At 37.2% G+C, this 72089-nt stretch overlaps 1 protein-coding gene and 2 long non-coding RNA genes across 4 annotated transcripts; 2 read left to right on the top strand and 1 right to left on the bottom strand.

Moving 5' to 3' along the window:
• The first annotated feature begins 15690 nt into the window (after positions 1 to 15690).
• Positions 15691 to 17655, top strand: LOC140183031 (uncharacterized). The gene is made up of 4 exons (XM_072231031.1): positions 15691 to 15699; positions 15805 to 16170; positions 16534 to 17013; positions 17431 to 17655. Exons 1-4 carry the CDS (start codon positions 15691 to 15693, stop codon positions 17653 to 17655), a joined length of 1080 nt encoding a protein of 359 aa, XP_072087132.1.
• A 17690-nt stretch (positions 17656 to 35345) lies between these two features.
• Positions 35346 to 37020, bottom strand: LOC112784167 (uncharacterized). The gene is made up of 3 exons (XR_011878630.1): positions 36862 to 37020; positions 36020 to 36313; positions 35346 to 35755 (listed from the first exon to the last, which is right to left on the bottom strand). It is a non-coding gene; the product is annotated as an uncharacterized lncRNA (long non-coding RNA).
• Positions 37021 to 38014: 994 nt separating this feature from the next.
• LOC112784316 (uncharacterized) lies at positions 38015 to 43416 on the top strand. Of its 2 annotated transcripts, none has more exons than XR_011878629.1 (5): positions 38015 to 38432; positions 38799 to 38884; positions 39087 to 40073; positions 41699 to 42466; positions 42561 to 43416. It is a non-coding gene; the product is annotated as an uncharacterized lncRNA (long non-coding RNA). The 2 variants fall into 2 exon arrangements; XR_003193840.3 differs by having other exon boundaries at positions 42547 to 43416.
• The last annotated feature ends 28673 nt before the right edge of the window (positions 43417 to 72089 follow it).

Genomic DNA, 72089 nt, shown 5'->3' with positions numbered 1-72089 from the left:
AGTACTAATTAAGCTGTCTAAAGAGCATCAATAGTAAGAGTTATTACAGTCATCCAAAAAGAAATAGTTCAGAAGTAGCAAAAGAAGCAGAAATCATGAGACAAAAAGAGAGCAGCAGCAGTTTTTATGAGACAAATCCTAGGCATCAGAACCATTCCCTTCCGAAACAGCATCCTCTTCAACATCAGTGGCAGCATCTTCATCATTTTGAAGGTTATCAATGAAGGTCATCAGTACAGCCACCCTATCCCTTGACTTCTTCAGGAAGTTCTCATGCTTGCTAGCCAGCTTCCTTTTCTCTTTGCTTAATTCAATCAAGTGGTTCGATTGAGAGACAAACTCTTGAGCAACATCCCTGACCACATTCAGCAGAGTGAATTTCTTCCCAGTGGAAATGGAAGTACCCTCAGTGGACGGAGCAGTAGAATCATCTGGAATGAACTCTTCATCATCATCATCTAGAACCACTCTCTCAGATCGAGTTGGTCCTTTTTGCTGTTTCACTGAACCACCTCCCTTTAGATATGAATGTCTATTTTCATATTCTCATTGGTCAAGTCAACACCAAAATACTCAAAAATACAAGTCAGAAACATGCCATAAGGAAGAGCTTTGTCCTTTTCACTTCTAACAGAGTCAAACATGTATCTAACCATCAAATATGCAAATAAAATTTCAGTTTTGGTGAGAAGGGCATATAAAACAAGAGTATCAGTGTAGGAAACCCTTTGATATGAGCCGCTTTGAGGCAGAATAATATGATTGACTATTTGGTGCAGTTGAGCATGCTCATATTCTAGGGCTTTGTGAGTGGGTGTAATGCCATCTATTAAAGAGATATGTTCACAAATACTAGCCAGGGCATCATTGTAAGAAACACCAACTCCTTCATCCCACTTAACTGACGTGTAGGCACAGGGCCCAACATCAGTATACTTCAAAACATCACTGATGGTCTCATTGTTTAAAACGATATCTCGGCCCTTGACATACGAATGAGCAGTGCCCTCATGATAAGTCATGTTTGCATAAAACTCTTTGACCAACAAGGGATAAACAGGTTTTTTGATATCAAAAAGGTGATTCCAGTCCAGAAAAATCAAGTTATCAACAAAAGGAAAACCTTTTCTTTTCAAAGATGGCAAATCAGCGAGAAAAGAGGGACATAGGGTACGATACTGGATAACCTTCTCATAAAAATCATTGTTCATGGCAGATTTGAATCTATAAGGGTTATAGTTCGAATGAGAAGTCAAAAAGTGAGCTTTGTGATCAAAAGGTCCAATGTCTGGTTCTTTAACATTCTGGAGAGGGACTCGAGTGTTACCTCGTTGAGAGCGCATTGGAACCGACCTGGATTTTGGTTGAGATGGTTCGGGTATGGGTTCCTCAGTCGCCTGACGTTTGCCTTTGGAGGAGCCAGGCTTTGCTGAACTTGGTTTTGAGGAGCCAGGCTTGGAAGGTGTGGCCTTTGGTGGTGGCGTCGGCTTGGCAGAGGCAGGAAACCTTGGAGTGTTTTTGGTCCGAGCCATGGGGTCACAGCGATGAGGAGAGGTAGGAGGAGAAGGAGAAGGGGTAAAGGTGCGGTCTTGAGAGCGAGTGGATGGCTTTGTGGGTAGCTTGAAAACCTTTTCACGAGGAGCCCTTTTTGCAATGGTTTTCTTCCTCATTTGGTTAGTTTCAATTTAAGAAGATGAAGGAGTAGTGAGGGTAGTGGTGAAAACCGAAGTGATGGAGAAGGAGTTATGGAGGGAAGAGAGGGAGTGTTGGTAACCGTACCCAAAAGCAAATTTCCAAAACCATGCAATTGCATCACCATTTGAAAAGACTTGAAAAGACATGACCTCATTCAAGAAAGATTTTATTTGATTTTAAAAATTAATTTTAAAATTTTGAAAAACAACAATATTAACCTGAAACACTTTTTGGGCCAAGAATAAATACACTAGAAACCTTTTGGGCCACAAAACATTTATTGAAAACCTTTTATGAAACACAGGTTATAAAAAAATAACAAACAATATTGTAACATTCATGTTGGGGCCTTGAAGTGATATAAGATTAATGAAACACATTTGGACCACTCTTGATCTGAATATTGAGGTTGGCCCAGATTGAGGTTCATTTGAAATAAGCCCAGAACACGTTGACTTGATGGAAACGTTCATTACCTGTCCAGAATTGTCTCATGCCTGTTTATGAGACAAAAAGCTCCAGCAAATACATCAGCATTTTTCAAACAAGGAATCATAACTCAAAATTCCTAGACAAGTCCTAAGCATGCAGAATCTATCCTCAGCTAATGGTTTTGTAAAAATATCTGCTAATTGCTCCTCTGATTTAACAAATTTAATACTAATATCCCCCTTTTGGACATGTTCTCTTATTGAGTGAAATTTCACTTCAATATGCTTAGTCCTAGAGTGCAAAACTGGATTTTTAGAAATATTAATGGCACTCATATTATCACACAGTAGGGGAATATTTTCAGCCTTTAATTTGTAATCAGCAAGCTGTGTTTTTAACCATAAAAGCTGAGAACAACAAGAAGAAGCAGCTATATACTCAGCCTCTGCAGTGGAAAGGGCCACTGTGGGTTGCTTCTTACTTGACCATACATTTAAGGACTTCCCAAGGAAGCAACATAAACCAGAAGTGCTCCTTTTATCAACTCTATCACCAGCAAAATCTGCATCACAATAACCAACTGCAGAAAAATCATCAATCTTAGGATACCAAAGACCAAAATTGGATGTGCCATGAACATATCTAATGATCCTTTTAACTGCAGAAAGATGTGACTCTTTTGGTTTGGATTGGAACCTAGAACACAATCCAACACTTTGCACAATATCGGGTCTAGAGGAAGTTAAGAACATAAGAGAACCAATCATTCCTCTATACCTAGTCTCATCAACATCTTTCTCATTTTCTCCTTTATCTAATTTAGAATTAGGATGCATGGGAGTTCCCATGGGTTTGGCATTTTCCATACCAAATTTCTTAACTAATTCCTTGGCATACTTCTTTTGATGAATGAAAATACCTTTTTCAGTTTGTTTAATTTGCAGCCCAAGGAAGAAATTAAGTTCACCCATCATACTCATGTCAAATTCACTTGTCATGAGTTTTCCAAATTCAGAACAAAGGGATTCATTTGCTGATCCAAAAATAATGTCATCAACATATATTTGGACTAGAATAAAAAAATCATTAGAGTTCTTAATAAATAGAGTTGTGTCAGTGGTGCCTCTTTGAAAACCATTTTTTAAAAGAAAAGAGCTAAGTCTTTCATACCAAGCTCTAGGAGCTTGTCTTAAACCATAGAGAGCTTTGGACAATTTAAAAACATGATTAGAATGCTCTTTATTTTCAAAACCAGGAGGCTGTTCCACATAAACTTCTCTATCTATCACACCATTAAAAAATGCACATTTCACATCCATTTGGTATAGTTTAAAACCACAAAATGCAGCATAAGTTAAGAGAAGTCTTATGGCTTCCATTCGGGCAACAGGGGCAAAGGATTCATCAAAGTCAATTCCTTCTTCTTGGTCATATCCTTGTGCCACCAGCCTTGCCTTGTTCCTTGCAATGCTACCATCCTCTCCCAACTTGTTCCGGAATATCCACTTGGTGCCGGTCACTTTCTTTCCATTTGGCCTTGGAACCAACGTCCATACTTGGTTCTTTTCAAACTCAAGAAGCTCATCCTCCATAGCCTTAACCCAAGAGGGGTCACTAAGGGCTTCCTTGACGTTTTGCGGCTCTATTTGTGAAAGAAGGGCAATGTTTGAACCTTCATTTGCCTTTCTAGTGGAAGACCTAGTTTGCACTCCATGAGAGACGTCCCCAATGACAAATTCCTCAGGATAATTCTTCAAGAATCTCCATTCACGAGGTCTGGTGGACTTGGAGGCAGATTCAGTCACCAAGGGATTCTGTGTGCTGCTGTCTGCAGAATTTCCTTCAGATTCATGAGACAAAATGGAATTGTCTCTTGAATTTTCAGCGTTTGCTGTTTTTGGTTCAAATTGTCCAGAATTTTCTTTTCCATGATTCTGAGCAGTTTCATCCTCATTTTGAGCTTGATTTCCTGCATCACCATCTTCCAAAATGCTTTGCACTAAGTTAGTATCACAGAATGTAACATGTATGGACTCTTCAATAATTCTAGCATCTTGATGATAAACCCTATATGCTTTACTAGTTGTGGAATATCCTACAAACAAACACTCATAAGCCTTTGGATCAAATTTTCCCAAATTTTCTTTGTTATTTAGAACAAAACATTTGCATCCAAAGATGTGCAAGTAATCTAAGTTTGGTGGGTAGCCTTTCCAAAGTTCATAAGGGGTTTTCTTCAAAAATTTCCTTATGATTGTTCTATTTAAAATGTGGTAAGCTGTGTTAACTGCTTCAGCCCAAAGGAATTTTGGAACATTGCTCTCACAAAGCATGGCTCTTGTCATCTCTTGTATGCTTCTATTTCTTTTTTCCACAACACCATTTTGTTGTGGTGTTCTTGGACAAGAGAAGTTGTGAGATATTCCAAATTCCTCACAAAAGGATTCAAACAAATTATTTTCAAATTCAGTTCCATGATCACTCCTTATAGATGAGATTTTCAAATCCTTTTCATTTTGAATTTTCTTGCAAAAAGGTTCAAAGGCCGAAAAGGCTTCATTTTTGTGTGCAAGAAATAAAACCCAACCAAACCTAGTGTAGTCATCCACAATTACTAAACCATAATGTTTACCACCTAGGCTTTGAGTTCTTGTTGGACCAAATAAATCAATGTGTAGCAACTCAAGTGGTCTTTTAGTGGAGATGTCTTCCTTTGGTTTAAAAGAACTTTTTGTTTGTTTTCCCATTTGGCAAGCATCACAGGTGATATCTTTGTCAAACTTTATCAAAGGAAGACCTCTTACTAATTCTTTCTTTACAAGTTTGTTTATTTGAAACATACTTGCATGGCCCAATCTCTTGTGCCATAACCACTTTTCAGATTCTTTAGAGTGAAGACAAGCTACATTTTGATTCTTTAGTTCATCAAGAGTAAGTCCATACATATTATTGAAACGCTTGGCAACAAACATCACTTCATTTGTCTTTTCATTGACAACACAGCATTCAAGCCTTTTGAAAACAACTAAATATCCCAAATCACACAGCTGACTTATACTTAAAAGATTGTGCTTTAAACCACAAACCAAAAGTACATCATCAATGAAAGTAGATTGCTCATTACCTACTTTTCCAACAGCAATGATTTTACCTTTACCATCATCTCCAAAGGTCACAAAACCTCCATCATACTTATTTAGTTTGATGAAGTAGGTTGACCTTCCAGTCATGTGCCTTGAACATCCACTATCCATGTACCACATGTCCTTTTTGTTCTTGGATGCTAGGCAAATCTGCATGATGAGTTTCAAGTGGCCTTAGGTATCCAAATTAATTTGGATCCTTTGAAGTTAATCCATCTTGGTTGCCCAAGTGCATTGAAATCACAAATAACATTGTAGACTTTGTTTCCTACAACTCTCTTTTCAATGAAGCATTGTGCATATGAGTGACCAAATTTCTTGCAATTAGCACAATGATTTTCTGGTGTGTGTTGCTGAAACTGATGTGAGTTATATTGCTTGAAATGATTAAATTTTTGAAATTTTCTGGTTCTTGGAGGAGATGCATTTCTTTTGGCAAACTGATTTTTAGTAAAGTTATTCCTCTTTGCAAAAGCATTTTCACCAGAATTTTTTTGAATATTTTTGCCTTTCGAGAATGAGGTTTTGTTGTGAAAAGTTGGTTTCTTGAAAGCAACCTCATTTTTCGAAATATAACCCAAACCTGGTCGGTTTGAACTTGGACCAGTTCTTGGTGAAGGCTCAGCTACATTTGTGTATTCTTCATCAGATTTTTCTTCACATTTTGAAACATATCCGATACCTGATTTGTTTGGTATGGATTTGGTATTTGATGAAGAAGCCACAAATTTTATAGAGGATGTGTTAGAAACAACATCTTCCTTGGCTATGTAGCCTAAACCAGATTTTTCAAACAATGGTCTTTGTCTTGCAAGTAATTTGTCTAAGTTGCTAGAACTTTGAGCAAATTTTGCTAAGTCACCATTCAACATTTTAATCATATCATTTAATCTTTTGTTTTCAGCAATTAACTCATGTGAAGGATCCACAATGTGCTTTCCTTTTAATTTTTCAAGTTCAGATTTTAGAAATCTGTTTTCTTCAATGATGTCCAAAGCACATTCAGTTTCCTTCACTTTTTCTTTTAAAAATTCATTTTCAGCTCTTAACACATCTCTTTCAGATCTGCATCCATTGTATTTATCAAGCAGTTTTGAGGTGTTTAAGGTGAGATCATCAATAATAACATGCAAGTCCTCAATGGTCAAATCATAATAATTTACCTCATCAAGATTGTTGTTTCCAGCCATGAAACAGTCTTTGTCATCTCCTTCAGATTCTTCTTCTTCATTTGAGTCATTCTCAAGATCCTCCCAAGCTGCCATGAGTACTCTCTTCCTTTCCTTCTTGCCTTTGTCCTCCTTTTTGAGCTTTGGATAGTTTGACTTGAAGTGTCCAGCCTCCTTGCAATGATGGCACGTCACTTTGCTCAAGTCTATCTTGTGCTCCTTTGAACTTGAACCCTTGTATTTGCCTTTGTTCTTCATCATCCTTCTAAATCTCCTAGCAAAAAACAAAAGTTCGTCATCTGAAATACCATCACTAGACTCACTCTCTTTCGGTTCTATTTGTGACTTAAGGGCTATTCCCTTTTTCTTTGAGTCTGTGTTTGTGTGTGTGGCTTCATAGGCAAGGAGTTTTCCTCTCAGCTCATCATAGGTTATGGGACTTATGTTGTTACTCTCGGTTAGGACAATGGCAGTGTTTTCCCACTCTTTTGTGAGGCTTCTAAGGAGTTTTCTCACCAAGGTTTGTTCTGCATAGTTTGTACCCATAGCATCAAGGTTGTTGATTATGATTGAGAATCTCTCAAATGCTTCATCAATGCTTTCTCCATCCTTCATGCTAAACATCTCATACTCTTTTCGCAGCATATCAATCCTCGTTTCTTGACTTGTTTAGTGCCTTCGTGTGTAACCTGGAGTTTTTCCCAGATTTCTTTGGCTGTCTTGCATCTAGACACCTTCCGGTACTCTTCAAAGCTGATAGCACAGTGAAGAAGGTTGATTGCTTTAGCGTTCAGCTCTATCTTCTTCTTGTCATCTTCATTCCATTCAGCTTCTTCTTTCGGAGTCACCACTCCATCAGCACTTGTTTTTGTTGGGATCTTGGGACCACTCACAACGATCTTTCATAAGTTGTAGTCAATGGATTGGATGAAGATCCTTATCCTTTCTTTCCAGTAGGAATAGTTCTTTCCGTTAAAGAAAGGTGGCCGGTTGTTTGACTGGCCTTCAGTGAGGGTGTAGGCAATTGTGGTTGTGCCCAGATTGTTCGCCATTGGATCTTTGCTCCAAGCGGTTAAGCTTGATTCTTGAGACCTTAGCTCCTGATACCAATTGAAGGTTGTGGTAGGCTTAGAGAAGGGGGGTTGAATCTATGCCTTCCTTTTAATTACTGTTGTTACCCTTTTTGAACAGAATCGCAATTCTGATTCTGTTTTAACTTAGCAGCAGAAATTTATGAGACAATTTATTTTTGTCTCATGAATATCAGAAAACAGAACACAGCAGAGAAGAGAAAAGCTAACACCAGCATGTATCCTGGTTCGGTTGCCTTGTGCTATGCAACCTACATCCAGTCTCCTCCACAACTATGGAAGAATTTCACTATAGTAAACAATATTACACACACCAATAACACAGGATTGACCCAATCCTTTCACACACAAGTTCTAACCTAACTTGACATTGGCTATGCTAATACCTAACTATACCTCTTAGTGCTAACCCAACTAAGAAAGGGATACCTCACAGGTACAAGATACAAGACATGAACACACCTAAAGAAATCTGAAAATTACTCTAGGCTTTTCTCTCAAATGTTTCACTCAGCCTTTTTCCACTCATGGCTTTTACTTGAGTTTTCTCACAATGCCTTTTCTCACTAGAAATTACAGAATGATAAACGTTGAAAAGAACATTACAATCAGTAAAACATGAAGGAGATTGACTTCATCAACAGCCTCTGTGCTATACGAAAAACCAGATTAGCAAGCCTCTGATTCAGTTCTTCATACTGGCGGAATGCACCTTTGATTAGGTTACACTGTCCAGTTAGTTGAACTTCTTCAAAGAGCTCTCTCAGAACAATAACCTCTATTCACTGGTTTTCTCTCCTTGGTGTCTGAATGAACAGCAAACTTCTTATATCTCCTTGCATGTGGCTGAGTTCTTCTTTCAAGGTCAACACCTTGAGCCTTGAGCTTCACCAACCCACAAGCTTACTTTTTCTTCTCAAGCATCAAAGTAGAACCTTTGCTTCTGACTTTTCCAACTTGACCGAAAGCCATGAAGAAGTAACCGGAATTGTTTTTCACTAGTCAACCAAATCTGAACCATAGAGATGCAACTTGGTCCCCAAGTTTTGATTAGGTCCGTAGATACACAGCAGAATGGGGGCAGAAAACAACTTTTCCTTCAAAGCCATTTTCGGGTAGTGCAGAGAGTTGGGAAGAAGGGATGAGGATCTTGATGCATGCAAGATGAGATGGATTACCTTTCTTAAGCTTGATTTAGCTTGGGATTTCTGTTTTAGCTTCTGTGCTTCAAGCTTCAACTCTCTCTCTCTTGCTTCTTTGGTTAATGGCTTATGGAAGAAGCTTTTCTTCTCTTTCTCTTTCTTGCTTTTTCTGAAATCTTGATGTGACTTGATTAGAAGAAAGAAGAACGTTGCTTTTGGTTAAGCAGGAGAGAGGGAATTTCAATTCTGAAATCAGTTCGGGCTTGGATCGGGTATTAGTATGCATGGCCCGATTTAATTTCTTTGGTTTCTTCCTTTGCTTTTGCTTGGGCTCTTTATTTTGCTTTCAGCCCAATATTCTTTGCTGAATGCCTTTTATTCCATTTGGGCTATTAACATTTGGTCTGCAACAATAAACAATTAGTTAATAGGTAGATATAATTAATCAACACTAATTATTTATTTTGCTCAAAAATAATGTTTGTCATCATTAATTAATTTAGTTAATTTCTTAACTCAACATTTGGAATGGACGGTTTATCTTCTCTATTATTTAAAACCGTCCATCTTCCTTATTATTTGAAACGTTCTATTTTTAAAAGTTTAGTCTAATTTAAATTTTTAATATTTTTTATTATTTTCAAAACTTATATTTAATTATTTATAAATACATATATCTCGTTTATACTGTAAACGAGATACATGCAAAATTATCTCGTTTACCGTTTAAACAAGATAAATAAATATGATATAAATTGGTAAATACGCTACAAATTATTTATTTTAGTAATTGAAATAATTAAATCATTTATTTAAAAAAATCCTTCATCCCTATGTGCTATGTTTTGAAAATTTGTGTATTACATCGATAAGTTTGTGTTATGTGCAAAATTTCGTATGTTATGCTTCAAAAATTTGTGTGCTATGCTTCAAAATTTGTGTACTCTCCAACAAAAATTTGTGTGTTTAAGAAAGTGTAAAAAATACAACCCGCGCTCAAATTGTGCGCTAAAGCGTATTATTTTGAGAATATTTTTTATTGTTAATAAACTATAATTACTAAAAAAACTCGTATATATAACATCACTCTATTGAAAATATAAATATTTAGGCACTTATTTCTTATTTTATTTAATTTTTTATTTTTTTTGGGTTTTAAAGAGACGAATAGATTAGCGATGAGTAGCAATGGTGTGTTGTTCAAAGTTCAAACCAAAAGGAAGTGTTGTTTCTTTTTTAGCCTATTGAGCCAATATAAAGCCCTGTTTTGTCAAGTAAAGACTTGACCAATGAGAATGCAATGCCCGATTCCAAAGGAACCTTGTTGGCCCAGTCCTAAGAAAGAAGACTGTGTTTGGACGAGTCTCTTTTTTTTTTTTGTTCTTGGACGAGTCTTAAATGAAAGAAGAGAGATTTTTCTTTTTTTCGAACGTAAAGAGTAGAGTTAGTTGTTCACTCTCTTGATAAAACTTACATGCTTATTTTTTGGTTGGGTTGGGCCCCCTATCCTAGTCCAAAAAGAGGGGAAAAGAGTATGACTGTAAATAATTGGGGCCTCATCCTACGAACAATCATTATAGACTAAGTGTTGTTATGGCAATGGGAGGACGGCGAGGTCGTGCCGGCGAGGAATGCGAGGACGATTGGGTGTTGTTATGGTGAACAGAAGAGGACGACTGATTTGCCAAGGGGAGCACCTGCAAGTGAAATTCGGATCGGATTGGAAATAGGTTTTCTGTTTCGGATCTGGGCAGGTTGGTGGCCCAGGTCTCTGACCAAAAAAATAATAATAATAAATAAATAAAATTTAACCCTAACAAAAAAAATAAAATAAAATTTAATTAATTTAGATTGGTCTAATAATTAACTCCTTAATCTATTTTAGTAAGTGTTAGAAGTTTAAATTCTACCTTATACATGCAGTAACTGATCGATCAATAACAAATCTTTAAATGAAGTTTAGATCTGCGATAAAGAAAATATATTTTTTTTAACAAAACACCCTTGATTCTAAAGAACTTTAGTACTTAGGTCTTTAATAAACTTTTATTAATGTATAAGTTTTTTGATAAATTATTCAATTGATAAGAAAAATTAATTTATTTTATAATAATATTTTTGAAATTTAATTGTCTTATAATAAATTTATTTAAATTTTTTTTATCATGTATATTAAAAGTTTATTAAAAACGATAAAGTAACCAATACGTTTGATGAAAGTTATTCTTAAAATTTTAAGAATAATATAAATTAATTAAAACTAAAGTGTGCAATTTAAAATTTAATTATATACTAAATTGTCCATAAACATGGCACAATTTTCGTAAAAATATTATTTATTTTTAAGAATTTTGTGAAAAAAGTTTGAAGTAATAAAAAGGTAAAATAATCAAACAAATCTTAATTGGTAAATCAATTGCAATTGTACTAATGAGTAAATGTGAATATTTTTTTTTATTCCTTAAGCATTCACCATTGATAGCATTGATTAATAATCTTATTCTCTAATCTAATTAAAAATTACAAAGGTGACTATAAAATACTTTTTATGCACAAGAGAGGGAGATTGAACGCTACCACGCACTTAAGTAAAGGAATTAGTAACAGATTAGTTAATGTGAAATCTTTTTTTAATGCTGCAAGTTATACTTTAGCAGCCAATTGCTAATAATTTTCCATGCTTTAGAGTATTTGATTACAAAGTATATGTTTTTGGGTTGGAAAGAAATTGCAATTTGATCTATTTATTATTTATCTTTACACCCTAATGAGTGCATTGCACTTAGAGGTGACAATGGGTATGTAGGTTAGAGTTTGGAGTCAACCTTAACTCTATTCGCGGATTAAGATTTTTATATAAACTCAACCTTATCATACCTGTGGGTTGAGAATATCTCAACCCTAATCCTACCCATTCTTAACTTATGAGTATCCGATCTTACCCGCAGGTTACAAAAAAGATGCAACATTATTATATAACTTGATGATAATTTAAAATAGAAATAATTTTATGTAAAAAAAATATTAAATTATTAATTAATGATTTTTTTAGTGGCTAAGGATTTTTTACATTTAGTGAGAGGTCTTTAATTCAATAATCACTTGAAACATATTTTTACATAAGTACATAACATATACATATATAAGGTGCGAATTGGTCGGGTAGGGTTGAGGCTCAACCCGCACCCTATTCGACCAGCACGAGAATCCTATCTGCACCCTATCCTAGGGATGGAAAAACTCCCCGAGACGCGGGGATTCTTGCGGGGACTGTCCCGAATGGGGATCCGACTGTGAGGAATTTTCCCGCGGAGATGGGGACGGCGGACAAAATTACCCCGAGGCAAGCGCGGGGACCCGAGCGGGGATCTCCGCCCCGTCTCCGCTAATCCCCGTCACACACACACACATATAAATCCAAAACTCCTAATTCTCATTTGAATAACACTTCTTTAATTCAGAGATCCCTAACACTGTCCATATTCCATCCAACCTCTTTGCAGCCACCCGCTCGCTACTCTCCCTTCTCACTGCTTCGTCACACCTCACCATGCCATCACCCTCATCGCGTCGTGCTCTTTATTTGCGACATTCCTTTCCATAACTCTACCATTGTATTCATTTTTCTCTCTGTTGCCACGTCTCCCACCCCGTCCACTGCTCTGTCCTCTAGCTCACCGTTGTGTTTCCCACTGTGTCATTTCGTAAGAAGTCACCATCTTGTCATTTAGACTTTTTATATAAAATCTTGCTGTTTTTATATATGGTGGATGCTTGGAGCTCTATTCATATAAAAATTAATAATTAGTTAAAACTATCAGATAGATGGGGAATGGGGACCCCGCGAAAAATGGGCCCTATGAGAAATGGGGATGGGGACGAAGAGCAAATCTGGAGGTGGGGATGGGGAGAAGGGAGGAATTCCCCGCCCCCGCCCTACCCCATTAACATCCCTACCCTATCCTACCAGCTGCAGATCGGGTTGGCAACCCTATCCGACCGACTGGGGTCGGGTTGAATACCCGCGGACAGGGTGTATGTTACCACCCCTAATTGCACTGCCAGCCTAGTACATCTTATTTATTTATTTATATATGGCCATAGGATGTGATCCGGCCGTTACAAATCCAACATCATAAATCGGCTTACTCATTCATAACTCGGCATTATTCAAGTTATTATTCAGAAAGCTGGCGTTATAGTTCGGCACTACAGTCATTAATTGGCAATCAATGTCATTAATCGGCCACTTACGTTACAAGTCATCTTAACGGACTGTTTTCCAATTGTGAAACGTCCAAACTGACATCTCACCCTTATTATTGCTCTTTAATACAGGCAATAAAGCAGAAGCATAACCGCCCTGCACATCTCTAGCCATAAAAGGTATGATCTTCCATCCTAAAAGAACACATTGAATTCTCAATACTGACTTAAGTTTCGGAGTGCCTTTGTAGGTACACTCCTCCCTGTTTCTTGCTCAAAGCTCTACGCGATTGGACATCCTCTTGGAGTAAAGCTCGGATTACCATAAAGCTCAAAGGTCGGTACCGAAGATAACAACTCGGCGATGATTCCCAGTGACCGAGCTCTTCCTCCAGGTATCCATACAAGAACAATTGGCGCCCATCGTGGGCCGAGAATATAATCCCTTCCATATATCATCGGCCTCGAGATTCTCGCCTGAGTCATGGCTGAACGACTTCCACCCACGCCATTCGAACTCCTTCATATGGTGACTGAGTTACAGCAAGCCAACCAGCGCATGACCGAGGAGAACCAAAGAATGGCACGGCAAATTGCCAACTTGAATAACACCCGAATCGAAAACAACAATGATCGGCAAGAACGAACAGAAGAAGCCGAGCAGCAGTCAGGGCCAACACATGTCTCAGACACTGCTCAGCATGAAGAGGAGCAACCCGAGCATAATGAGGAAGCTCGGCAAGACAACGAGAATGACGATCAGGAAAGCTCCCCTGGACCATTCATGGCCGAGGTGATGAACTTCGTGCTACCCCGGAGGTTTACTCTGCCGACCACCCTAACTCCCTATGATGGGTTAGGTGACCCGAAGAAATACATCAAGAATTTCACCTCCATAATGATAGTAAACGGTGCATCTGATAAAGTTTTATGTCGTTGCTTTCCATCTTACTTGGACGGTCCTGCACTTGATTGGTTTTGTTCTTTGCCTGCAGGTTCTATTTCTCGATTTCGAGACATATCAAAGCCCTTTGAGGAGCACTTTGCCGGATCGGCCATCTACCTACATGACTCCGATTACCTGAACACAATCAAGCAAGGCCAGCACGAAAGCCTTAAGGACTACATGACGTGCTTCACAAAGATAGCCATAAGTATACCCGACCTCCACCCCAAGGTGGAACTACACGCCATAAAAAGCGGATCGCGACCAGGAAAATTCCAGGAAACTATTGCTGTGGCCAAACCTAAGACTATGGCCGAGTTTCGCGAAAAGGCAAAAGGACAGATCGACATCGAGGAACTCCGGCAAGCTCAAAAAACAGAAAAGTCTCACTACAGAGATGACGACAGACCTCGAGACAAAAAGAAGAACTTCAAACCGACTTCGCGATATGAGTCCTACACTCAATTCAATACTAAGCACGACGATATCATCAAGGAAATCTTGAATTCAAAATTAATCAAGCCACCAAGAAGAGCCGGCAGTTACCCAGATTCAAAAGGCACGGACCGATCAAAATACTGCTCTTTCCACCAGAAGCACGGACACACTACCGACGACTGTGTTATCGCCAAAGATTTACTGGAGCGACTAGCTCGGCAAGGTCACCTGGATAAATATATCGGCGGCCACATACAGCGGCGAACACCCCCTTTGGAGACCAAAGCTCGGCCACACAACACGACCGAGATAAAGACCGACCAAACAACAACCATCCTGAACAACCAACACGTATAATTAACTGTATTTACGGAGGTTTTTCAGGTGGAGGAGCCACAAGCTCGGCAAGAAAGAGATCTTACCGAGCTATGCTTTCCATCAATACCGATCAAATTCAACAGCAGACACTACCACATTCCCCGCAGATAACATTTCAGATAGCCGATCATAACAACAGTACAGCAAATCTCGATGACCCGGTCGTAATCTCCCTGCAACTTGGAGATCTCCTAATAAAAAAGGTGTTGCTGGACCCTGGGAGCAGTGCCGATGTCCTATTTTACTCCACATTCCAGAAGATGAAATTGAGCAGCAACATCCTCCAACCTTCTACTGGAGACCTGGTAGGTTTCTCAGGTGAGAGAGTCCTGGTTATGGGCTCTGTGTGGTTACACACCACACTCAGTGAGTTTCCCTCGTCAAAAACTTCAGATATTCAATACTTGGTTGTTGACTGTTTTAGTCCTTATAATTTAATACTTGGTCGACCTTTCTTAAATAAGTTCGGTGCTATAGTCTCTACAATTCATCTTTGTGTTAAGTTCCTTTTGCAGGATAACACAATTGCAACCATTCACAGTGATGCCCGGGAAGCCAGGGAGTGCTACAACAATAGTCTCAAAAGACCTAACCAAAACACAAAAGCCCATGTTCACAACATCGGCAACATGAACGACCAACACATGTTGGCCGACCTTGATCCCAGAGCGGGAACACTGGAAAGGCCAACCCCAACAGAAGACCTGCATAAAATCTATTTCACAGAAAACACAAAAAAATTCACATACGTCGGCTCAACATTATCCTCAGAAGAAAAATCATCATTTCGAGCATTCTTACAGTAAAATGCCGACATGTTTGCTTGGACCCCAGCTGATATGCCAGGCATCGATCCATCCATCATATCACACAAGTTAGCGTTAGACCATCTGTCCGACCTGTGGCACAGAAAAAGAGAAATCTTGGCCACGACTGGAAACAAGCTTCCCTAGAAGAAACCAAGAAGCTCATCAACGCGGGCTTCATCCGAGAAATCAGATTCACAACATGGCTGGCGAACGTCGTCATGGTTAAAAAATATAACGGTAAATGGCGCATGTGTGTTAATTTCACCGATCTCAACAAAGCATGCCCCAAAGATTCCTACCCTTTGCCCTCTATTGATTGTTTAGTTGACAATGCCTCTGGTTTTGAAAAACTCAGCTTCATGATGCATATTCTGGTTATAACCAGATCCAAATGCATCCATCCGATCAAAATAAGACAGCCTTTATTACTGAATACGGAAACTATTGTTATAAACTCATGCCATTTGGCCTTAAGAATGCAGGTGCGACATATCAATGTCTAATGGACAAAGTCTTCGCCAAACAAATCGGCAGGAACATTGAGGTGTATGTCGACGATATGGTCACCAAGATAAAGATCGGCAATAATCACCTTGATGACCTAACAGAAATCTTCGGACAGCTAAGAAAATACAACATGCGATTAAATCCCGAAAAGTGCGCATTTGAGGTTCAGAGCGGTAAATTCCTCGGCTTCATGCTCACTAGCCGAAGTATTGAGGCAAATCCAGAAAAATATCGAGCTATTTTAGACATGACAAGTCCACACACCATCAAGGAAGTCCAGCGGTTAACAGGGAAACTTGCTGCACTTTCTAGATTCTTACCTTGCCTAGCTTCTAAATCTTTATGTTTTTTCCAAACTTTAAAAAAGAAAAAAGCTTTCCAATGGACTGATGAATGTGAACAAGCATTTACAACTATTAAAGAAACTCTTTCGAAACCACCAATTTTACAAACCCCCCTATAAGGGGAACCATTATTCTTATATTTATCTGTCACTAACTGGGCTATAAGCTCCGCTCTTGTTGCAGAAAGGGAAAAGAAATAGTTCCCGATCTATTTTACCAGTAAAACATTACAGAATGTTGAGCTTCGATATCTGAGCATTGAGAAACTTGCCATAGCCATTGTCTTCTCAGCCAAAAGACTCCGACCATATTTTCAGAGCCATGAAATCCATGTTCGGACAGATCATCCTTTGCCTCAAGTCCTTCAAAAACCTGAGCTGGCTGGCCGACTAGTCAAATGGTCGGTGGAGCTATCAGAATTTAACATCAAGTACGAAGGCCGAGCATCCATCAAATCCCAGTTTTTGGCCGACTTTATCGCCGAATTCTCGGTACCAAGTACAGCTGAAGACTACATTGAATGGTCTTTATATGTTGATGGGTCCTCGAAGCCACAAGGGTGTGGAGCAGGTATCATTCTTGATGATAGCCACGGAAACATCATCGAACATTCCCTCAATTTTTCCTTTAAAGCAAGCAACAATCAAAGTGAGTATGAAGCGCTAATTGCTGGCCTTAGACTCGCTGCCGACCTAAACATCACCGAACTTAAGGTATATTGCGACTCCTTACTTATCGTCCAGCAGGTAAACAACTTATACCAAGTAAAGGACCCTTTGCTTTCTAAAATAAAGCAGGTTTTCCATGAAGAAGATTTGACTCAGCATGTTCTATTCGATACGGGTAGAAGAAGAACCGAACCCAGATGCAGTTCTGACCATCTGTCAGAGAAAAAAGAACGATTGGCTCTGTATCAATGGAATCTCATCATCCATACATAACGAATTGGTGTGATATATTCAAATCATAACATATGAACAGTAAAAACTAGTATTCTTATTGAGACTAGAACTCATAGGGAAGAAAATATATTTATGAATGGAATCAAATATGAATGGAATCAAAAATGCAGTATATACCTGGATATCGTACAAAATTTACTTTCAAAATTTTCTAAATATGAAATACAGCACATACCAAGGGGGAGTAATGGCCGAGTTGACATTCTGTCTAAACTCGCCAGCACTCAACCAAATGGGTCATCACTTTATCAGTCAACACTGCCCAAGCCAAGCATTGAACTAACACAAATCTTAAGTGTAACACAGGAAGCAGATTGGAGATCTCTATACATACAGTATCTCCAGACAGGGATCTTGCCAGGCGACGTCGAAAATGCTCGACACTTCCGCTGATAAACCTCCTTTTTTACAATTTATAATAATTGCCTATATGGATGAGGATTCTCTCATCCATTACTTAAATGTCTTTGCAGAACAGAAGCCGAGCTTGTACTAGCTGAGGTGCATGAAGGGATCTATGGTACACACCTCAGAGCCCGAAGTCTGTCTTAAAAAATTCTCAGAGCTGGATTATATTGGCCGACAATACGACAGGATTGTCAAGAAAAAGTTAAAAGCTGTAACAACTGCCAGAAATACAGTCCGATCACACATCTCCCGGCCGAACTCCTACACTGTTCCGAGGTAAGTTGGCCGTTCAACCAATGGGGCATATATATCCTCGTCCCTTTCCCCACAGCAACAGGTCAGGTAAAATTCCTGGTTGTAGCAATTGACTACTTTTCCAAATGGATAGAGGCACAACCCCTTGCCAAAATCACATCACAACAAATGATTTCTTTTGTTTGGAAATATATTATTTGTCGATTCGGCATTCCTCGGCACATTATCACAGATAATGGCCGCCAGTTTGCCGATAAAAAATTTACTTCCTTTTTGCAGGAACTAAAAATCAAACAACATTTCTCCTCAGTCGAACACCCACAAACAAATGGCTTAGCAGAAGCCGCAAATAAAGTAATACTACATGCTCTAAGAAAGAAACTGGATGATGCAAAAGGCCTCTGGGCCGAGCTTATCCCAGAGATCATATGGGGATACAACACAACATTACACTCAACCACAAAGGAGACACCCTTCCGTTTAGTCTATGGTTCAGACACAATGATACCAGTGGAGATCTCCCAATCCTCACTACGAACTGTGTTGGCCGACCAAACTACACAAGACATAGCTCGGCAATCCGAGCTTGACCTCATTTAAGAACTCAGATCATCCACAGTAGTCAAACATTTAGCCATGCAACAGTACATTGCCCGAAGATATAACCAAAGACTTCATCCAAGGTCCTTCCGTGTAAATGACCTTGTGCTTAGGAAAACAGAACAAGCTAGGAAACCATCAGCACATGGCAAACTAGCAGCTAATTGGGAGGGCCCTTACCGAGTAACAAAAATAATCGGCAATGGAGCCTACCGACTACAAACCTTACAGGGTAAAGATCTCCCTAACACTTGGAATGTATCTTCCTTAAAGTTATATTACAGTTAATACCAGGGACAGGGCAATACTATTTTTCCTACTACCAAGGTTTTTCCCACAAGGGTTTTGCTTGGAGAGGTTTTAACGAGGCTAGCCTACCTGGGCCTTTAAATTCAAAGGTTTTACATTAATAAAAGTCCTTATCCAGTCAATATTATTTGCATTTTATACTTCTCAATTGTCAAAATTTAAACAACCGATTTTAATCGGAATCCAATCATTCCGATACAATCATTCAAACATCTGACTGATCTTAATCGGAGTTTAATACCTCGGATACAATCAATCAATCCGAAAGCCGACCTAATAACAGAAATTCAATTAGACAAATATCCGATCTAACTCGAATTCCGATCATTCAATCAGACAAATATCCAATCTAACTCGGATTCCGATCATTCAATCAGAAAAATATCTGATATAACTCAGAACCCGATCATTCAATCATTCAACATATCCGATCTAAATCGAAAACCAATCATTCATACAAAAATCTGATCTTAATCGGAAGCCGATCATTCAATCAAAACAAATAGCCGATCTAAATCAAAATCATTACCGATCAGTTATCATGCCTATGGATTAGCATCCAAACTCGGCCTACTCAGCCTACCTATAACATTTCTCAATCAAATTAATGACATTTCACCATTACAACAAATTTTACCTAAAACATGTGGCTCCAACCCAAACCCACATACCAAATAAACATCAACTTATTATACAGTAATAATATTATATTATAACATGCAGAAACAGCATGTAAACAGAAGCATCTAAGTATGTTTTCTTCAACAAACAGTAGCAAAATATAAGTCATAAGTACAAAAGCCTAACAAAGGAGAAACTTAGTTTACAAACAAAAAACAAAACAGAAACAAATCAAATTTCTATCAAACATTTTCATCCCCCTCTTCTTCAGCACCATCATCATCAACCATGGACCCATCCCGGACAATCTTCCCTGGATCCATCTAATCAAAATCAACGCTAGGAGCTAAGAACCTCGCCTGCAGCGAAGCTCGCTCAAACCCCTCAAGAAAAGAATCTAAGATAGCTGTCTCCTTACTCTTTTCGAGATTTTTTAACTTAGAAGTCAACTCCTCTATACGAGTAGTCATATTTGACAGATCAGCCTCTTTCTTTTTAACATCCTCCACCTCTTTCGCATAATTTTTCTTCGTCAATTTCAGCTCTTTATCAAGCTCAGCTACCTTTTTCTCCAATTCTGTAACCTCTGTACTCGTCAAATCCAACTTTTCCTCCAACTTTAAATCTGACTTCTGCTCAGCCACTTAACGATGTTTCTTCTCTTGGCTACGTCTCAAACTCGCAAGCCAAAGACCAACAACCTTCAAGGAAAATAGAAAGACAGATAAAACACATACCAAACTAAAATAAAATAGTCAATCATACACATTCCTGCATATATTGGCCGATGACAACATCACTAACCTCACCAGCCAAAGTAACATCGGCTGGCCCTTGACAAACTTCATCCGTTACAACCATATATGGAAAATCCTTCCCCCACAAAGATGACCCATCACTCTGTTCGGCCACGATATGCAACTTCCTCTGATTCTCATAAAATAAGTTCGGCTCACCTGCTGGAACCTCATCTCGAAAATCCTCAAACTCATCAGACAAATCCACCAAATCAAGCTTCCTCTTCTTCACCACAACCTTCCTCCTACCCGGCTTGGGTTGGTTAAGCTCGCCCACCCCTGCCACCTTGTCAACCTTAGACGAGGAACCTTCTTTGTCCAAATTCTTGCTTTTTACCCTTGACCTCAAAGTCGTCGCAGACACTCCCGGATATTTCCCACCTAAAAAACAAACAGTTACAAAACAAATTGACCTTACTAAAAACAAAAATATCCAAACCCTCACCTAAATAGTCTATAACGGCTTCCCTATTATCCTCCCACTGAAGCAAATCAAACACTGAAATAAGTTCCTTCCGATCAACAACCTCGGTTAGGTATTCTATGATACACTCATTCCGTGCATTTATAATCTCTAGGCCCAAAATACTCTGCGGCTCCGAACACCACCAGACCGGAAACTTCTCCCCAAAATGCTCGTCCATATAAAAAGGAAACTCCCCCTCAGAATTCTTCACCTTTATATACATTTCCTTGAAATTTTTGAAAGAACATTTGTACAGTTTGAAAACACCAAAACGAGGCGAACTATTCAAATTCACCCAACCCCCCTTCCAAACCCCTTTAGCCTGAAATAATGAAAAGAACAACTCCACCGTTGGTTCCTCTTCCAAAAAATCCATAAGAACTTCAAAAGCTCGAAGAAACGCCCATCCATTAGGATGTAGTTGGGAAGGTGCACAATTTAGCTGCCTTAACACCTGACACTCGAAATCAGTAAATGGAAGTCTCACCCTCAACTCTTCCAAAACACTACTATACATATAGAAAAACTTAAAACCCTCCCCTCTGTGAAAAATCCTATCACCTGAAGAACAGGAAAGCAACTCCAACCGAACCCCTGCACCCACCCTAACAATCTTACTACTATCAATATGCTTCACTGCATCTTCATCCAAAAATAGAGAAACACGATTCTTCACGTCCTCGTTAAACCAATCATAGGACCAATCAATCTCCTCTTTTTTGTCCCTTTCAAACCCCATCAAAAACTAACCACAGATAGAAGAAGATGAAGAAGAAAAAAAAAAACAAATACAGGAGGAAGAACAGAGGAGTTAGCACATACCTCTCTTACTCATTTTTTGCTCCCAAATGCCTCTGATAAACAAAAAATAAAAGAAAGCCCAAGTGAAACCCCTCAGACTCCAAGAGTGTTTTAATTAAACACACTTTATCCACATATTTCGATTCCACTACCTTCAGTCAAATCAGTTACATCAAAAACTGTAAACTGCACTGGAAACACGCACACTCTGCAATGTGCATTAAATTATTTCTCTCTCCTAATCATGACCATTTACACTCCCAATAACTGTTCAATAAAGCACCTTGAATTGGGGGCTACAAGGCATAACCACCCGCCGAACTATCCAGCAGCCGACTTATACATTATTTAAAGCTCAACCTGCTTCATTAAACATATTCCCAGGCCAAGCTTGGGGGCTGTGATCCGGCCATTACAAATCCAACATCATAAATCGACTTACTCATTCATAACTCGGCATTATTCAAGTTATTATTCAAAAAGCTGGCGTTATAGTTCGGCACTACAGTCATTAATCGGCAATCAACGTCATTAATTGGCCACTTACGTTACAACTCATCTCAACGGACTGTTTTCCAATTGTGAAATGTCCAAAATGACATCTCACCCTTATTATTGCTCTTTAATACAGGCAATAAAGCAAAAGCATAACCGCCCTGCACATCTCCACTCATAAAAGGTATGATCTTCCATCCTAAAAGAACACATTGAATTCTCAATACTGACTTAAGCTTCAGAGTACCTTTGTAGGTACACTCCCCCTGTTTCTTGCTCAAAGCTCTATGCGATTGGACATCCTCTTGGAGTAAAGCTCGGATTACCACAAAACTCAAAGGTCGACACCGAAGATAACAACTCGACGACGATTCTCAGTGACTGAGCTCTTCCTCCAGGTATCCATACAAGAACAGGATGCATGTCACTTCTCGATTACTTTGATGCATTCCGTTTGTCTCTTTTACTAATCTTGTTTGGCTCTTAATATATATCAATGAATAAATAAATAAATAAAATAACCTTGATCTTTATCTATGAAATTATGAAATCAATTCTTAAAGGTAATACTATGGCTAATAGTAAAAATTTGAAGAAGCATGAAGATTACTTTTTTAGGAAAAAAAACTTATTTTAAAAAATTTTGTCACGTGTATTGTACATATTTTTTAAAAAATTAGTAAAAATCTTTATTTTTTATTCAATTATACTATATTCATCAAAGAAATTTTCATATTATAATTGTATCAATCATAATTATAAATTTGTTAAAAAGAAAAATAAATAAAAGTAAAACATAATTAATATGTTTTTAATATATATATATATATATATATAGGCGAAGTCTTTGGTATAGAAGGAGTTGTGGTTTCTATATGTGTAGATATGACGTGGTTGTTAGTAGCTTGTGACACGTATATAAGTTGGGGGAGCAGATATGACATGTTGCAGTATTGGTCTCCTCTCATATTTGAGTCTGCTGCTAATATGATGTGCTATAAAAATGTTGTTAGCTTTGTAATTACTAATTACATTAACTGTAGCTTTTTTTTTGACATGACATTAACGATAGTTAATTAGTGTGAGATGAAATTGGGCCTAGCTTTGTTGGAATTTTTAAATTTTTGGAATGACTAGAAAGAACTAGTGGGGCTCAATTTACTATAGTAGTGAAACATTGGAATAAAGAAACATGACAAGTTTATTAACGGATTAAACATTAGTGAACTTAAAAATATAATTTAAGAAAATTAATCTAAAATTTAAAAGAAAAAGACAGGTTTAGACTTTTGTTTTTAAATAAAAAACATATAAATACATACCAAAAAAACATTTTGTAACATTAATTATTGTGCAATAAAATTTTAATGTATTAAAAAATTTATATACATATTTATTTTAATTTTAAAATATAAAATATTTAAATTATAAAAATAATTACAAAATATTATTATGCATTCCTCTATCATTTAGTATAATAATATAATAATAATAATAATAATAATGATTTCTAAACCCAAATTAAATTCTTATCGTATCAAAAATTTAACTAATTCAATTTATCTGATTAAAACTTATTTAGTCTATTTATTTTAATAAAAACATCGTAAAATGATACATAAATATTAAATCAATGAGATACTATAAGATAGTGGAACAAAAAAAGATAAAATAAAATATAAAATGTTATATCCTCTAGCAGTTTATAATAGTATTTAGTTTTTACATAAATATCTACACATTATAGGAATTTATGATAATAATCAATTTTCACATATATTTTTATACTATATAACGATTTATGCATAAATTTTAAAACATTTACATCTTATAACAGATTATTGATACTTTCTAAAATTTATATAATTATATGATTCATGTATTTCGTTTTCTGTATACTAACGAGTTAAACCCTAAAATAATCCATGAGATTGGTGTTGTGCATTAAAATTATTCTTGATATTTTAATTGCATCAATTATGTCCCTGAGATCGACAAAAGTGCACCACGTTATTAGTCTTTGACCCATTTTCTATTAATAGCGTGATAACGTGGACTGTTAGTGACACATGTCACTCTATGGTTTGACCACGTGTAATGGTATGATAATTGGTTGACCAGTGAAACGTGGCATGCTGATATGGATAGTTGTGCCACGTGTCACGATGCTATTTGACCATGTGTCAATTTGTGCCACATGTCGCAACATTATTCGCCCACATGTAATCTGCCATGCCATCATTGTAGATACACTAAATTAGTCCTTCAGTTTGCATTAAGTGACTCATTTTAGTCCCTAAAATTGAATGTTGTGCACCAAACTAGTCCTTTCTCTAGATTTTCTCAATTTTTTAAAAATTCAAAATTCTCAATATCTTTGGATGCATTAATTTCAACTCTATTTTTTTACATATAGTTTAAATACAAGTGTTTTTATAAATTTCTTTAAGATTTTAGTTTTAATTATATATATATATATATATATATATATATATTTTTATAAAAGTTTAACATTGATAAATTTTGTAATATATAAGTAAATGGGCTAGATTGAAGCTAAGGTACTTTAAGTATCCTCACTACCATCTCCAACCTCTTTCGTCTAGCCTGGACGAAAGAGGTCGGAGATAGTAGTGAAGATGCTTGAAATGCCTTCAAGTCAATTTCAAGACGACGGTTAGAAATGCTTGCAAGAGAAAAAATATTTTATGAAAGTACTTGTATTTAAATAAGTGTGAAAAAATAGAATTAAACTTAATGCATTTAAAGATATTAAGAATTTTAAATTTATTAAAAAAAAGAAAAAAATTAGTGGACTAGATTGATGCACAGCATTCAATTTTAAGGATTAAAATGAGTTACTTAATGCAAAATAAGGGATTAATTTGGTGCATCTACAATAATAATATAATGGATAATACGTGAATGAATGTTATTGCGACACATGGCACAAATTGACACGTGTTCAAATAACATCGTGTATCATTTTACGATATTTTTATTAAAATAAATAAACTAAAAAAGTTTTAATCAGTTAAATTGAATTAGTTAAATTTTCTATAGGATAAGAATTCAATTTGGGTTTATAAACCATAGTTAAATTTTTTGTATGATAAAAATTTAATTTGGGTTTAGAAACCATCATTATTATTATATTATTATACTAAATGATAAAAGAGTGCATAATAATATTTTGTAATTATTTTTATAATTTAAATATTTTATATTTTAAAATTAAAATAAATATGTATATAAATTTTTTAATACATTAAAATTTTATTGCACAATAATTAATGTTACAAAATATTTTTTTGGGTATGTATTTATATGTTTTTTATTTAAAAGCAAAAGTCTAAACTTGCCATTTTCTTTTAAATTTTAAATTAATTTTCTTAAATTATATTTTTAAGTTCACTAATGTTTAGTCCGTTAATAAACTTGTCATGTTTCTTTATTCTAATGTTTCACTACCATAACAAATCGAGCCCCACTAATTTTTTCTAGTCATTCCAAAAATTAAAAAATCCCAACAAAACTAGGCCCAACTTCATTTCACACTAATTAACTACTGTTATTTGTCATGTCCAAAAAAAGTTACTGTTAATATAATTAGTAATTACAAAAGCTAATAACATTTTTATATCACATCATGTTAACAGCAGACTCAAATATTAGAGGAGATTAATACTACAATATGTTACATCTGCCCCCAACTCACACACATGTCACAAGCTGCTAGCTACCACGCCATGTCTACACATGTATAAAAGCGCAACACTTTATACACCAGAGACTTCGCCATATATATATATATACTACGGATAATTCAAATCGAACTAATTGGATGTCCGACTCGGACCTATATGACATGACCGATCAATAAAAATACTCTAACACTCCACCTTTGTCATATATTCTATACATAACACTAACTAGATATCATATTCATAGAATACGATTCACTTTCAAGATGCCTTGGTAGTGAAATGGTAGACACGCGAGACTCAAACTCTCGTGCTAAAGAGCGTGGAGGTTCGAGTCCTCTTCAAGGCATAATATTGAGATCTCTTATTAAATTGGAATAAATTTGGCAGCGCATCACGAAATCTTGGTGATCTTCTCTATCTAATGAATGGGGAGTCCATTTTAAAATCGTCTGCCTTGCACCCCCAAAATATATATATATATATATATATATATATATATATATATATATATATATATATATATATATATGAATTTTTTATTGAGTAAATTTTTTTTGCTTTATCCTTTAAAGAAGGTTGCATTCTTTATTGATTAGATACATTATAATTTTTCATTTTACTCTATTTGATAGAAATTATTGATAATATCACAACTTGTTAATCAAATTAATCATATTTTTTAAAATAATTAAATGAGTTAAACATATTTTAAAAAAAAAAATATATATAGTCTACTACTTTATTAGTAACTCTATTTATAAATTATGTTATAAAAAAACGCAGCACTTTCTATCTTACTTAAAACATATCAGCATTTACCGTTACTATATTTTCTATTTAAATATTAATGATATATTGATATGTATGTTACAATACATTTATCAATCAAGATATTATACTCTAGAAAAATGAATTATTAAATAGATGCCAATTCCTTAACTTTATCCATTTAATCATTATTGTCATCTACCATGTAACCCTTAGAAGGATCATGATATATATAGGATTGGTCACAAATTAAAGGACACAAGGTTAGTGTATGCATGATGAGTGAGTCGCTCACCATAAATGTACGGATTTATAAGAAGATTTTAGACTTGAAAATGAAAAAAATGAATAATTCTACACTATTAGATAAAATTTTACAAAAGATAAATCGCTAAAAAATAACTCACAATATTTTTTCTAGAATTTCATCCCAAGAGGATGACATGGTTCAAAAAAGTATGAAAAAGGTTAAAACGCGAGAAAAGAAGTTGATCCTAATCAACCTAGTGATAGCATAGAGGTGATCGAGAATGAAGCATCTTCTGATCATGAACCTTTGAGGATCTCCTACAAAGAATCTCTGCTCACGCTGACTGGTCCAACAATAGTTGAATCCTCACATCATTTGGAAGATGTGGAAGAAGACGACTCTGATCCCAAGAGCCGGTGGTATAAAAATGATTATGATAATAAAAAGGAAGCGAAACCATTTGATCCGAGTCCAGTCATACCGATTTCTAAAGATGAGTTTGATGAATGGTGCAAACCGTGGCATGTGGTACTGATTGTAAAAGTCTTGGGCAAACGTGTAGGTCTAGAATTCATAGAGCAACGTTTACAGAGAGATTGGGTCAAGAAAGGTAAGATTAATGTTATTGACATGGATCGTGACTATTTTTCGGTTCATTTTTCAGATGAAGAAGACTACTCGCATGCACTCATGGAAGGACCCTGGATGATTGCAGGACACTGCCTCATAGTTCAGAGATGGAGATCATTTTTCTTATCTTCTGAGAAAGTAGTGGAGAAGATTGCTGCTTAGATACGCATTCCAAACCTGCCTATTGAATTATACAATCACCGATTTCTCTGGAGGGTTGGGTCCACTATCGGAACTATGCTCAAGATTGATCGCACTACATCAATTCACTCGAGAGGCAAATTTGCAAGACTATATGTGGAAATTGACCTGATAAAACAACTTGTTCCTAGAAATTTTGTTCTTGGATCAATTCTCAACATAAAATATGAAGGCCTACACCTTATTTGTTTCCATTGTGGTAAATATGGTCATAAGTCTGAGCAATACTCGGAGCTGCTAGAGGTGGAGGTGGATCACCATGAGAGGGTGGGAGCTGGAGAATCAGAGGGAATCGAGAAAGATAAGGGTCCGAAATTAATGCTAATCATGAAGCTAATAATGGATGTTCAAATTCTTTCCAAAAGGAGAAAAAATAATCAAGATCCACCCAATTTCGGGCCTTAGATGATGGTTAGGAGGCAAATCTAGAGAAAATCTGGGAAGGTTGTGACACACACGAAAAGATTTCAAAATGGGAAAGAAAATATGAAAAATATGGAAGGTAATACTACTAGCACGGACCAACAATTAAAAAAAGGATCAAGATTTAATATCTTGAATGAAGATTCTTCGAAAGACTTTTATGAGGAAGAGATGCATGAAGATCATGCCTATAAATATATGCAAAGTGGGCTTAATGCCATTGTAGCCCAAAAAGATAAAGGTTCACCTAGTCATATTGAAACCAAGATTATTAGGCCTGGTGGTGGGAAAAATCTACAGGGAGCAAAAAAAATCAATATAACAAAGAATGGGCCAAATAGCCAAGTGAAAAATAATAAGTCCAAGTCAAAACATATTGCTGATCCTAAACCTAAGCAAGCATCTACGATAGAAATGCAAGTCTAGCCTACCTCCTCTTCTAGAAATTCGGAGAAAGAAGCCATGGAAGAGATGATGCTCTATAATATGTGTATATTACAGAAAGAATAGAGAGAGTCCTTTGAGGCAACAAGGGCGTCCAAAAATATGCTTGAAAGTCATGTGGTCACAAACAAATTTCTCACTGCAACCCACAACTGTGAAGTGACGGCGATGGAAGTTCAGAAGGTGGTTAAACCACCGGAGAAACCACTGAATGAAGTCATAGAGGAAGTTTCTCTGAATTAGAATGGCGAGGACGGTGTCTCCTCTGACCAGGTGAGGGGCTCTGAGAGGGCGAATGCTCAATCTTGACTCGCAGTTTTTCGCCTCTTTTCTTCTCATTTTATCCATGAATCTATTAGTTTGGAATTGTTGATGAATAGATTTTTGATGGTATAGAATTTCACAAATGAATTCTCGTTGCAAGTATAGTTTCTAAACCAATCACTAATCCTTTCATACAAAAAGTTGTTTGTCACTAGTACAAACCCCTAAAATTTATAAACCGAAGTATTGGACCTCGGGTCGTTCTCCCTAGGAATTACAATAAAGTGTCTTGTTATTGGTTATGAGTTATTTTGGGGTTTTGGATAAGAAGCATGAAAAGTAAATGGCAATAAAAATAAACTAAAAACTATAAAAGGCTCTTGGAAAGGTGTGAGAACTAGAAGTCCTATCCTAGTTATCCTTCTCAATTGTGATGAGAATTGTTCATTGCTACCACTTAGTTAACCCTTACTAATTAAAGGAAAGTCAAGTGGATGAATTGACTTGAGCCACAAGTCCTAGCCAACTTCCAAGGAAAGACTAGCTTTAGTGCACTCCAAACCAATTAGCAATCTCTCCAATTATCAATCAACAAAGGAATTAGATAACTCAAGTGTCACTAATTACTCTACCTAGGCCAAGAGGAACAAAATCTACACTAAAACTAAAAGAGACATTTCAACAAACACATAAAGTGCAAGAGGAGTAAACATTATTAAATGCAAGAATTAAAGGAATCTACAACTACAAAAACAAGAGATCAACAATAGAAAAGCAAAGAAGACACATTTATTATGAATTACCTCTTATTGAATTGGAAGAATGTAGAAGGAACAATACTAGATCTACAACAAAGTATAAGAACAACATAAAGGAAATTACAACAAAGGAATAGAAGAAGATTGAATGTAGCAACAAAGAATTGAGAGATAGAAGTGGAAGAAAGCAAAGATTAAAACCTAGATCTAAAAACTAAACCTAATTCTAATCCTAATTCTAGAGAGAAGAGAGAGCTTCTCTCTCTAGAAACTAACTCTCACTACTAAACTAAGCTCAAACTAAACTAATGGTAACTAACTTCTAAAGTATGAAAAGTATGAAAAGTATGTTGATTCCCCTTCAATCCTTGGCTTAAATAGCATTAGAAATGAGTTGGATTGGGCCCACAGGGCTTCTAAAATCGCTGGCCACGTTTGCATTAAGTGGGTCATGTGCCACCATCGGCGCGTCCGCGTACCGTGCGCGTGCGCGCCCCTATGCGCGATGCAACTATGGCAAATCTTATATCGTTTCGAAGCCCCGGATGTTAGCTTTCCAACCCAACTGGAACCGCATCAATTGGACCTCTGTAGCTCAAGTTATGGTCGTTTAAGTGCAAAGAGGTCGGCTTGACAGCTTTCCGGTTCTTTCATTTCTTCATGAGTTCTCCAACTTTTCATGCTTTCTTTCTTCATTCCCTTGATCCAATCTTTGCCTCCTAAACCTTAAATCACTTAACAAACATATCAAGGCATCTAATAGAATCAAGGTGAATTAAATTTAGCTATTTTGAGTCCTAAAAAGCATGTTTTCACATTCAAGCACAATTAAAGGAGAATATACAAAACCATGCTATTTCTTGAATAAATATGGGTAAAAGGTGATAAAATCCCCAAAAATCAATACAAGATAAACCCTACAAATGAGGTTTGTCAATTGTCGTGGTGCAGGGGGAAGAACATTTTCTACTCTTATTAAAGATTTGATAAGAGAGTTTAATCTCAGTTTTATTATTCTCTTGGAAACCCATATTAGCGGGGATCGTGGTAAAAATGTTCGTAACAAGATTGGCTTTGACGGAAGCTTCATTGAAGAAGCCAGGGGCTAGTCCGGGGTATTTGGTGTTTGTGGGACAAGACAGTTTGGAAGGTTGAAGTGGTGATGTGCAACCATCAAATTGTTCATATGAAGCTCACTAATAATCTTTCAAAATCCTGGCTGCTTTTGGCAGTTTATGGAAGCCCGCAGAACGTGTTTCGTAAAAATCTTTGGAAAGATATCTACTCTTTAAGTTCCAATATCAATCTTCCTTGGTGCTTGTTAGGTGATTTTAATGCAACACTCCATGATTATCAAAGGAGAGGAGGTGCAAGGAATAACAGAAATGGTGCTTGCAAAGATTTTTAAGATTGTGTCTCTCAAATTAGTCTCCTAGATTCGGGCTACTCAGGTTGGCCATTCACTTGGAAACATGAAAATTTGGTGGAAAGACTTGACAGAAGATTGTGTAATATGAATTTGCAGATAGCTTTTCTGGAAGCCATTTTAAAACACCTTCCGATGCTTAAGTTTAACCATGCTCCACTCTGTCTCCATTTAACTAGCTCTATTCCACATAATAAAGGTAGAAGACCCTTTAGATTCATGGCAGCTTGGCTCTCTCACCCAGGTTTTAAAGACTTTGTGAGGGATAATTGGAATATCACTAATACTTGGTCTAGTTGTGTTGACAACTTTCAGAAAGTGCTCAGAACTTGGAACACTAATATTTTTGGAGACATCTTAAAAAGAAAAAGTACTATTATTCGTAGGCTTCAAGACATTGCTGCTAGTCTAAATAGAAACAAATTTTTGGATAATGTTGAAGCTAATCTTTGGAAGGAATATGAAGAAATTCTCACACAGGAGGAATTATTATGGTTCCATAAATCAAGGTGCAAGAAAATTGATTTTGGTGACAAAAATACTAAGTATTTCCATAGTATCACTATGGCGCGTAGGAGGAGGAACAAAATCACTTCTCTTCAAGATGATTTGGGTAACTGGATTACTGATAGAGATTCTTTGGAAAGAATGGCTACTTCTTATTATATTAATTTATATAAAGATGATAACCATGATTTTTCCTTTATCATTAATCAGGCTTTTCCTTCTCTTGATGATAATGATCTGAACCTTATTGGTGGCTCCATATCTCCCGAAGAAGTAAAGGACTCTCTCTTTAGTATGAATGGTCTCAAAGCTCCAGGGAGGGATGGTATACATGCGGTCTTCTATCAAAGTAACTGGGATTTGGTGGGGGCTGATTTGTACAGATTGGTTGAAGACATCTTCTCTCACCTTCATAAGGTAGGAGAGATTAATGAGACACTAATTACTTTGATTCCAAAAGCTGAACCTGTTTTCTCTCTTAAATAAATGAGGCCTATTAGTTTTTGTAATGTTTCTTATAAGGTTATTACCAAGTTGCTAGCCAGGCGTCTGAGAAGAGTGATGGAAAAATTGATTTCTCCTACTCAATGCAATTTTGTTCCTAGAAGGCACAGTTCAGATAATATTATAATTATCCAAGAAGTTATTCACTCAATGAGAAACAAAAAAGGAGTCAAAGGATGGATGACAATTAAAAGTGATTTAGAAAAGGCTTATGATAGGCTTAAATGGAGCTTCATCAGAGACACCCTCCTTGATATTGGTATACCCCATCATATGATTGATCTTGTTATTGCTTGTGTTTCAACTGTTAGAATGAGAGTGCTTTGGAATAGGGAGGCTCTTGATGAATTCTTGCTGTCTAGAGGAATTCATCAAAGCGACCCCCTATCCCCATACATTTTTGTACTTTGTATGGAGAGGTTGTCCCACCTTATAAATACAGCTGTGGAGCATAACTTTTGGAAGCTCATCTTAATAAAAAAAGGTGGACCTATTCTGTCTCACTTATGCTTTGCTAATGATCTTATTCTCTTTGTGGAGGCTAAAATGGATCAAGCTGAAGTCATTAAGAGGTTCTTAATGCCTTTTGCCAAAGCTCGGGCCAGAAAGTGAATAATGAAAAGACCCGTATCTTTTTCTTTGATAACGTTGGTAATAGTGTTCGAAGCGAAATCAGCAACACTCTCAATTCACTAAAACTTATGACCTTGGAAAATACTTAGGAGTTCCTCTCCTGCACACAAAAGTCAGCAATATTACATATAGTGGGATCATTAATAACATCAATGCCAGACTCAATGGTTGAAAAGCCTCTAATTTATCTTTTGCTGGAAGAACCACCCTGGTGAAATCTGTCATTTCCTCTATTCCTAGTTATAATATGTAAACTGTTTATCTGCCTTTTTCTACTTGTAATTTGATTGACAAAAAATGAAAAAATTTTCTTTGGGGTGATACAAAGCAAATTAAGAAGATCCACCTTGTTAGTTGGAAGAAAATTAGTAAGTCTAAAAATGCTGGTGGTCTTGGAATACGTCATGCCAAAGACCTCAACCATAATTTATGTTGAAAGTAGGTTAGGGTCTCATTGAAAAAAAGATACTTTACGGGAAAGAGCCATAAGAGCTAAATATAATTGTGGGAGTGATATTTTACCCAATATTACAAAAAAAAGAAACTCTTCTAATTTGTGGAAGGGCATTTGTGCAACATGGGATAAGGTGGCAGAGAATACAACTTGGAGAGTTGGTGATGGATCTCAAATCAGATTTTAGGAGTACAATTGGATGCCAACTATTGGGAGACTTGACCAACATGCAACTAAGTTAATTACTCATATTGATAATTATACAAATCTAATGGATTTTCTTGCTGTTTCAAGTGATTGGGATGAAAAGAAGCCGAAAGAATGTCTCCCGAAGCAAGTGGTGGACAACATCCTAGTCATATCTCTGCCCTCTCCTTGGAAGAACTCTGATCGTGTTGCTTGGGCGCCTTCTGCTGATGGAGCGTTTAACCTAGAATCAGCTTATAATGCTATTCTTGAGGAGCAAGCACCTTCTGATAGAGTGTTCGTTGGCATGGAGCTGGTGCGGTCCGGAAAGAATTAGAGCCTTCCTTTGGTTAGTTGCCCAGGAAGCCATTCTAACTAATATGAAAAGGAGAAGAAGGCATTTGTCAACTAATCCTAATTGTCCGAGGTGTGGTAATGTTGAAGAATCAACCATGCATGTGCTTAGAGATTGTACTCTAGCTAAAGAGACATGGAGACTTCTACTTTCTCAAAATAGTAATCCAGAGTTTTTCAACTTATCTACTAAGGATTGGCTCATTAGTAACTTGACAAAGGATAAAGAGTGAGCCATATATTTCGGTGTTACAATCTCTTCTCTTTGGTATAACCGCAACAAATGGGTCTTTGAAAGAGCTTATTCACATCCCGTAACTATCTATGAGTTGGTTAACATAAGAATACAGGAGATCCTCAATGTAATGAAGAAATTCAAAATTACAAAGAGAAGTCAAGAGTGTCTTATTAGATGAATACCTCATCTGGAACAATTTATTAAGCTCAACACAGATGGATCCTTTTATACACATAACAATAATGCAGCATGTGGAGGCTTGTTCCGAGATCATTTGGTTAGGTTTATCTCAGCCTTCTCTTGCAACCTTGGAAGTTGTTTAATTATGGGGTATTATTAAAGGGCTTCAAATAGCTATCACTAAAGGGATGTAACATATTGTCGTTGAGTCTGATTCATTTATGGCTATAACGTTTTGTAAAGAAGGGTGCCCTTCCATTCATCCTTGTAGTACTTTGATGGAAGATATTAAAATTTTGTCAAGAAAAATTCATAATGTGAGATGGAGCTATTCGCTCAGAAAAGCCAATTATGCAGCAGACCATCTAGCAAAGAAGGGGCAAAAACTTCCCTTTGGATTACACACTTTATACTCTCTTCCTTCTGATCTTATATCAACTTTATCTTTTGATTTGTTTGGATCTCTCAAATTGAGAGGATCTTAATTTTCTTTTCAAACTCGCGACTTTATTCTCTCTAACTCGTGTTTGTTCAAGTCTAATCGATAAAAATAAATTTGACTTCAGTTAATTCAATTTTATTATATTTAAAAACGTAAATTCAGATAATTTTATAAGTTAATATTTGAATTTGACAATCATACTTAAATAATATTAAATTGCTTATCATTTAAATTAATTTTATATTGGTTACGTCTCATCCACTATAAATGATATAAAATATTAGATTAAAAAAAATAAAAAGATTATTTTAACTTTTAATATTTATGTTAAATTTTAATTTTATTTCTAATATTTAAAAATATGAAGTATGCTCCAATTGTTTACCTCAGGTGGCCTTCAAAATACAAAACTTTCATGTTCAATTTAAGAGCCACTCCATGTGGCAAAACTAAAATGTATCATACTGGCTATGAGCCTATGATTTCATAAGTTTAATAAACATGTAAGGATTTGCAACAGAAGTACTTATGAAAAATCAATCGAAATTGAAGGCTGCATCATACTTGTAGGGGTGTTTGCGGTGCGGTTTGGTTCGGTTTTAAGAGAAAAAAGTCATTCGATCCGAACGTTTAATTTATGTGCGGTACGGTTTGAATTGGATGAACTTTTTTTGGAAATTCGATCCGATCAGATCCGATTACAAGCGGTTTGGATCGGTTTGTATTTGCGATTTTTTAAATAAAAAAAATAAATACATATAACAAGTCTCAACATCAAATTTTAAATAATCAACAATGACATATCAAGTCTTAACAATATCTTAAAAAGCCAACGATAACATAACAATAGAAATAAAATCATAGATTAATTAAATAAATAAATAAATAACATTTTGAACATAAAATATTTATTAAATAATAATAATACATGAATAATAGAAAAATATATAACAAATTGAACATGTTATAAGTATAATTATAAATATAATAATAAAATAATAATATTATAGTACATTGTGCGGTTTGGATTGGATTAGATCGGTTATGAAAAGTAGATCCGAAATTCGATCCAATCTAACGATTTGCAAAAAATAGAATCCAATCAAATCCGAATTAATACGGTTTTAATCGGTTTTCGATTTGATTTGAATTAAATTGGATAAACGGTTTAATTTAGATCGGTTTGAATTTGAACACCCCTAACCCCTGATACCTTGTAGTTATGATAACAATCATGAAACTTCAGCATGATGTCGCTAGCATGACTTTCACTTATAACAGAAAACGCTTGATGTTTTCTGGTCCCAAGGCTACCATTTCCACTAAAAAGCCCCATCCCAAATGCTACCCCACTGGCCAAGGCTCGAGGAACCTATGATACAGAGAATAATATGCATAAGCATATTTTATAATAAAAAAAGAAACATGTCTATGTATTATAAGCTAGTTCATCTTGCAGTGTTACTACAACTAATAGTCAAAACAACATAAATAGGACTCCCCCCTCTTTTGAGCATGGGATTCCACATTTCCTAAAAAATCTCAAAACTACTCCTGGTGTACATAGACTAATAGAATGAATAAGACTTTTAAAATGACAAGTTCTACCCAGACAAAAATGTTAAGATAAACTGACCTGAGTTACCCTTATTGTATATATGTTTGGATGGTACTCTTCATCAAACAAACTTGGAAACTTTTCTCTAATTTTGAGTCCAAGATCATATAATTCTTCCTCTCCTTTGCTAATCAACTTACCACCCTTGAGCCTTCCTTGCCAAGGAGATTTCCATCCATATAACCAGGAAGGAACTCTTTCCAAATGCAAATTTCGCCCTCTAGCATCCTTTATAAGATCTTCCTAACGTAACGACAAATTATCTAACTCTCTTATCCTTTTCTTTGTAGGAGAACGAGTTCCATGCCTTGCCTGGGTACATAAAGTAGCATTTTAATCCATCTGTACATTAGCTCAATATCCTCAATCACAAGAAGTTGGACATTCCATATAAAGATTAGCCCTTTACTCGACAATGTTGAACAATTTTAAAGCAAACAACATAAAAAGCTAAGAACACAAATGTAAGAACTACTATTATAAAACCAATATTGAAATGCAACATCCTTCATCATAATTGATAAATGAAACCATTATCCTCACATTGCTGAGAAATTTACCACGAGATTTAAGTGAGTTGGAACACATCCTTCAGAAACTTTAGAAGGTATAAAATTACTGTTTGCAATTTCTTTCACAGCACCATACATGGGAAACAAAATTCAGCAAGAAAATTTAATCAATCTCATTTGATAAGATCAACACATATGCAACAAAAACGAATTGGTAAAGCAATTTGTCTTTAAATACAAAATGCTGATCAAAATCAAACAAAAATAGATACCTTAATATGTTTCATTTCAAATATCAACACATAAAAGAGCGATTTAAAAATTGTGATTGGGAATTGAGAGAGAGACCTGAAAACAGTGGAGAGATGCTTGCAAACATTGAAAGCTTCTTTGGCGTTGAAGCAGTTGAATGCAGAAAAGAATATTACCAATAACAAAACTACGATAGGCTTCTTCATTCTCTTTGATTGCACTTTGCAGAACCCACCACCCATTGAATAAACAAACCTCCTTTTTGTTGCAACTTGCAAAAAAATTAACAGGTCCGGTTCGTTCCAATTTTGTTCAAATTTTGAACCAAACCAAGCCTTTTTCTCGTACATTCCAAACTCTAGTCAAATCATTTAAAGTCGGTTTATAATGGTTCAGAACCGGTTATACCAATAAACCGGATGATCCCAAATTGACAAGTTCCCAACACAAAAGTAGAATAAAGATTTGAAAATAAATACAGGCAGTAGAAGTAGAAGAACGGAAAAAAGTTAGAAAATTTATGTATTATAGACAAAAATTTATATTTTATATCGATAAATTTATATTATGTGCAAAATTTTGTGTGCTATGTTTTAAAAATTTGTGTGCTATACTTTAAAATCTGTGTACTCTCCAATGTTATCAAACCCTACTTTATTAGTAACTCTATTTATAAATTATGCTATAAAAAAGTGCAACACTTTTTATTTTACTTGAAATATATTAGCATTTACCAATGTTATCAAATCCGGCTCCATCTTATCGGTTCGACCAGAAACCTGGTCATTTGGTCACGTGGCCGAGTTGAATCACTTGTTAAACTGTCCATACAACAGACCCGGTGAATCCGGTTCGACCCGGTAGATTTTATGTGAATCCGGTGACCCGACCGGTTAATCCAACCCGGTCTGGGTCGTGTTTATTATTATTATTATTATTATTATTATTATTATTATTATTATTATTATTATTATTATGCTAAAATGGCATCGTTTCATGCCAACCTCCCACCCTGTTTGAATGAAGCAAAGAACCCTAAGCAATGTTCTGAAAATCGGTTCGAATCGGCCAGTCGAACCGGTCAAACCGTGAACCGAACCCAAAAACGATTCGGTCAATCAGCATAACCGCAAAATCTGAAAACCAGAATTGAATCGGTGAACCGGCCTGTAACCGGTCGGTCGAACCGAACCGTGATCCGGCCGGTTTTTTGGCTGTCAACAAAACGCTGCCGTTTCCAAGGTTCTGAAACCCTAAATGGCTAAATCAATTACCAAATTCCTAATTCCCTTCTCAGTTCTCATTCATCGAGCTTCAGTGAAGCTGCTTCAGAGGTGAGAACGCCTCAGTGCCTCACTCTCACACGGGTCGAGCCACCGCCGTCGAGCCACCGCCGTTGAGCCACCGCCGTCGAGCCACCGCAGTCGAGCCACCGCAGCAGCCGTCGAGAACTGAGAACGCCTCACTCTCACACGGGTCTAGCCACCGCCGTCGAGTCACCGCCGTCGAGCCACCGCAGCAGCCGTCAAGAATTGAGAACGCCTCACTCTCACCGTCGAGAACTGAGAACGCCTCACTCTCACCGTCGTCCCTTTGCTGTCTCCTACTCTCCCTATTGCATGTTCTGTTGAAGCCTTGAAGGTGCCTTCGAGCTTCCAGAGTTCCAGGTAACATTTTTTTTAGTTATGGTTGTTTGATTCCTGATGAGTTTGATTGAGTATTTCTTTGAATCTTTGATTTTGTGAAGCTCTGTGACAGTCACATGATGAACACCGAAACTGTAAACTTTGAAACTCTGTCTCCCAATTTTATTTTTCTTTGAACTGTGTAGTGTGAAACTCTGTGAACTGATTCAACTGATCCTGCTAAACTGAACTGTTAACTTTGGTTAATAATTGTTGTTTACTGATTACTGAAACTGAACTGATTGATTGTTGAAGCATGATTAATTGTTGAAGACTTGAAGCTGATTGCTTGAAGGGTGAAGCATGATTAATTGTTGATAGATTTTTTTTTCTTGTCTCTGTTCTCAGGAAATCATTCAGCTATCCTTTTTCTTTCAACCTGATGGTCCAGTGATTGGAAATGGCTCCTTTAAATCGTCATTCTTATTTCCAGGGTATGAATGAGTTTCTATTCCTTCATAACTACCTACATTTGTATGTTTTCTTTTGTTGTCATGTTGATTTTTGTTTATATAAAAGAAGAATTTTATCTGGGTCCACCACCGAAAGATAAGCTTCCCGAGATATATTCTCCTTTGTTAAACTTTTGGATATTGCCACTGATAATATATAATCCTGTTTGTAATATTTGTGCAGAATTCTACACAAGGTTCGGTATTGTTAGGGGCAATTTCGTATGGAAAACTGTCATTTTCAGAGGGGGAGAATAAAAATTCAGAAAAGCACCCTGCATCATATCAACTAATAATACACAAGGTTCTGTATTGTTAGTGATTAAATGTTTGTTCTAAACCCTGCTGCTACTGTTTTTTAATTTATGAGTATGCTATTTTTGAATTTTTGTTGTTAGATTTATTGATTTCAGAGTTTAGGGTGATTCATGAAATTGAGAATTGGATTGTTGGTACTTTTCTATATGTATACTTGTTCTATGTCTTGGTGTTGAGTCTCACAAATATTCTCAATTACTTACAGCTATGATTTCCTTCTTGAATGAGATTTTATTTTTCCAAAAGAAATCATAGAAGATTAGAGTTGTGGATTTTTTAATTGAGTGATGAGTGTAAAGTTGAAGATGATGATGACAAAAGTGCTTGGAAACATATATTTTAAGAGTGTTTTAAATAATTTTTTGAGTTTATATTATTTATATTTTATTTATTATTTTATTATAAAACGGTTTTTTCGATTCAATCACGGTCGAACCGGTTGAACCTGTAAACCATTGAACCAGTAGCTAGAGCGGTTCGATGATCGGTTCGGTTTTTAGAACCTTGACCCTAAGCCACTAATCCGAGACTCTCAGTGCCGTGGACCCACCCCCAACCCCAACCGGCTTCGCTCTCTGCTCTCTCGAGCTCGGCGTCGACATTTGGCAGCCCCTTACCCTCACCTCGCCACTCTCTCGAGTTCGGCGTCAGCAACCCCTCACCCTTACCTTGCCATCTCTCGTCGCTCCCCTCATCCGTCAGTCGTCAGTTCGTGACTCTCAGTCTCTGGGTCTCTCACCTCGTCTCTCTCTCGGTCTTTCATCGTGACCCTGCGTAGTGCGTTCGCTTCGTCGGAACCAGTGAAGCAATATCTGCTCCCTCGGGTGCTGGTGGTGGTCGTCTAATCAACCAGGTGAGCTCCAGTTTTCGATCCTGTTCTTTCTCTAGTTCAATGTTGATTTCGGTGAATCTGGTGGTTGTTGAATGTGGGTGTTGCTGTTTTATTTAGTTTTTAGAGTTGTTGTTGCTGTTCTTTCTCTGGTTCAATGTTAATTTCGGTGAACCTGATGAAATTTTAGAGTTGTTGCTGTTCTTTCTGTTTGTTGAATATTGATTTTTTAGAGTTGTTGTTGGTGAATCTGAGCAAATTTTAGTTAGAATTGTTGTTGAATCTGATAGTTGCTGCTGTTGTATTTGGTTTTTTAGAGTTGATGTTGAACCTGAGAAAATTTTAGTGAACTTTGGTTAAATAGTTAAATTTTTTGTTAATTATCATTAGTGAACTTTGGTGGTGTTGCTGTTGTATTTGGTTTTAGAGTTGTTGAATTGGAGAGAATTTGAGTTAAAAACTTAGAATTGTTATTGAGTCTGGTTAATGTTGCTTTTGTATTTGATTTTAGAGTTGTTGAACTTGAGAAAATTTGAGTTAGAATTGTTATTGAAAACATAAGAACTTATTTAGCCTAGTATAAAAACTTAGAATTAACTTTTTTTTGGAACAAAACCACAGAATTATTTTTATAGATATTAAGAACTTATTTAGCCTAGTATAAATGAAGTTTGAATGATATCTCCTATGTACACAGCACAAGAAGTTGAGCTTATAATAACTATCATTTATTTTTTCTATCTTATAAGATCAGAAACTAATTGTAATACGCTTAAATTACTACTGTAACTTAATACTAAAACATAAATTGTTGTGTGGAACCGTAAAATGAGCATAAGCATCTAGTAATAAATGATTAAATAAAAGTTACATCTTTATGAAACTTCTTTAACTTTAAAAACATATCCCTTAATAGTAATAATTGTGGTCTTGTACTGTTTTGTCGGTTTCCACAAGAAAATGTTTCAGTAGTCACGAATCTTTGGTAAGAGTCTTATTAAGACACATGGTTTTGACTAATTCACAAGATCTCCGGCACAACTTGCACAAGAAAATGTCTCCCTAGCTAACATCATGCTCTTATTTTTTGCATCACTTTCTTTGACTTATTATTATTATTATTATTATTATTATTATTAACAACAATGAATCTCATGTTCTAAGGCGATGCATACAATGTTCAATTTAATTAGTGCAGAGAATCAAATAAAATTTGGTAACTAAAATGATAGGTTTTAGTTCTCATCAAAAGCATTCAAGCACCAAACATAATTTCACTGCTAACTAAAACATCACAGCATTGAAAATTTGAAATTGAACAAAGAATTAACATATTATGCAGTAACAGCACTAGCTGTGCAGAAAATCTTGCTTACTTTTTCTCTTTAATATGATCAATTACATCAATATATCAGTCACCAAAACTTCACTATACATAAATAATAAAATATAAAATAAGAAAGTTTGAATATGAAACAAACACCAGAAGACACAACTCAAAAGAAAGAAAAACAAAAAAGATTGGATCCAAATTCCAAAAACAATTGGTTTCCAAGAACAATATAGTTAAATGTTACCAAAATACTATTATGATGAAAACTAGTAGCAGCAAATTGGGCATCTAATTAGTCCATTTTCATTCCAATCAGGGCAACGCTTGAATCCACAATCACCAACCTCATCACTATCTTGTTCTTGTTCTTCATCACCATCATCATCATATTCATAGCCTTCATCATAGTAGATTTTGCAGCTTCCTCATAACAGCTTCCATTTGTTGAGACACTTCACAAATGGCAAGGAGTTGGTAAAGTATGCAGTCACCCGATTTGCCACTTCATTTCTCTCTTTAGAAAGGCTTTATAAGGAGAAAGGAAATATGAGAAGCATGTTCACCTCGGATAAATGGGTAAAGAATAAGTTGTAAAAGGAGGTAAATGGGAGGGAGGCAACAAAGATTGTTATCATGCCCTCCTTTTGGAATCATGTCAAGTACACCCTTAAGATCATGGGCCCTCTTGTTCGGGTGCTTAGACTTGTTGATTGGGAGAAGAAGCCACCAACGGAATATATTTATGAAGCAATGGAGAAGACAAAGGAATGCATCATAAAAACATTTCTTAATGATGAAAGCAAGTACAATGATGTTTTTAAAATCATTGACAATAGAAGAAATTGCCAACTTCATCGTCTGTTGCATGCAGCTGGTCATTTTCTAAATTCCGAGTTGTTTTATGACAATCCTTGCATTGAGATGGATTTAGAAGTTACAAAGGGATGGTTTGAGTGCATCATTAGATTGGTGTCAAGTCAAGCTATGCAATAGAAGATATTGGAGGAGCAAGCACTATACAAGACCGGCTATGGACTTTTTAGATCAGATTTTGCAAAATGTCAAAGAAAAAAGATTTCATCCGGTAAGATTGTTATAAATTTTACAAAGCTTTATAAATTTAGTTCGATTAAAAGCTTAGACAAATTTATTTTAATTTTATAGCATTTTGGTGGCAGACATATGGGCATGAAGCTCCAAACATGCGAGACCTTGCTATCAAGAGCTTGAGCTTGACTTGTAGTGCTTCAGGATGTGAGCGCAATTAGAGTATATTTGAGCATATTCATACTAAAAAAAGAAATAGACTTGATCATGAAAGGATGGAGAGTTTGGTCTTCATAAAGTATAACCAACAACTCATAGAAAGGTACAACCTTAAAGATGAAGTTGACCATATTGCACTTAATGACATTGATGAGTGTAATGAGTGGTTAGTTGGAGAAATTAGGATTGACACCTTTTGAGATGCTAATAATTAATGTGGATGATGATGCTGATTTAGTTCATCAAGATGACAACACTTTGAGTTGGAACCTTGTGTTTGAAGCAATGGGAGGACATGAGCCTACGACAAATACTAGGAGAAGACAACAAAATAGGAAAAGAAAGGAACCTGCAACTACAAGGGGTGGTGCAAGTAGTGGACCAAGTCAGTCTAAGGCTTCAAAAAAAGGAAAAGGAAAGACAGTAATTGTGGAGGAGGAAGAAGAACCAGAATTTGAAGATGAAGAGGATTCTGAAAAAGAAGAAGAACATGAAGAGGAGATTCAATTTAATGATACTGAATCAAAGGATGATGAGGGGGCAAAGGGACACGATAATAATCATGTTATTGGATGAATTTGATGAGAGCTAGAATGTAGATGGTTCATAGTTTTTATGTTTTGTGTCTTTTATTTTACGGCTTGCTTATGACTTTTGAGTTATGATTTGCACTTGATGTTATGTTTATTTGCTATATTTGCTACTATATTTGCTACATTAATTGGATGTTTATGATTAGAAAGTTGCTTATATAGATAGATTTTATAATTTATTATATTTACAATTTTTCTGCATATTTTTTTGTACATATATGTGTATTTTTTTAGGTAATCCGTCATTTTCTCCATTTTCCGCAATGCCATCCGCTATAACTTTATGGCGGTTTTTTGGCTCACCTCCATAAGCCGCCATCAGCAATAAAAAACTATGGTAAGGAAAAGAATGGATTTTAACCGCAGTAATTATCGCCTTACTTATGAATCTTTTCAAAAACCAACATTTACTTATTCAAAATCCAAATTCATATTTCCATTATAAAATTTTGAAAGTTACTTAAACTGTATGAATGACCAACCTGTTCCAAGCATAGGTTCGTTAAGTCTATGCTGAACTAGTTTGATCTTTCATATTTTACCAAGCCTTAACCATAAATCAATCACGGCCTCCAGCCCATCACATAATCAATCACAGCCTCTGACTCTAAAATAAAATCAATCAACAGACAAACCACCACAAGTAAATGCGCATATGAACCTTTACCAACTTACCAAATAATGGCCTCCGGCCCAAAGTAATCAAATCTCGGCCTTCGACCCAAAACAATATCAAAGCTCGGCCTTTGGCCCACATCAATATCAATTCTCAGCCTCTGGCCCAAAACAATATCAAACCTCGGCCTCTGGTCCACATATAATCACATACACGGCACCACACTCCAAACCAATAGGTCACAAGCACAAGCAATCAAACAAACAATTACACAAAGAAAGCAAGTACAACAAATAGTACAATTAGCAATTAACATGATGTCAATTAGGCAAGCTAAGTAATCATGCAAATCCAAAAAACTGCAAATAAATGCAGTATGATGCATGTCTGTTCTACTGGCCATGAGCTCATATGTTGGTTGTGTTGCCAGACCCGACATAAGTAAGCAGGATTCACCACCGTCCTTACCCAAAGGTTCCACAAACAAGCGAGATTTACCAACTGTCCTTGCCCAGAACACGCAAGCAGGATTAACCACCGTTTTTGCCTATCACATTAGACCACGAGTAAGCGGGATTAACCAACCGTCCTTACTGGGTATCTCGAACAAGCAGGATTAACCACCATCCTTGCTCGGGTTACAAACACAAACAATGTGCAAGCGAGATTTACCACCGTCCTTGCCAATCACATTAGTCCACGAGTAAGCGGTCCTTACCAGGTACCTCGAACAAGAGGAATTGACCACCATCCTTGTCCGGCACAAATATCAGTCAATGCACAAACGAGATTAACCACTGTCCTTACCGGAGAAGCCATGAAAAAGTGGGATTAACCACTGTCCTTGTTTTGGCATATCTCAGCTCAGTGTGCAAGCGAAATTTACCACCGTCCTTGCCACGAGTAAATATCAATTCACAGTAAAGTCTTTAATCAGTTTTTGAAATCACTAAGTTTATTAACCACACACTCATTCAGTTTACCAATTCCTTCATCTCGTGAGTAGGATAATACACCATCCTCATTGTGGGCAGGACAAGGTCACCATCCCCACTTAACCCTGAGCAAGTGGAATAAAGTCACAATTCTTGCATCTTACCCAGGCATGTATCATATCAATTAAACTTATTTTTTTCATCAATTCATCGTTAATCATAGTCTCTAACACATATCTCAATCAAAGTTTTCATCATAAGCCTCGCTTAATTCTCATCCAATTTCATGTCATCATAACCAAAAACCCCTTTCATTTATATTCGAGTAATTCAAATTCATGAACTCTGTGAGCGGGACAAAGCCACTATCCTCACTGTGGGCGAGACGAACTGCCATCCCCACAACATTCCCAACATCCTCTTTAACAAGTTTCATATAGAAAACTCAGTTTAATTCATTAAAATCCAACCCTAGCATATATAAAGTCTTAAAACAATTTATCAGAGTTCATATGGGGTCAAAAAAGCTAGTCAGATAGGCTAAAACAGTCAAAATCAGCATTTTCTAAAAAATAGGACAGTTGTGCGTACCCACGAGTTTACTTTTGTGCATATGCGCGGGATGTGCACGAAAAGAAGTCAATTTTGAATTTTCGAAAATTTCAAGTCATGCGTATGCATGATTCTACCCTTTCGCATACACATGAACACACGCACAAAAAATTCCAGTTCTGTAAAGTATGTCATGCGTACGTAGGACCCCAACTTTCTACAACTTCTGTAGAATTCAATTCTAGACCCTAATTTTTCAAAACTCATAACTTTTGATACAAAGTTCATTTTTCATCCATTCTTGGACTGTTTTGAAGATCTTTTAACTAGGTTTAATTTAGGATAGACTTCACTCAATTTCATGCTCCGAGCGCCAAGTTATGGCCTGTCGAAGTTGGTTAAAAATCCTCTTTTTTACCCAATTTCACAAAATGCTCATTTTGACCCATTTTCAAATCCAATTCAATTTTAAACCATTTCAAACCATTTATAAGCCTTGTCAACACTCAATTATCAATTTCCAACTATTCCAAACCTAGTCAACCCAATTCTAACTCGTTTAACATATTCTGTCAAACATACCCATTGACAACAACACACAACATTTCGCAATTCATCCAAAACTCATTCATTTAACAATCAATTCACACATGGAAATCACCACTTACCATGATTTACCAAATAGGGGATTCCTCACCTTATTGCGGCCTTAGGCCCAAACTCTCACATCAAACATCATTTAACTCAATTTCATAACTCATCCCAAGGCAATCTAAATCACAATTTATTTACTAATCAAACATACATTCTCAACCATTGTAAAGCACAACATTTACACTAATTCATCATTTAAGCACATCATCAATGATACATACCAATTCATGAGACTCGGATAATCACCAAAAATATAATTTTTATATTAATATCGATTTATAACAATCCTTGGTAATAAAATGGTTTCAAGAAAAATCCTAGTTTGTTGATGGCGATTTCCAACCACATGAATTTCCTTTATAATCCAACCCGAGCCTCGACCAAAGCTCCACACACCAAACCAATCTCCCAATTAACGTAATTTAATCAAATAACACCAAATTTCATACATTTCAATATAGGATTTCACATATAATGGGAAAAATAATGAAGGAATGTCCTCTTACCTTTTCTATCAGAACCTTGGGCAAAAATCTCGATAGGACACAAGATTAATCCTCCCATAAACATAAAAAATTGAAACTTCTTAACAGCTCAACTCCAAAAACGTGAAATTGAAGAGAATAGAAAATTAGAAAAGGAATTCAAAGTTTCTTACCACAATACTTAGACAGAATTGAAGAGGATGATGAGAGCAATGTGTGGTCATAAACAGCTTGTCAATCGAAGCTCTGGATTGGAAGTTATGGGATTTGAAGTTGATGATGAATAGTGACACTAGGGTTCACTTTCTTCTTTTCTCTCTATCCGAACTATCTCTCTCAAGGTGCTAAAATTTTATGAAGTTAGTGAAGTGGATGGGGTTTTAAGTGCTTTGGGTCATGGGCTTTGTGCCCGGTGAAGTTCCATTGCGATTTTTGCCCATTTGGCCCAACCTAAGGCCAAAATCTTTAAGATAAGTGTCCGGTTTTCGTTCTAAATATTGTTTCTTGTCATTCAAAAAACAAACTTCAAATCTTAAATAGCTCATATTTTAATTTTTAAAACTCCGGAGTCTTACGCAAAACATGTACTTTCCTTCCTCATCCTTATAGAAAGGTCGGGTTTCACTAGTTGGGTATACTTCGAAATAATAATTTTTGAAGTCGTGAAATGAGTCATCAAAAATGGAAAAAACTTTTCTACCCTGGATAGCTTGAAAAGTGGCCCAATGTTGTTTTTGGAACTAAAAGGTTTAGTTAGTTGGAAAAGGTAAAAAAAGATCCTAGGAAAAACAAGAAGATCAAACTCATGACAAATCAGTTGATACACCTTTATAAAACCCCAAAAATTTGGCTGGAATTGGGTCGGGGATACCTTGGTAGTCAACAAAACATCCATTTCAAAGTAAAAAAGGAAAGGTCACACCTAACTTTGTGAACAAACTTTCATACATGAACAAAAAATGCTCACTCGACGTACTATATCGGGCATAACAGATCCTTTCTTCGGGATCTCAAGCCTCTAGTATATAGTTTGCTTCATCCTCCCATTCCCTACAAATCCGATGTTTACGCCGGAACTCTTCTAACATCTCCTTATCTACTACTGACACAGCAGCTAAAATGGTGTTATCTACCCAATCTAAATCAGCAGGAATATTAGAGGGCATGCTTTGTGTTCCGGACCCAGTTCTCGGGTCCCCCTCGAATCAGCTACAACCCAGATACACCGGGCCCAGGCCACCACCACGGCCCGAACGGGTTCGGTAAGCATGACTACTTAACCGATATTCAAATTCGAATACTTCCCTTATCTCAGCTAACAAGATAAGATATGATAACGACTGCAAATTATATAAAGGGAGCCAAAGGCTCTCTTAGGTACGTTACACATTATCAAACCTCACCTATCTCTTGGATCCATTCTGACTTGAGTGTCAGAGTGTCGTTGTAGGTGCCACCGTCCAGCTGTTCCAAGAGTTCGACCCGTCATCATCAAGACTGGCCGGCCCCTGATCCCTCTCATAACTCGTATGAGTGACATCTTGTGCATTAATGCCATCTGTGGGAATCAGCTTAGTCTCAAAGGCATGATGGAAGAATTTGAGTAGCAATCCTCAAGGCATCACCATGAACCCAACCTGCAAAATCTGACGCATAAACCATGAAATATACTCCCCCACAACCCACGGGAAGGTAACCAATGTAGTGCACTGCCAGTAAATCTATGATAGACAACAAGCACGAGAAGATGGGATTCCGAAAAATACTAACAGCCTAGGAGAAAAGGCAATCCAGATAATTTAAGAGCTGTTTGAAAGGGGACAAACCTTGGAGGGTTGGATCGCTTCCAAAGAGCGATACCAGCTAGAACACACGAGTCAAGCAACCTCCCGGAGCCAATCATGGCGAGGAACTCAGAATGAGAAATCACCCAACCGGCGTCATAGAAAATGCCAAAATCGCAGCGTCTCCCTCAAACCAGAACATCGACGAAACAATGAAGATAGGAGGCACCACCAAGATCTTAAACGAACAAAGTGCGAACATATCATAATAGAAGCCACCCCGTTCACCGAGAAGATCCTAAAGGCCAAACCACCAAAAGGTTTTGACAAGCCACCTGACATGAAATACGACGGTACGAAAGACCCCCAGGAACACCTAACGGCCTTCGAAGCCAGGATGAACTTGGAGGGAGCCGTTGACGCGGTCCGATTCTGGGCATTCTTAGTAACCCTAGCCGGCCCAGCAATCAAGTGGTTTGACGCCCTTCTGAACGGCTTGATCGCAGTTTTTGATGATATCTCCAGGAAGCTCATGGCATAATTCACCACTATGATTGCAAAGCAAAACACCCGATCAGCCTGCTTGGAGTCACCTAATGATAAACCCCAATTTTGTGGTTTATCTTGTGCTTAATTTGGGGAATTTTATCAACTTTTCTCACATTTATTCAATAAAATAGCATGATTTTGTAATTCTCCCTAAATTTGCGCTTAAGTGTGAAAACATGCTTTTTAGGCCTTAAAATAGCTAAATTTAACTCACTTTAATTCCATTCGATGCCTTGATATGTTTGTTAAGTGATTTCAAGTTTAGAAGGCAAATATGGGATTGAAGGAATGAAGGAAAAGCATGCAAAGTGGGCTCATGAAGAAATGAAGAAACTGCAAAGCTGTCAATCCTGACCTCTTCGCACTCAATCGATCATAACTTGAGCTATAGAGGTCCAAATGAGACGGTTTTAGTTGCGTTGAAAAGCTAACATCCGGGGCTTCAAAATGATATAAAATTTGCCATAGTTGCTTTGCATTTAGAGATGCGTACGAGTGCATCACGCGCACGCTTCCGTGGATCAGCGTGACTCATTTTTGGCAAATCGTAACCAGCGATTTCTAGCTCATTTTGGGCCCAATTCAACTCATTTCTGATGCTATTGAACCCAATTATTGAAGGGGGAATGAACCAAGTAGTCATAGTTTAGTTTTCATCATATTTTAGGGGTAGAATTCTAGAGAGAGAAGCTCTTTCCTCTCTCTAGATTTAGGATAGAAATTAGGGTAAAGCTAGGTTAATCACTCTCAAATTTCTATTTTAATTCTTGTTTTGATTTTAATTCTCATTATATTTTAGTGTTCTATTGTCTTAATCTTCTTAGTTTTCCTTGTTAATTTCGTATTTTGCTCTCTTTGTGTTGATGAACCATTGTTGGATCTTGATTTCCTTTTAATGCAATTTTTTTGTTTCCATGTTTCTTTTATGTTGATCTTGATTGTTATTGTTGATTTCTTGCTTATGTTAGTTATGGGTTTCATTAATTCTTGCATTTTGTGATGTTTACTTTTATTGCATTCTAGGTGTTTGATGAAATATTTTCTCTAGTATTTGAGTAGTTTTCTTGACTCTTGGCCTAGGCTAAGGGAATTGGGTAAACTTGAGTCATTGGGTCTCATTGAATTGGTGATTTGAGAACCTTTGATGGTCAATTTGATAACCATTGCTACTAGCCTACTACTAAGTCAATTAGTAGCTAGGTTAGGACTTATGGATTGATGTTGATCATGCCATTTGACATACTTCAAGCATAGAAGTACACGTAATGAGCTTGGTTCCTCATAATTGTCAATATATGGTTTGTTGACAAGGATGGTGATCTCAATTCCTATGCTTAGCCAAGAGTTGCTTGCCTTTCTTTATTAATTCTTGTCATTTACTTTCTTATTATTTACTTTTCTTGTTAACTACAAATCAAACCCATTGTTCTTCATAGCCAATAATTGACCACTTCATTGCAATTCCTTGTGAGACGACCTGAAGTTTAAATACTTCGGTTAATTCTTATTGGGGTTTGTACTTGTGACAACCAATATTTTTGCATGTGAGGATTCTTTGTTGGTTTAGAACTATACTTGCAACGAGATTTCATTTGTGAAATTCTAAACCGTACAAGAAACCAAACATCAAAATGGCGCCGTTGCCGGGGAATTGCAATGGTGCTATGTTATTGGCTATTGAATATATGTTAATATGCTTCTTTGATAGTTTTTGCTTGTTTTAGGAGTTAGTTTTTATTAGTTCTTATTAGTATTTGTTTTTATTTTCTCTTGCCACTATGAATTCTCATCATTTTGGCTATGAGTTTGGTTCAAATTATGTTGTAGGAAATAGAAGTTTCAATGAGGATGTGCATCAAAGATGGAACAATCAAAGGTGGGAGGAGCCTCAAGGGATTGATTAACCTTCTTGGCAACCACAACCTCCGGATTCTTATAGGTATAATTCAAATCCTAATGCATATCAATCTAATGGATGTGGTGACCCTTATTGTGATTGTCAACAACCACCACCATATGCCTATGAACCACCTCCTCAACATAATTTTGAACCACCATACTCACAAGCCTCATACCACCAACCACCTCCATATGATCCCAACCCATATCCACCATACCAACCACCTTGTGAACCATATGAACCATGTGAAGAACCACCCCAATTCAACCCCCAATACCCTCAAGAACCACCACCTCCATATTATTACCAAGATGAGCCACCTCTAATGTATGAGAACTCTCAACCACAAGATGAATCACCTCCCATATTTGAAAAAATCATGGCCCAGCTTGCTAAAATTACTACTACCTTGGAATCATGGGACTCGTGCAACGAGCAAAGCATCTCCACGGATGAATGTGAGAAATCAACCGAAGAAAGGAGCATGAAGGAGATTTTAGAATCTCGACATGAGGACAAGGAGATGGGGTATGTCTTGCAACAAGCGGAGAAGGGAGAGATTGTTAAACAAGAAGAAGTGGTTGAAGAGCTATGCAAAATTGAACAAGAGGTGGATTTCAAGCTTGAGGACACTTCCACACCAAGTGATGTTGTTGATGATCTTGTGGAAGCTGTTGAACCTTCTTCCAATGAGCTTGAATTTGGTGTTGAGGAGGATAATGTGCAACCTCCAAGGCATATTATGAATGAGGAAAGATTGGAAGAGGATGATCAAGAGGCAAGCTCCACCAATGAAGAATGTGTGGAAGAAGTTGGTGGGTAAAAAATTGAAGTTGAAAAAGCTTGCTAAGAGGTGGAGGTAGTCAAAGAAGAGAACAAGGGAGTGGAACTTGCAAGATCATTAGGACCATCCCTTCTTAAGTCACCATCCAACACAACATTCAAGTGGATAAAATTCTTATCCCTAAGCTTTAATTTCTCACTTGAATATGGTTTGCTTGAGACGGATGGGCAACTTAGAGCTCTTTGTGGAGTCAAGAGTAGGAGAGAATTGGTTAGTGGGTGAAAATGCCAATCAAGGTTTCTTATGGTTGGAAGCTTAAAGTCTAAGTGCAATGGTTGGTATAGTTCTCAACTAAAGGGGTCTAGGAAGATGCTTTGGTGTTTGCTTGAGAATTCGGATCACTTCTAACCCAATTGGAATTGTGATGATCAACTTGAAGATGGGTGTAGAAACAAGATTTGGGATCCGGGAATATATGAAGATCAATTTTGGAAGCCCTTAGCTTGTGTGGAACTTCATCAAAGTTTGGTGCCATTGATTTTGAATTTTGGAGCTTACTTGAAGTCCAAGCATTAGTGGAAGTTTCAAGATGAGTACAAGCATAAGCCACCATAACAATGAGCCTTCCAAATGTCCAACTTAAGGACTTAAACTAAAAGTGCTAGGTGGGAGACACCCCACCATAGTAAACTCTTTCCATTCTCTTGTATATATAATCAATGAATGTATTGAGTTGCCATTATTAGGTAGTATTCTTCTTTGCATATTCTTGTTTATTTGGTGTTTTAGTTGTTAGCTTGTTTGATTAGATTTTTGCCTTAAGTTGTAGAGTAGTTGTTGTTGAGTAGTGATAAACCCATATTTTATGATATATTTTGTGCTCAATTCAAGTGATTTATTCAACTCTTCACTCACTTATTCATGTAAATTGCATGGTTTTACTTTTCCTTCCTTATTATGTGATATATGTGAAAAACATGTTTTCTATGCTTTAAAAATAATTATTTTAATTACCTTTTATTACCATTCGATGCCGTGATTTGTGTGTTGAGTATTTTATCTCCTAAGGCAGGAATGATTTAAAGGATGGAAAGGAAACATACAAAAATGGAAGGAAAGCATAAAATGGAGTTTTTGAAGAAACTGGCAGCAACGCGAACGCATGGACGATGCGGCCGCGTGCCTAGCGCGAAAAGGCAGCGACGCGAACGCGCGCCTTGAGCAGAACGCAGATGACACGTACGTGTGACTGAAGCGAACGCGTGACAAGGAAAACTCCCAGATGATGCGACCGCGTGACCCACGCGGACGCGTGACAAACGCCACGCACCAGAAACTGCAGAAAATGCTCCCAGCGATTTCTGAAGCCCTTTTTGGCCCAGATCTAAGTACAGAAAGCACAGATTAGAGGTTATAAAGTGGGAGAATGCATCCATTCACGAGAGGCCTTCGATTATTCATTTTTCACAATTTAGATGTAGTTTTTAGAGGGAGAGGTTCTCTCCTCTCTCTTAGGTTTTAGGATTAGGATTCCTCTTAAAGGATTTAGTATTTCAACTCTTTATCAGGTTCAATATTTCTTTTACTTTATAATTCTCTTTTACTTTCAGATACTTTAATGCTCTCATTTAATTACTTATGTTGCCAAATTGGCTTATGAACTCTTTATGTTTAGATTGATTTTCTTTTATTAATGCAATAGAGGTATTTCAGATTTATAATTTAGCTCTTCATATTATCGGCTTTAATTGATTAATTGGAGACTCTTGAGTTATCAAACTCATCGTGATTGATAATTGTTACTTTTGCTAATTGAATCGAATTCCAATAACTATAGTCTTTCCTTAGGAATTGACTAGGACCTGAGGATCAAATTGATTAGTCCACTTGACTTTCCTTTGTTTAGTAAAGGTTAATTAAATGGGATTAAAATCCAATTATCATCGCCATTGATAAGGATAACTAGGATAGGAATTCCAGTTCTCATACCTTGCCAAGAGTTTATTTTACAATTATTTATTTATTTTACTTGTCATTTAAATTACTTGTTCCTTACTTTCAAAACCCCCAATTTACAAATTTCATAACCAATAATAAGAACACCTCCCTGCAGTTCCTTGAGAAGACAACCCGAGGTTTAAATACTTCGGTTATCAATTTTTAAGGGGTTTGTTACTTGTGACAACCAAAACATTTGTACGAAAGGATTTTCTGTTGGTTTAGAAGCTATACTTACAACGCGATCATATTTTTACGTTTCTTTACCGATAGAAAACCCGATCGTCAAAATGGCGCTGTTGCCGGGGAGCTGTAAACGTGTGCCTTATTATTGGTTATTGTAAATATTTTTTTTACTTGTTTGTTTGTTTTTGTTTTTCCCTTTTATTTCTATTAGCTACTATGAATTCTCACCCCTCTCGCTTTGAGTTTGGTTCTAAATTTGTTGAAAGGAGTGGAAGTTATAACAGGAATATGCATCAAGGTCTAAGCAGTCAAAGATGGATGGAGCCAAGAGGATCTGATCAACCTTTTAGGCAACAACACCATCCAAGATATCATGGGCAAGGACCATTCTACAATGCATACCAAGATGATAGATATGGTGGACCTCCTGGTAGTTACCAACAAGCCCCACCCTGTGCTTATAGATCATCCTCTCAACATAACTTCGAACCACCACACTCACAAGCTCCTTTTCACCATTCACCACCGTATGATCCTTATTTACCCCAATTCCAATCCAATTACTCCCAAACACCACCACTTCCCTATGTACCATGTCCATATCCATCACCTCAAGAATCACAGGCTCGCCTCAAGGAAACAGTAGATTAACTTCATACAACCCTTCATCAGCTGGAGCAAGCAATAAATTAATTATCTTCCAGACGTTTAGACACTCAAGGAACTCCAATAGCTTCATGTGGAGATTCTAATGACAAACGTAGCATGAAGGAGACACTAGAAACCCCAGTGGGCAGTAAGGAGCATAACTTTGTTCTGGAACAATTGGAGGAAGCTCAAATTATCCAAGAAGAAGAAGTACTGATTGAAGATTTAGGAGATGCTGAACCTCCATGGGAATCCAGAGTTGTGGAAAATTCCGTCAAGGACGTTACAATTGATGCTAAGAAGGATAGTGCACAACCCCCAAGGCAGGTATTTTATGAAGAACTAGACGGTATAACCCAAGACGCAAGTTTCCTTAATGATGATAATCACAAGTCAAGTTCTCTTAGTAATGAACTTGCATCTGCAAGTGAATTCTTTGAGCTAGAAGAATCTTCCCCGAATGAATACGAAGATGATGTTGAGGTAGATTTCTCTCAACCTTCAACATATGACTTAAGTGACGAGGAAGACATAGAAGACTTTGATCAGGACGCAGTTGCAGTTGAAGAATTTTGTAAAGAAGTGGAGGAATTCACAGAAGAATACAAGGGAGTAGAGCTTACAGAACCACTGGAAACACCTATCCCAAGGCCATTACCACCCAATACAAGCTTCAAGTGGGTACAATCCTTAACCTTTATCATTACTTTTCCACTTGAATATGGCTTGCTTGAAACAGATGGCCAGCTTAGAGCTCTCTGCGGCTTTAAGAGTAAGAGGGAAATGGCTCGTACTCAGAGCTGGTGTACAAGGTTCAATAAGGTTCCACGCTTCAATTCGAAGTACAAGGATTGGTATCAAGTAAAATTGAATGGGTCTCGGAAGATGTTTGGTCATCTTGGTGAGAATACTACTTCTAAACTGCCCGGATGGAAAAATATAGGTCAAGACAAAGGCGGATTTAAAAGCAAAGCTTGGGATCCTAGAAAATACTCTGACGCCCAGAAATCTGGGCTGGAATCGTGCGGCTGGTGTGTGTTTAGGACAAAACAGCCCACGCGTTCGCGTCCCTGACGTGAATGCGTCACTTGCAAAACACCCATCCCACGCGAAAGCGTGAGCGACGCGTCCGCGTCGCGTAGATAGTATGGCACCCTAAATGGAGACAGAGAGTTGCACTGAAACGACGCTGGAATTGTGCGTTTAGCACAATTTTTAGCGACGCGGTCGCGTGCCTCACGCGACCGCGTCATTCATCTTTTACCCATTCCATGCGATCGCGTCAACCACGCGACCGCGTCAACCACGCGACCGCGTCAACCACGCGACCGCGTCAACCACGCGACCGCGTCAACCCTATTTCACCCTAGCCACGCGATCGCGTGCCCCGCGCGTTCGCGTGGATTCAAATCCATTAACCCCAATGACGCGAACCCTAACCCCATCGCGCCCTCATACCCCCCTTCTTTTTCCTCTCTTCTCTGCAACCCTCCCTCCTCCACCACCCAACCACCAACACCCCCAGCCACTACCATCGACCACCGCACCACACCCAACCACCCAGACCCACCGCGACGCCTACCCCCTCCTTCTTCCTTCTCCCCTCCTTCTCTTCCCTTCTTCTCTTCTCTTCTTCCCTCCACCACCGCTATCCCCACCGCGACCAGCCACCACCACCACGCCACCAGCGCCGCCTCCAAACCACGACCCTCGCCCCCTTCTCCCTTTCTCTCCCCCTCACCTAACCCAAACCCTACCCGAACCCCCTGCCATCGAACAGCCGCCCACTGCCGCGCCAACCGCCCTTCACCGCCGCGTCAGCACCACCACCAACACACCTCTGTCATCTCTCTGTTCCATAAATTTGTTCTTCCACACACCAGGTTCCTCCAAATGCCACTTTTCTTTCATTCATAGTTAGTTGCATATTTTTCAGTTTATGTTCAAATTTAGGCTAGTTAGAGATGCATGTTTGTAGTGGATTCTAAGTGGTTAGGTAGCTAGGATGTGGTTAGTGGATTTAGGCCTGATAATTGCGCCGTACTTGTTGCTTGTTTTACCTATTCTGCAATTTTGGTCTGGCTGTGATGTTAATACTGTTCATATGCTGTTCTTCACTGTTTCATGCTGCTGTTCCATTGCTCTTTCATGTTCATATTACTTGTGTCTATTTGCAGCTTTATTTTAATTTATATGAACTGTTCTGCTTGCTGTTTATTTCCCAGAAACATCCAATTTTAGTCGGAATGCTGCCCAATTTTCTGCAAATTGTTTCCTTCTCATTCATGTGTTGGTTTTGGCAATTTTGAATTTTGTATTACTTAGCTTTTACCAAACCAATTCATGAATGCACGGGCCAGCATTCTTATTCTTTTCGATTTCCTGGTTAATAAATTGCATTATTGATGATTAGATTTTAATTTTTTGCTACTCATGCATCTATATGATTATCATCAACAACCTGATTTCCTTGCTTGAATGTGAGTTGACTGTTGTTTAAAATTGTGAATTTATTATTACTTAGGAACCATTTATCATGCCACTCACTTTAACATACTTTCTCCTAACTCACTGATTTCCACTTTCTAACCTCTTTTTCAATCCTAACCAATCTAACTTTCAAACGTCTCTTTTTGGTTTTTAACTATTTACTTTAACTTTCTAACCAAGGCATGATTATTGTTTTTCCTAATTAACATGAATTCTACTTATATTACATTTTGGATTGTGATTTTTCATCTCGACTTCTAACTCAATTACAATCCATGATGCACATATATTTAACTCATTTCATTATTCTACTGCTCTTTTGCCACTATGCGCTTATATTGTTATTATTCTATTTGCCTACTTGTTTTCCTACTTTGTTCTTTACTTATATCCTGAAATTTCTGCTTTTTAGGATGTCTGACCCTCAACGAAAAGGAAAAGGCAAGGTAACCACTGGTAAAAGGAAAAGAGGTGAATCCTCTATGTCTATCTTGGACATTATGCATGATGACTCTTGGCGGGAAAAGCACTTTATCCCGCAGGAGGAGGCTGACCAGCTCTTCCCTGCCAATGATCTGGTAAAATTTGCAAACAGATACTGTGAGCTGAAGTATCCAGTGTTTGCCACCTCCAGGAACCTGTACCTAGAGAGGACTCTGAAAATTCCAGAAGTACTACAGCAGTACACCTCCGATCAGATCAAACAAAGAGGCTGGTTCTTCTTGGAGAGAAACCTGACAGAGGTCAATGCTTCCTGGGTAAGAGAGTTTTACTGCAACTATTTCAAGACTTCCCTGGATGTAGTGCACCTCAGAGGGAAACAGATACTGGTCACTGAGGAAGCCATTGAGGATATTCTGCAGCTTCAGCCTAAGTCAGATCAGCCTGACGGTTACCAAAAGGCTGAAGAGGATATGCGTTTTCTGAGATTTGACTGGGATGCTGTTAAGCAGAGGATAGCCCTTGATCCTACTATCCCATGGGTCATGGGAAAGAACACAACAATGCCTAAGGGAATCAAGCTGATGTATCTGAATGATGAGGCTCGACTCTGGCACTAGATCCTGAGCAACTTTGTTATGCCGAGCACTCATGAGACGGAGCTGCCTGCTGCTATGATCACCCTCCTCTGGTGTGTGATGGAGGGTAAGGACTTGTATCCTCCACGATTCATCCGGTATTACATGGCCAGGGTCCATGTCAGATGCACTCTCCCTTTCCCATATCTGATTACGCAGCTCGGCCGTCGAGCTGACGTGCCTTGGGAGCTGGCTGATGAGAAGCCACCTGCTGCAGACTGCAAGAAGATCATTCCCCACAGCAGGAAGTTTCAGGCTTTAGGCCACAGACCTCCATTCCTTACCGCTTCTGGTGAGGCAGCCACATCTTCAGCTGTCCCTTCATCATCCACTGCTGCACCAGCCCCACCCACTGCACCTCCACCTGCCTTGGAGCCCGTTTACCACCTCGTGCACTACCTATTTCAGCAGCTGAACCAGATGGAGCGCCGCAACCAACGGCGATATGAGAGTTCTGAGCATCGCAACAAGCGACGCTATGAGCACCTCAAGTTGATAATCTGTTCTGGCGGTGATATCCCCTCCGAGCTTGACACACCATCAGAGCCATCTGAGGAGGAGGCGGACGAGCATGAGGATGAGATACATGCACAGAGAGAGGCTGCGCAGGCAGGACCGGAGCATGCTGTGCCACAGTAGGAGGAGTCACATCAGATTCAGGCCACAGACCCAGAGATCCCTCTCCAGTCAGCACCTCCACTGCAGCAGACAGATCCTCCTACCCTCATCCAGTTTGCAGATCCTCAGGCCACCACCGAGACACCAGCAGCCCATCCTTCCGGTGATGACACTCCTTCACACCCAGCTTGAGTGAGCATCGAGGACGATGCTTTATATTAAGTGTGGGGAGGTCGCCATCCCTAGCGTATTTTTTGGTGAACCACTACAGACTCTTTTTATCTTATTTTGTTTATTTTTCTGTATTTTTATCTTTATTTTTATTTTTATTTTTCAGTACTTATACATTGTTCTTTTGCTATATTTTTACTTTATTTCCGCATTTTGCACTTTAGTTATATTTTAGCCATTTAGTCTAGTTTGTAATTCTAAACTTATTAGTTATAGAATATGTGGATTAATTAGTATAGTTTACCCTTTTAGCATATGATAGTTTGGTTTAAATTGAAAATAAAAAGGAAGTAAACTAGAGACTTTAGTAAATCAAAACAATCCACACACCTTGTATATATAGCATTACATGTTAGTTAGTTAACAACATTTCATCAAGGAACAACACTGAGATTTTAAGGACCACCCTAAGATTTACATTGAGAATAATGGGAACTCTTAATTTTTACTTGCATGACATGTATAACTTGTAAGGCCCAGAACTTTTGAAAAGTCTTATTATGATCAAGTCTCAAAATTATATAGTTATTTATAGCCTTAATTTCAGAGATTATTTTATTAAGGATAATTATGGCAAGTTTTGATTTATTGAACTTGAGATAAGTTATGATTATTATCCAATTTTATAATTATTGGATTATTTCCTATATTCAAATTATAAAGTCAATAGTTGTGAAATAATAAGAATTTTATATGATTTGGACTAGATAAGTAATATTTTAAATATTAATACTGCTACTTTGGAAAAATAAAGGGGTTTAATTATATTATTTCTAATTATTTTGATTTGGGTATTTTATGGAAAATAATTTGTGAAATTGATGAGCAAATAGTATTTTCTATATACATCTAGTGTTGGATTTAATTTGGGTTTCAATTACTATATTATTCTCAATTTTATGTGAACTTACTATATTGCCCCTAACCCTAATTTACACACACACACCCTCCAACCTATTAACCTAGCCGCCGAAAAATCCCCTTCCCCCAAACCCAGCAGCCACACCCCTACATGTTTCCCTCTCACCCTCTCAGCGATGCCACACACACAAAAGCATGAAAGAAAGAAACAGGAAATTAGGAATGGAGACTGATCCAGAAGGAGAGAAGGAGAGGGGTAAGGGCTTAGCGCTGCCGGCTGGGTACTGCCGCCGTGACTGCCGGACTGCCGCACGCGAGGAGCGCTGCCATCGAAGCTGCCCCGTTCATCCCTGCCCGGTCACGGTTCTGCCACCCATTACCCCATTCCATCGCTGGAGATCTCGGAGCCGCTGCTCGTTGCGCCGTCCTAGTCGCCGCCATTGCTTCCATGTCTTCCAACGGCGCTGCTATCGCCACCATGAGTCGCGGCCAGAGAGGAAGCATTGCAGCAACTGAATCCCGAGAGGGACACGTTCACGAGACGGGAGAGAGAGCTGCGGGGAGAGGGAGGCCGTGCGTCCCGTCGCGCGTCACTGCTCAAGGACCGCTGCTGATCCGTGCTGTGCGAAGCCAACAGCGCTGTTCTTGCCGCCGTTAGCGCCGCTGGGGTTCCGGCCATCACCGTCGTTGAGGGAACTCACCGGAGTCGTTGGAGGTTGTCACCGCTCTTTGTGGTTCTATGTTGAGTTGCGCCGGTAAGCCTTTGCGGCCGGAAAATGCCCCTGCTGCCGTCGCTGGAAAATTCTGCCGGTAAGGGCCTTGTCATTAGCCTCCATCCTTTTGAATTCCGAGAATATTATGGTCACTGCATGTTGGTTTCAGTTATCGTGATTGGAATTCGTCGCCGCTGCCGCTTGAGGTGGCTGCCGGGCTGCCGCCAAACCGGTTTGGAGACCGCCGTTGCTTTGGTTCAGCCGTTTCTTTTTTGGTTCGGTAAGCATTTTCGGTTTGAAAGTCTTTTGGTTACTATTCTGTTATCTCACGCTGAGGTTTGTGGCGTTAATTGCTATACGATTGAGTTTCGGTTGTTGTATGTTGCGATTAGAGTGTTGAGACTGTTGCGAAAGTGGCTTGGAACTGAGGTTTTGGCTGCCGGGATTTTGATTGTTGATCTCGGGTCGATGCAAAAAGGATTATGTGACGCGTTTGGGTTATGGAATTTACGTTTTGAGGTAGGGGCGCTTTCCAAAAACTATAGTTTATTATTGGAATTATTACATATGGGTACTGATGTGAGATATTGTGTACTTGGTGATTGTATCTGCCTTATGTATCAATTGATTGACTCGAATGACTATGGATGTTGGTTTGGCAGGATTGTTGTGTGGCTTGTGAAATGTAATGTTTGAAGTTGATTCTTTAAATATTTGAAATGAGTTTAATCCGTTGAGGATTGGTTTGAATTGAGTCAATTACTTTGATGATGTGAAAGATAGAATGTTCTTGAAATTCAGCCTGGGTTGCTTTAATTGCTCTGGCTTTGATAAATGATTTATTGCTGAACCGATTCTTTAAAGCTTTATAAATGAGTTAAATCGGTTGATATTGAGTTGATTTTTGAAATGGTTTCCTTGAGGTATGCCATTGAGGCGACTGTTGGATTTAGCTTGCTTTTGAATTGATTTCTGGTTTGAGCTGTTGAAAAGGAATGAGAAACGGTTTAGTTGGGACTCGAACCGGGTGGCAAAAGTCCAAGTTTTAGGGGAGGTGTGATGAATGGATTTTTGACGGTTTAGAATTTCACTAATGAAATCTCGTTGTAAAGTATAGTTTCTAAACCAATCACTAATCCTTTCATACAAAAAGTTGTTTGTCACAAGTACAAACCCCTAAAATTTATAAACCGAAGTATTTAAACCTCGGGTCGTTCTCCCTAGGACGTACAATGAAGTGTCTTGTTATCGGTTACGGGTTATTTTGGGGTTTTGGATAAGAAGCATGAAAAGTAAATGGCAATGAAAATAAACTAACAACTATAAAAGGCTCTTGGCAAGGTATGAAAATTAAAAGTCCTATCCTAGTTATCCTTTTCAATTGTGATGAGACTTGTTCATTGCTACCACTTAGTTAACCCTTACTAATTAAAGGAAAGTCAAGTGGATGAATCAATTTGATTTCTCAAGTCCTAATCAACTCCTAAAGGAATGACTAGCTTTGGAGGCTTTCAAATCAATTAGCAATCTCTCCAATTATCAATCAACAAAGGAATTAGATAACTCAAGTGTCACTAATTACTCTACCTAGGCCAAGAGGAACAAAATCTACACTAAAATCCAACCAAGCATTTCATCAAACACTTGGAAGGCACAAAAGAAAAGTATAGTAAATCAACAACAAGAATGAAGTCTAACAACAATTATTGAAAGGGATTAACAACAACAATCAAGGAAATCACAATTATCATGAATTGCCTCAAATTGCATTATTGAAAGAAAACCAAGGAACAACAATATATCCAAAACAAAATGAAGGATTACAATTATTAAAGCACACATCTAGAAAGAGGAAGAGGAGAAGATTAAGAATTGGTAAATGAAAAGTGAATCAAAGCATGAGTTAAACCTAGATCTAAGAAGAGAGATTAACCTAAACCTAATCCTAATTCTAGAGAGAAGAGAGAGCTTCTCTCTCTAGAAACTAACTAAAACTAAAACTAAACTAATGGTAACTAACATCTAAAGTGATCAATGATCCTATGTGATGAATGATTCATCCCTCCTCCTTAATCCTTCATCCTTTTATTCCTTTCCCTTAGCAATTTGGCGCCAAAAATGGGTTCAGAAAACCTCTCAAATCGCCAGGCACGTGTTGCATTAATGAGGTCATGTGCCATCATCGGCGCGTGCGCGCATGGTACGCGTGCGCGTCCCTGGTCGATTCTGCAATGTGCGCGCAAGCGCCTTGTGCGCGTGCGCGTGCATGGCTGACTTTGCTTCTTTGACTTTTTTATGCTTCTCTCCACTTGTATGCTTCCTTCCTTGCTTCCTTTGATCCATGCCTAGTTTCAACCTGAGGTTACTAGCAAACACATCAAGGCATCGTATGGAATCAAACAGAAACTAGAATTCACCAAGATAAGGCTTAAAAAGCATGTTTTTACACTTAAGCACAATCATGGAAGAGATAACAAAATCATGCTAATTCTTAGGCTAAATGTGACAAGAGGTTATCAAAATGTTCTAAATTCAAGGCAAAACAAACCGTCAAATTGGGGTTTGTCAAGGTGCTGCCGAAATTTCTATAAAATCCGAGTCTTTATTGAAATGTTGTCTGGAAAATGATGAGTTAAAGACTTCTACTATTTTATTTGAATTATCGAGAAAAGGATTATTCATGCTTTCGAAATGAATTATTAAAGAGGAAATTGTGATTTAGTCTTGCTTCTTAAGAAAGGCATGGTATCTCTTTCAGGAGAAAGTTACTTAGATGAAACTTATGTTTTTAAGCTGCTTTAAATGTGACAAGGGCAATGCCTTTGGATTTGGCTTGAGGGTTTCAATTAGAGGAGTTTTCAATGACTTTGAAAGAACTTGAATGTCTCTTGACTTGTTTCATTTTGAAATGTTTTGAGAAAGGTTTTAAGTACTCTTTGAATTCTGAATTATTGCAAGACTAAAACAACTTTGAACAGTTGAAACGTTCTAGAATTTATCATGGGGCTTGAAGTCGGTTTTTGCCTAAGTAGAGGAAACGGATTTGAAAGAAGTGAATGATTACGTGACTCGGTTTGGCTTAGATCCTATTTTATTACTCAAAATGGAAAGCCAAGGTTTTAATGATTTTAAATGAAATTGGAAAATTGAGTTTTATTATTCTCCCCTAAAGACTTGGGACTCTGCCGATAAATTTTGTTATAAAATCCCATTGTGGAATAGGTGATTTTGAATGTTCCCAAAAAGAATCTTTAACTTTCCATGGTTTTGGAAGTTTTGGAAAGAGAATGCCGAGAGTGGCTTTGTTTTAAAAAGGAAACTCACTTTGAGTAAATTTGGCTTATGAGCCTGAGATGATTTGAGAAATGAGATCTTTAAAGCCAAGGCTAAAAAGAGTTGAAACTTGATTTCAAAGTGAAATGGCTTGAAAAAAGTGATTTATGGCTTAAATGCCGGTTTTATGAATTTGATGATGTTGAATGGTGGAAGTGTTGTTTTGTTGTGAGCCGGAATGGCCGTGTATGCTATTGAACTATGGCTGATTGCCGAATGAGTTGTGAGCCGTATGGATGATTATGAATTATGAACTTAAGCCGAAGGGCTGTATTTATTGATAAATTGGCTGGTTCTGGATTGAACCGTGAGCCGGATGGCTGAGATGAATGGTGATCCATGGTTGAGTATAAATGCATGTATGCAATTGAATGAATTGTGAATTTAAGCCGGATGGCTGAGATGAATGTTGTATGTGAGTATGCTTGTGTTTTCTCTCTGGTTGTAAGGGTGACAGGGCGCAGATACCCTCTAATGGCGACAGGGCGCAAATACCCTCTAATGATAATAAAGCGCAATAGAGAGACTGTGTCCAGGTTAGCTACCGGACACGTCGGGTTGGCTTGGTAACCGACATATGATATCATCAGCCACTAGGGACAGGCATGCATCATATGCATTTGTGTGACATTGGTTGGGTGTGCATATTATACTTGGTTTGCCTATGTGATTAATTGCTAACTGTTCTACTTGTAATAACTGTTTGTTTGTGCTTGAACTTCCTATCTGTGTTTGCATCTGGGACTCTGTTGGATTGTGGTGATTGGTTGTTGGTTGGGTTGTTTGGACCTAGGGCCGTGGTTGGAAAGAGATGAACTGATGGTTGATTTCGGTTTTGTGTTTCTGGTTTGGAATAAAATTATGAAAGGCTATTTTGGTTCCGCATAGATAAACCGTTTTGAAAGGCCTTTGAGTTTTTGAGAATTGAACGGTTCTTCTTTCCGAAAAGATTTCCGACTTTACTTCTATTGTAAACCGTTATTTTTGAAAAGAGGCATAAGACGGTTATGAATCACTGGTGCGGTTATCTTCACGTATCCTATTACAGTAATTCCCAAAAACCCTCTACTGAGAACCCTTTCGAGGATGATGTTCTCACCCCCCCTACATTTTTCCCTTTTCAAGATATGGGCGCAGAAGTTACGAAGAGCTTATTATTTTGTTGTTATGATACTCTGTATTATTTTAGTTATGGCTTATTGTACCCTCGCCTTTATCTTGATATAATCTGTAAGAGGGATAGGAATTGTATTGATTATTTCTTGTAATATTATTTATATATATATGTATGTATATATATGGATGTACTCTTTATGAGATGTTGCAAGTTGTATGGTATTTATGGATGTACGTTATCGAATGAAAGAATTTTTGGGAGTGGTGTTGCGGTTTAAAGTTTCAAACAGGCTCATATTTTAGTATTAAATAGTATAAAAGTCGTCGTAATGTCCGAGCTATCAGAGTTGCGCAGCCGGAAGCGTGAGCTTTGGTAGTTAGGGTGTTACATAACTGATATATGGTTTTTGAGCTGGAGAACACACAACCCTATGAGTTTTGAGCTTAATTGTATGGTTGCACTCAGACCATAAATTTCATTCCTGTGTGTTTTACCCTTCTTTTTCATTCTGATGTTCTTTACTTTGTTTTAATCTATATGTCCAATTATAGAATATAGATACATACTAAGAAATTATTGAGGCCATCATTTGAATTTTTCCTCACTTATCCCAAATTAGCCTACCTTGTGCATCACCCTTGTTAGCCCCCTTTGAGCTTTTTAATCCCCTCTTGCTCTATAAACCACATTACTAGTCTTAAGCAGAAAAACAAAATAAAAATCCCAAGTTGAATCCTTGGTTAGCTTAAGATAGAAATTGTGTATTGTTTAAGTGTGGGGAACTTTATGGGAACATGGGATGATAAAAACAAAGTAGGAATTTAAAAAGAATAAGATGTTTCAAAATAAAAATTTGGGAAGCATGCTCATGTGAAATAAAAACAATTGAATTACCATGTGCATTGATTTTAAAAAAATATATATTTTAATTTTTCCAGTATTTAATAAGGGGATACAAAAAATTCTCCATATGCAAAATAAAAAGAATCAATGCACATGGGACAAACTTAAATACATGAGTTTGCAATACAAAGAGGGAAAAAGTTGGGCAAAAAGGTTAAAGAAACTTTGATTTATAAAGTATGTATGTTAGGTGAGATCTTAGACTGATCAAGGATTCACTTATTAGCTCACTTAGCCTTATACATATACCCTCACCTTTACCTTGGCCCCATATTTATTGATTGGTTAGGCGAAGAACAAAGTTATAGAAAGTAAGGATAGAAAAAGAATAGAGTGAATAACCCAATAAACATTGAGTGATTAGAGAGTAAACACAAAATCCAGTGAGGGTTCAATAGCTCATCACCATATATCTCTGCTTAAATTATTAATTGTCTTGCAAGTTTGTGAAATATTTTTACCCATCTCAATTGTAAAAGTGCTTTAACATTATCTAAGGTTTGGCTATGCATATATGATTCCCTGAGGATATGAATTAATTTAACTACATGTAAGCTTTATATACAAGTGAATAACAATTAGAATTGCATGATTCATTTAGGTAGTTTGCATTTAGAATAGATTGCATTGCATGAGATTCCACCACTTTAACCTTACCTTACTCTTTATCTTGGATTTAGCATGAGGACATGCTATTGTTTAAGTGTGGGAAGGTTGATAAACCCATATTTTATGATATATTTTGTGCTCAATTCAAGTGATTTATTCAACCCTTCACTCACTTATTCATGTAAATTGCATGGTTTTACTTTTCCTTCCTTATTATGTGATATATGTGAAAAACATGTTTCCTATGCTTTAAAAATAATTATTTTAATTACCTTTTATTACCATTCAATGCCGTGATTTGTGTGTTGAGTATTTTCAGATCTCCTAAGGCAGGAATGATTTAAAGGATGGAAAGGAAACATACAAAAATGGAAAGAAAGCATAAAATGGAGTTTTTGAAGAAACTGGCAGCGACGCGAACGCATGGACGACGCGGCCGCGTGCCTAGCGCGAAAAGGCAGCGACGCGAGCGCGTGACAAACGCGGACGCGCGCCTTGAGCAGAACGCAGATGACGCCTATGCGTGACCGAAGCGAACGCGTGACAAGGAAAACTCCCAGATGACGCGACCGCGTGACCCACGCGGATGCGTGACAGACGCCACGCACCAGAAACTGCAGAAAACGCTCCCAGCAATTTTTGAAGCCCTTTTTGGCCCAGATCCAAGTACAGAAAGCACAAATTAGAGGTTATAAAGTGGGAGAATGCATCCATTCACGAGAGGCCTTCGATTATTCATTTTTCACAATTTAGATGTAGTTTTTAGAGGGAGAGGTTCTCTCCTCTCTCTTAGGTTTTAGGATTAGGATTCCTCTTAAAGGATTTAGTATTTCAACTCTTTATCAGGTTTAATATTTCTTTTACTTTATAATTCTCTTTAACTTTCAGATATTTTAATGCTCTCATTTAATTACTTATGTTGCCAAATTGGCTTATGAACTCTTTATGTTTAGATTGATTTTCTTTTATTAATGCAATAGAGGTATTTCAGATTTATAATTTAGCTCTTCATATTCTCGGCTTTAATTGATTAATTGGAGACTCTTGAGTTTTCAAACTCATCGTGATTGATAATTGTTATTTTTGCTAATTGAATCGAATTCCAATAACTCTAGTCTTTCCTTAGGAATTGACTAGGACCTGAGGATCAAATTGATTAGTCCACTTGACTTTTCTTTGTTTAGTAAAGGTTAATTAAATGGAATTAAAACCCAATTATCATCGCCATTGATAAGGATAACTAGGATAGGAATTCCAGTTCTCATACCTTGCTAAGAGTTTATTTTACAATTATTTATTTATTTTACTTGTCATTTAAATTACTTGTTCCTTACTTTCAAAACCCCCAATTTACAAAAGTCATAACCAATAATAAGAACACCTCCCTGCAGTTCCTTGAGAAGACGACCCGAGGTTTAAATACTTCAGTTATCAATTTTTAAGGGGTTTGTTACTTGTGACAACCAAAACGTTTGTACGAAAGGATTTTCTGTTGGTTTAGAAGCTATACTTATAACGCGATCATATTTTTACGTTTCTTTACCGATAGAAAAACCCGTTCGTCAAGTAGTGTTTTACTTGAAGTATAAGTTTTGTTTGCTTTGTATTTGAAAATTTTTCAAAAACCAAAAAGATTTGTTATTAAATTTTAATTTTAATTGTTTTAGAATTCTTGAAGATTAGGAGAGTGCCCTATTTCCGTTTTCATATGGAAAAAAAGGGGGGCCAGGCACGTGTACGCATGCCCGACACTTACGCGTCGATACGTCAATATGGCTCCATACATAGAACCCGAGAGTTGTGCGAACATCACGCGTACGCTGCGCGAAACGCACAGCTGCACCCACGCGTACGCATACATCACGCGTATGCGTCGATTTACACTCTCACCATCCACGCTCAAGCGTACAAGACGCTTACGCGTCGCTTGTCCACCCTGCGTCCCACGCGCACGCGTGAGCGACGCGTATCCGCGCCCTGTTTTTTTCTTCCCTTTTCATCTTCTTTCTTTCTTCTTTTTTCTCTCCTTCTTCTTTCTTTATACCTTTCTTCTTCTTTCATCTTCCTTTCTTACTTTCTTCCTCTCCTTTCAAAATTCTATTTTTATCAATTTTATTTTTCTCATCTTTCATTTTCTTTTGTTTATTACATTTGTATACTTTTATTCATTGCATTTTAATTTTGTTTTCATAGCTTGTTCTTATTTTTCTTTCTAAGTTTCTTATTTTAATAATGGTGTTGAATTCTCTTACTCAATTATTGAGAATTTCTTGGTTACTTTTGGTGCTTCATGACTTGTTTGGCATTAATTGTAATATTTGCTCTACACACAAGATTAATGCTTAGTCCTTCCTGACTCATGATCTCTTGTTTTTATACCTCATCATCAGTGAGTTAGGATGGGACCAAATACTCTCATGCTTATCACTAATTTTGTTTGTGTTAATTGTTGTTTGAACTTGATGCTCGACATGCTCTTCATGTTATTCACTTCATGCTTTAACCTTGTTCTTGCATCAAGTATTAGTTGGTATGCCTTAGCTTATATTGCCTTCTCACTTATATGTTGTAGCTACCATATAGTTGAGAACCTTACTCTTATTTGGCATTAGCCCCCACCTATGTTTTACTTGCTTTGCTATCTTTGTTGTAGGCTCAATTCTCTTTCTTTTTCTTTCCTTTTAGGTTGGCCACCAAGAGGAAAAGGATAAGCTTCAAATGGGGCAACAAACAAGTTCATGCGCACAACCTTTTGAAGGAGCTCATCAATTGTAGTAACCCATCCACATTGCTCTTCTTTGCATGCACCGAGGACGGTGCAATCTTTAAGTGTGGGGAGGTCGTCCGACCGACCTCCATGGGTAACAATCTCCTTCTTTCAACACCAATTCTTAATTTCCTTTGCTAGTTAGTTGTTGCATTGCATGATAAGTTGCATGCTAGTTAGAATTTGTACATATTTTTACCACTTTCCTTTTATGTTAGGACTACTTGGTTAGGGTGATGATTTCTTTTCCAAGAAAAATTGTTTTAGGGCACCCTACCAATTTGAAAATTTTTTTATTGAACTTGCTTGAAGAATTTATTTTGGAACATGATTTTTGAGCTAAGAACACAAGCATGTGAGTTTTGAGCCTAAGTGCGTGGTTACATCTTATAACCACTTATTTTCTATTCTTGCGTGTATTATTCTCTTTCTATGATTGTAATCCATGATTTGTTTGATTCTTTATGTCCATTATTCCATGTATACATGCATTTATATGATTGAGGCCATCATTTCATTTAGCTCACTTACCCAAATAGCCTACCTTTCATCAACCATTGTTAGCCAATTTTGAGCCTATTTAATCTCTTTTGTTTTTAATTGTAGCACATCATTACCCCTAAGTGAAAAACAATAAACGTCCTTAATTTGGATCTTTGATTAGCTTAGGCTACTGAGGATGTGTATCATTTGGGTATGGGAAATTTGGGACATTGGTTAAGGTAAAAGTGCATTTTGTATTTTTGTTGAAAATTATGGGATTGGGTACATGCTTATGCATTAAATATGTAAAACCGTATACATTGATAGGTTTGAATATACTTTTGAAAAAAAAAAGAATGTGAAAAAAAAATTTGTAGAAAAAAATAATAATAGGAAAAAAATAATATAAAAGAAACAAAAATATAAAAAAAAATGCAATAAAAAGGGGACAAAAATGCCCCAAAGTAAAGTAATAATAACAATGCATAAGGAATATGAATTGAAGAAAATGCATGAGTATGTGAAAAAGTGGGAATCATGGGTAGCTAGGCATTGAATTCGAATTGTATAGGTTGTTATATGTGTTTGGTGAGAGCTTAGGTTAATCAAAGATTCAAATATTAAGCTCACTTGACCATATGCATCCTTACCTTTACCCTAGCCCCATTACAACCTATGAATAAGACCTCATGATGAATGTATGCATGCATTGAATAATTGTTGATTGTTAGATGAAAGACAAATCTTGGAAAGCATGAGTAGAAGAGAATTGAGTGATCAACCCTATACACTTGAGAGAATAGAGCGGATACACGTCCGGTGAGGATTCAATGCTCAATTCCTCGTTCCCGGCTTTCATGAGCTTTTCTTCTTGCAAGTCTAATTGTACTTTATTTTGATATTCAAATTGGTGAGATTCATGAATCATCATACTACTTAGCCCTACATGTGCATATGTGTTCTTGGGGATTAATTTACTTTTAACCAAGTAGGTAGAATCATCTTGCTTTTAGTGCATTCATATAGACAGGTGCATATAGTTTATTTGCATTGAATAAATGTTCATACATGTCCTTCTTTATTCTTAGCATGAGGATATGCTTGGTTTAAGTGTGGGGAGGTTTGATAAATCCCAATTTTGTGGTTTATCTTGTGCTTAATTTGGGGAATTTTATCAACTTTTCTCACATTTATTCAATGAAATAGCATGATTTTGTAATTCTCCCTAAATTTGCGCTTAAGTGTGAAAACATGCTTTTTAGGCCTTAAAATAGCTAAATTTAACTCACTTTAATTCCATTCAATGCCTTGATATATTTGTTAAGTGATTTCAGGTTTAGAAGGCAAAGATTGGATTGAAGGAATGAAGGAAAAGCATGCAAAGTGGGAGAACTCATGAAGAAATGAAGGAACTGCAAAGCTGTCAATCCTGACCTCTTCGCACTCAATCGATCATAACATGAGCTACAGAGGTCCAAATGAGGCGGTTTTAGTTGCGTTGGAAAGCTAACATTTGGGGCTTCAAAATGATATAAAATTTGTCATAGTTGTTTTGCTTTTAAGGACACGTACGCGTGCATCACGCGCACACGTCAGTGGATCAGCGTGGCTCATTTTTGGCAAATCGTGGCCAGCGATTTCTAGCTCATTTTGGGCCCAATCCAACTCATTTCTGATGCTATTGAACCCAAGGATTGAAGGGGAAATGAACCAAGTAGTCATAGTTTAGTTTTCATCATGTTTTAGGGGTAGAATTCTAGAGAGAGAAGCTCTCTCCTCTCTCTAGATTTAGGATAGAAATTAGGGTAAAGCTAGGTTAATCACTCTCAAATTTCTCTTTCAATTCTTGTTTTGATTTTAATTCTCATTATATTTTAGTGTTCTATTGTCTTAATCTTCTTAGTTTCTCTTGTTAATTTCTTATTTTGCTCTCTTTGTGTTGATGAACCATTGTTGGATCTTGATTTCCTTTTAATGCAATTTTATGTTTCCATGTTTCTTTTATGTTGATCTTGATTGTTATTGTTGATTTCTTGCTTATGTTAGTTATGGGTTTCATTCATTCTTGCATTTTGTGATGTTTACTTTTATTGCACTCTAGGTGTTTGATGAATTATTTTCTCTAGTATTTGAGTAGTTTTCTTGACTCTTGGCCTAGGCTAAGGGAATTGGGTAAACTTGAGTCATTGGGTCTCATTGAATTGGTGATTTGAGAACCCTTGGTGGTCAATTTGATAACCATTGCTACTAGCTTACTACTAAGTCAATTAGTAGATAGGTTAGGACTTATGGATTGATGTTGATCAAGCCATTTGGCATACTTCCAGCATAGAAGTACACTTAATGAGCTAGGTTCCTCATAATTGTCAATATATGATTTGTTGACAAGGATGGTGATCTCAATTCCTATGCTTAGCCAAGAATTATTTGCCTTTCTTTATTAATTCTTGTCATTTACTTTCTTGTTATTTACTTTTCTTGTTAACTACAAATCAAACCCCTTGTTCTTCATAGCCAATAATTGACCACTTCATTGCAATTCCTTGTGAGACG

This window comes from Arachis hypogaea, chromosome 20, assembly GCF_003086295.3.
Source record: "Arachis hypogaea cultivar Tifrunner chromosome 20, arahy.Tifrunner.gnm2.J5K5, whole genome shotgun sequence".
Lineage (NCBI taxonomy): Eukaryota > Viridiplantae > Streptophyta > Magnoliopsida > Fabales > Fabaceae > Arachis > Arachis hypogaea.
Note: the sequence above shows the minus strand (reverse complement) of the source record. Positions and strands in the feature narration are given on the sequence as shown.

Bases quoted from the DNA above. Each gene is read 5' to 3' on its own strand.
- LOC140183031 (XM_072231031.1), top strand. The intron at 16,171-16,533 runs GCAAATCCAGAA...AAAACATTACAG, and splicing joins TCACTAGCCGAAGTATTGAG to AATGTTGAGCTTCGATATCT. The intron at 17,014-17,430 runs GTATATTGCGAC...TATGAAATACAG, and splicing joins TAAACATCACCGAACTTAAG to CACATACCAAGGGGGAGTAA.